This window comes from Palaemon carinicauda, chromosome 20, assembly GCF_036898095.1.
Source record: "Palaemon carinicauda isolate YSFRI2023 chromosome 20, ASM3689809v2, whole genome shotgun sequence".
Lineage (NCBI taxonomy): Eukaryota > Metazoa > Arthropoda > Malacostraca > Decapoda > Palaemonidae > Palaemon > Palaemon carinicauda.
The window spans coordinates 12530872-12602960 of record NC_090744.1 but is presented as its reverse complement, the minus strand read 5'-3'; the positions used below and the strand labels follow the sequence as shown (position 1 = coordinate 12602960).

At 38.2% G+C, this 72089-nt stretch overlaps 2 long non-coding RNA genes across 2 annotated transcripts in view; one reads left to right on the top strand and one right to left on the bottom strand.

The window, feature by feature from the left end:
• Positions 1 to 18891: 18891 nt before the first annotated feature.
• Positions 18892 to 54252, top strand: LOC137659444 (uncharacterized). The gene is made up of 5 exons (XR_011047531.1): positions 18892 to 19037; positions 19326 to 19411; positions 46228 to 46323; positions 53603 to 53771; positions 53959 to 54252. It is a non-coding gene; the product is annotated as an uncharacterized lncRNA (long non-coding RNA).
• Positions 54253 to 65215: 10963 nt separating this feature from the next.
• The window catches only part of LOC137659443 (uncharacterized), a 22039-nt gene continuing 15165 nt past the window's right edge, over positions 65216 to 72089 (bottom strand). The window contains exons 3-4 of the long non-coding RNA XR_011047530.1: positions 68650 to 68798; positions 65216 to 65822 (exon numbers count right to left, since the gene is read on the bottom strand). This is a non-coding gene — a long non-coding RNA (uncharacterized lncRNA). The remainder of the gene's footprint in view (positions 65823 to 68649; positions 68799 to 72089) is intronic.

The window sequence follows — 72089 nt, the reverse complement described above, 5'->3', positions numbered from 1 at the left end:
TTATAAACTTAATCTTTATTTTTATATATATTGTTCGTCTATTCTAATAAATGATTTATCGATATATATTATTCATAATAGGCTTGTGATCTCAAAAAAATTCATGGACACAGTGATGGTATGGCCACCTGTTGACTGTAAAAATAACTAAAATATTGCAAGAAAATTAATACGAGTTGCAACTTTGTATATCAAAGAGGCTATTTTGTGCAAGACATACACTATTTAATCATTGCAATGTAAGACGACTATATTAAGAAATAATATTACTTTTCTTTGGAGTAATAATGTATGCAATTACTAAGAGGAAAACTATTTAAAAATTAAATTTAAGATATTGCTAGCAACTTTTCTATCTGAGAGTATTCATTAAAATACCTATTGTCTAAGCTTTAAATGTCTTCTATATAAAATATATTTTATGCATAATAATAATACAAAATATATTTATTTCACGTAATAAATGTCTTTAGATACTAATAATGGTCTATTTCATTGTAAAATTATAAAATCTTAAAGGTGTTTTGCTAATCATATTTGGTAAAACAGATTGCAGACGGAGTTCTGAAACAGAGTCAGCCACTTATGTTACCAGAAGAAATGAGCAAAATACCTTCAAGATTTATAATTTTACAATTAAATAGGACTTCAGTGGTATCTAAAAGAATTTATAATCTTTTATAGATATATTTTGTATTAGTTCTGTATATAAAATATATTTTATCTATAAGATTTTTAAAACTTGAACAATGGCTCTTTTGATGACTAGTATGGGCAAGGTTGAAGTTGCTAGAAGTGGCTAGTAAATTTTCTATTTTAGTTTTCTTCTCGGTATTCGTCTTCACAATTGGATGTATTATAACTCCAAATAAAAGTAATTTTATTTTCTAATATATTCGTCATATATTGCAATGATAGGATAGTGCATGTCTTGCACAAAATACCTTCTTTGCATATACAAAGTTGCCATATAGTATCAAATATGTTTACAAAAAATAGTTACTTTTACTGCCAATAGGTACCCATACCATCGCTGTGTCCATGAATTTCTTGAGATTACTAGCCTATAATGAATAATAAATATCGATAAATCATTAAATGGAACATAGGAACAGTCGTATCAGAATTAAAGCTGAAATTTACATGATAGACTGGACCAATTTATAAGATATTGTTTTATTAATTTAGCTTAGTTTCCCTAAATTAATTCGTCTGCTAACAACAAATCTCGATTTTTTAAGGTTTTTATCTATAATTAGCTATCTCTAGGATGAAATATTTATTAATCATCATCTATATTAAATCTTAAGACTTAGCATTGCCTTTAGAATGGTATATTTATGTTTTATAAGCCATAATACCAAATTTTTTTTTGCCACGTCCACATTAGCATTCTGAAAATGCTTTTCCACTTGTTTTACCAAACAAGATGACTGGAAACCCTTCATGAGTTTTAAATTTACAGTCAAATAAAACATAAATGGGATATAATACATTCCATTTCTTTTATATAATTGTATTTCGTTGTACCATTTTACAAAAGAATATATTTTATATGAAAGAATGTTAAAGCTCAGACAATAGTTTTTTTTTTATGAATGGTCCTTACAAGAGAAAAGCAGCAAGCAGTTTTAACTTATTTATATTATCAATTTTTATTTTAACAATTGAATAAAATCCTGACTATAAGTTATAGTAATTTTATTTTTAATATATTCGTCCTATATTACTGTGTCCACAAAATATTATTATTATTATTATTATTATTATTATTATTATTATTATTATTATAAACACTAAGGGAGAATTAATGAAAAAAGACTATAAAATATCTTGAGATTAGACTATAGAGAGTTACTCAAGTTAAATTTATATAACATTAAAAAGAATAAACTCTAAAATACGTCCTAAGATTACAAGATGAGCCGTTGTAAAGATGAACCTGAAAGGTGGAACAGGTTGAACCTGGAAGTTCTGGATTCCCTGGAACATGGCCACCGCCAGTGTTGCCAGGTATGGGGATTTATCCCTAGATTTGGGGATTTTGGGTGTCTGATGGGGATATTCTGTTGAAATTTCTATCAAGAAACAAAGACAAGTAAACCTTTATATTGTTGCAATTAGTTTGCTAGCGCTTATATGAAGTATATTGAGTGATTTCTATATTAGTAAAGCTTACGTGATCAAGGCAGAAGAGAATATGTTCGTGGAAATGGGGATTTTTTAGGTTGTTTTGGGGATTTTGTATCATGAGTTTTAGGGATTTTTATACTAACCCATTTGGCAACACTGGCCACCGGACCTGTCACTCTGTCAGTCAGTTTGTGAAATACGGAAGGTTTTAATGCCACTTTCTTACGCCAGTTATTCTACTGCCAAAAATTATGAATGTAAGTAATTTCTTTGTTTGATGGTATACATACATACCATCCATACTGTCAAATAAGTGTTGTATACATCTATGAAATTGTGACAACAAAGCCCGTTCCCTTGGGTTAGAGTTCTCTTGCTTGAGGGTACACTCTAGCACACTTTTCTATTTAGTTTCTCTTCCTCTTGTTCTGTTAAAGTTTTCATAGTTTAAATCGGAAATATTTATTTTAATAATGTTACTATTCCTAAAATATTTTATTTTTCCTTATTTCCTTTCCTCACTGGGCTATTTTCCCTGTTGGGGCCCCTGGGCTTGTAGCATCCTGCTTTTCCAACTAGGGTTGTAGCTTAGCATATAATAATAATAATAATAATAATAATAATATCGTATCTTTATATTTGCAGAAATGCTATATTTGTCAAAGGTGTCTGTCGCGTTCATGCTTAAGTCATGTCAAATGAAACTCGCTATTTTTAAATAATAATGTAAATTATCCAGTGCTAAGTAACCCTATATGGCCACGGGTAGCCATTTCAGTCAAGCCCATTTCTTATGGACCGTACATTGTCACTCGCTGGAGAAACTTTCAATTAAATTTATTATACATTTTATTGTTAGTATATTAATTTTAAACTACCATCATCTGTCAGAAATTTTAACTTGTTCTTTGGAGCTTCCTGTAGCAGGGATGCAGAAAACTAAATTTTGTTAAGGCATAGTTTATATGACGTATTATTAAGAGTATTTATGAATTTTAATGCAATTTAAGAGATTTGATTTCATTTGGGTTTGCCTCCAAATGTTTAAGTTGAGAACCCCGTTAAACTTTTTTTTTTATTATTATAATTAGAATTATTATTAATTGCTAAGCTATAACCCTGGTGGGAAAAGCAGGAGGCCATAAACCCAGGGGATCCAACCGGGAAAATAGCCCAGTGAGGAAAAGGAATAAGGAAAAATAGAATATTTTAAGGTAGTTATAATGTATGTTACTGTTAGGGGTATAGAAAAATCGTTGGTAGTAGCATAGAAAATGTCGAACAATAACCGTTGTGCCAGAGTTGTAATAAGTTGAGAGGATGTCCTAACCTAAAGGCGGGTACACACATGCGAACCGAACCTTGTATTGTAACCAAGTCTTGTAACAAAAACGCAAGTGTGGATGGTTCCTCGAACCCCGAACCCGCGAGGTTCGGTTCGCCCTCCGTCCCGGCAATTGTCGGTTTTTGGGCCCCGAATCAAAGGGAGGTCTCTTTGCACGTTACGCAACGTGTGGACGGGACCTGTATTGCACGCGTATCAACAGAGGTGGCCGAACTTGACACCGACTATGAATAAGGCCGTCCATAGAAGAGTCCCTTGTTTTGGTCAGTCAGTACGTATGCTATATGTGTACCATGGCTGATTGGAGTGAGGAAGAGGTCCTTCAGTTTATTAGTTATTACGAAGAAAAGACTTTACTGTGGTATGCAAAACACCCGAACCATTTTAACAAAATACGTCTCAATGATGCATGGATAGATATAGCACAAAAAACGGGAAAATCGATGGTGGAATGGTAAACAACCCGGACAGACTGATGATCGCAGTGTATTTCAATGAAGTTACGTGCTTAACGCGGTTACGGTTCGTCCTCAACATTTTGACACCTTGTAACCGTATATGCGTAACACAGTTAAGCGTACAAGGTTCGGTTCGCGTGTGTGTACCCACCTTAAGGCACGCCCACCTAACCCTACATTGATTGCCAAGTGTTTTAGCCTAGTGGATATGTCCTAACCTACTGTAGGGTACGCCCTATTTAACCTTACTTCATTTGCCATGTGTCCTTTACCATAAGAGATCACTGAAAATGGTAAATATTAGAAATGATAGAAAGACTTGAATTAGTAGCAAGGGTACACTTGGGCACACTATTTCATCTTATTTCTCTTCCTCTTGTTTTCTTTCAAGTTTTTATAGTTTATATAGAAGATATTTATTTTAATGTTACTGTTCTTTAAATATTTTATTTTACCTTGCTTCCTTTCCTTACTGGGCTATTTTCCTTGTTGGAGCCCTTGGGCATATAGCATCCTGCTTTTCCAACTAAGGTTGTAGCTTAGCAATTAATAATAATAGCTGCTGTCACTCCCCTTTATTTATATATTGCGTGTTATAACTTCCCCGTAGGTGGGAGTGCGGCATTACTATTGGAACTTTTTAGCTTTCTTCTTTAAGTCTCTTCCAGCTAATTCTCTTGAATCTTGCTGCGAAGCTTCTCCTAGCCTTACTTCACAGTCTAACCTGCGGGATGCGTGTTATAACTTCCCCGTAGGTGGGAGTGCGGCATTACTAGTGGAACTTTTTAGCTTTCTTCTTTACGTCTCTTCCAGCTAATTCTCTTGAATCTTGCTGTGAAGCTTCTCTTAGCCTTACTTCACAGTCTAACCTGCGGGAGATTTTCCCGGTTTTACCGGTTTGCTGAATGACCTTTCAGACTCCAGTGCCAGGTCATAAATCCCAAATTTATAAATCTATCCTATATTCAAACATTAGATGGTAATATAAATCTATACATGTATCTAATAAAGATATTTTTTTTATTTTTCCAAATACTGTAATTAGGACATTCATTATATTGTATAAATTTATTCTGCATGAAATGATTTTCTGGTTTTACACTGGGACAGTAGAGGGAACTAGAAATCTTTTTTTGTTCACGGTTTTATAAATATAAATATTTGTACACATTATAATGTATATTAACACCTTTCTACTCACAGGTAGGCTATGCACTCGAAGACGGTGGTTAGCGGTTGCGGCCGAGGATGTCGACTAGACTCGAGGATGCCGCCAACCCTAATCCAATACAATTAAATGGATGACCCCAATCCAGTTCTAGGCAAGAGGACCCTCCAAGCAAATGATACCTGATGGTAGATTTTATACAACTTGAATATTGGGTAAGATTTCTTTTAAACTACCTTTCAACATTGTTGTAAATTTCCGTTTACTAAATTGTGAGAATATTTGAGGATCAGGGTAAAAATATAAGTATGAGAAAATGTTCCTAATTGGATACAAACCTTTGTCATTTATATGGGTTAGCTCTGGAAGAGCTTTGTTGAGTCCAAATTGAAGAATTATCGTGGGACTGGCAGTCTAGTATGGCTGCCTCGTGGGCCCACCATGCCCTTGGGTGTGGCGATGCTAGCAGCTTTGTGCTCACTTTGCTCCTGGCCGCTACGAATTTTATTTGTCCGTTACAGACCACCTTGCAGTTTTTTGTGTTATAATCTTTTTCTTATAACTAGTATGAGTGCTAAGCAAGTAGGTTCCGAGAACCTGCCCAGGCCTTGATAGTTGCCTTTTTGACACCTTCATGAGCCAAGTTGACATAGACTAGCCACCCGTTGAGATACTACCGCTAAGGAGTTATGGGGTCTTTTGACTGGCCAGACAGTACTACATTGGAGCCTTCTCTCTGGTTACGGTTCATTTCCCCTTTGCTTACACATGCACCGAATAGTCTGGCATATTATTTATACATTCTCCTGTCCTCATACACATGACAACACTGAGGTCACCTAACAATTCTTCTTTACTCAAGGGGTTAACTAATGCTCTGTAATTGTTCAGGGGCTACTTTCCTCTTGGTAAGGCTAGAAGAGAGACTTTAGCTATGGTAAGCAGCTCTTCAAGGAGGACAAGGACACTCCAAAATGAAACCATTGTTTTCTAGTCTTGGGTAGTGCCATAGCCTTTGTACCATGGTCTTCCAATGCCTTTGGTTAGAGTTCGCTTGCTTAAGGGTACACTCGGGGCCCACTATTCTATCTTATTATTATTATTATTATTATTATTATTATTATTATTATTATTATTATTAAATGCTAAGCTACAATCCTAGTTGGAAAAGCAGGATGCTATAAGGCCAGGTGCCCCAACAGGGAAAATAGCCCTGTGAGGAAAGGAAACAAGGAAAAATAAAATATTTTAAGAACAGTAACATTAAAATAAATATTTCCTTTATAAACAATAAAAACTTTAACGGTAGAGGAAGAGAAACTAGATAAAACAGTGTGCCCAAGTGTACCCTCAAGCAAGAGAACTCTAGCCCAAGTCAGTGGAAGACCATGGTACAGAGGCTATGGCACTACCCAAGACTGGAGAACAATGGTTTGATTTTGAAGTGTCCTTCTCCTAGAAGAGCTGCTTACCATGGCTAAAGAGTTCTTCTACCCTTACCAAGAGGAAAATATAGCCACTGCACAATTTAAGTGCAGTAGTTAACCCCTTGAGAGAAGAATTGTTTAGTAATCTCAGTGTTGTCCGGTGTATGAGGACAAAGGAGAATCTGTAAAGAATAGGCCAGACTATTCGGTGTCTGTGTAGGCAAAGGGAAAGAACTGTAAAGAAAGAAGGATCCAATGTAGTACTACCTGGCCAGTCAAAGGATCCCATAACTCTCTAGCAGTAGTATCTCAACGGGCAGCTGGTGCCCTGGCCAACCCACTACCTCGTTTTTGTTAAATTTCTTATTGTTTGTAGAGGAAATATATATTTTAATGTTACTGTTCTTAAAATATTTAATTTTTCCTTGTTTCCTTTCCTCACTGGGCAATTTTCCCTGTTGGAGCCCCTGGGCTTTAAGCATTTTGCTTTTCCAACTATGGTTGTAGCTTAGCAAGTAATAATAATAATAATAATTATGTAGTTTGAACAGCAGCTGTGAATCCCAACAGCATTGGAAACCATCTGCTACTAAATTAAAATGAATAAATAGGATATTGGAAAAAAATGAAAACTGAAAGGAAAGAAATCATTCAGAGAAGTTAATGAGATCTTTTTCCTTTTCACCGTGAAGGAACTTCAAAGAAGGTGGTTTTGCTAAACAAATCCTTTAGTTAACCCTTTTACCCCCAAAGGATGTACTGGTACGTTGTATGTCCTTGCAAAAAAATGCTATAAAGATTTTTTTTTGTCATATTTTTGATATTTTTTGAGAAAATTCAGGCATTTTCCAAGAGAATGAGACCAACCTGACCTCTCTGACAAAAATTAAGGCTGTTAGAGCAATTTAAAAAAATATACTGCAAAATGTGCTGGGGAAAAAAATAACCCCCTTGGGGTTAAGGGTTGGAAATTTCCAAATAGCCCTGGGGGTAAAAGGGTTAAATTTATTCTTATTAGGAAAGTCAAGATGAGCTCCATATTTTTCGTAAGTCGTATTTCTGTACTTCCTAAAATAGTATAGGCCTTGCTTTTGCTTTTAGCTTTTTACTTCGACTTGACCCGGGCTGATGGTGCTGAATCATATCTGCCTCAAAGTTATTAAGCTGCTGCTGTTATTATTATTACTAGCTAAGCTGCACCCCTACTTAGAAAAGCAGGATGCTATAAGACCAACATGCACACCTTGATGAGTGCATACATTTTTGTTTTCTCTGTGTTATTGGTTCTGTTATTGGTTCGTTTGAGTTTTCAGTAGTCAAGATATTAAAGTATGTCTTCCGAGTTTTTTTTTAAGTACAGGTTTGGTCGATTTATCATGCTGATTTGGTATGCGATCTCATTTATGGCGTGATCTCAGAAATTGTTGTTTTGCTTTGGTATGCGATCTCAGTATTTTTAACCCTTTTACCCCCAGGCTATTTGGAAATTTCCAGCTCTACCCCAGGGGGTTATTTTTTCCCCAGCACATTTTGCAGTATATTTTTTTTAGATTGCTATAACCGCCTTAATTTTTGTCATAGAGAGGTCAGGTTAGTCTCATTCTCTTGGAAAATGCCTGAATTTTCTCAAAAAATTATCAAAAATATGAAAAAAAAAAAATTTATAGCCTTTTTTTGCAAGGACGTACCGGTATGTCCATGGGGGTAAAGGTATGGCTTTTGTGAAACGTACCAGTATGCCCTTTTGGGGTAAAAGGGTTAATAGGTAAAGAAAAAAACAAAGAATAATAGAAAATCTAATAGGTCTTGCTTCGCCATGCGCTCTCTTTGCTTGCAAAATAGTAAAATCAAGCTCTGTATGTACTGGCAAGCGGTAATGTTCAGCTGCACACGCTAACATCAATGATTGATTATTATTTCTTAGATAATTATTTCTGTTATGTATATATATTATTTTAGAAAATCTAATGGTTCTTGCTTCGTCATCAAGTGAAATGTGATCACTACTATCAGGTGAGACTGCATACCAAAACGAAAGCATGGCTTTGAGATCGCGTACCAAAACGGCAGCCGATTTACTTTACATTTACTTTAAGGGCTGCTTTTCTGGTCCTATGCTGCTGGGGAACCCCACTCTCTACAGGACCTTCACAGACATTTTATCGTTTATAGTCCAAGGCATTCAGTAGTTCACAGTTTGGAAATATGTGACCCACATTATTATTATTATTCTTATTTTTACTATAGTCAATTTCTTTTAGCGATGCAGATTTGCACCGACTCGCAGTGGTGCCCTTTTATCTCGGAAAAGTTTCCTGATCGCTGATTGGTTGGACGAGATAATTCTAACCAATCAGCGATCAGGAAACTTTTTGAGCTAAAAGGGCACCGCTGCGAGTCTGTGCAAATTTGCCTCGATAAAAGAAATGGACTATAGTTAAGCTACAACCCTACTTGGAAAAGCAAGATTCCATAAGCCCAAGGGCTCCAACAGGGAAAAATAACCCAGTGAGGAAATTAGGAAATGGATGAGATATGAGATGTTATGAACAATTGAAATAAAATATTTTAAAAACATTTAACATTAAAACATTTCACATATAAACTATAAAAAGACTTAACATAGAGTACTGTATGTCAGTGTAGGGACGAGTTATGATTAGCATAGATAGCTCGGATATAACAGAGGTTTATTTAACTGCGTAATAATGTAATAAAATGAAAATTTCTGAAAATAGGAATTTTCCTTAGCTTTCGACAATGTAAATTTGGCTGAAGCATACTCAGACTTTTTACAGTACTGTATTTACTTTTACTGTAATGCACAGGTGACAATCAGTACTGTAATACTACAGGTTTTGACAGTGTTGTTTCAGAGTATTTGCTGGATTTCAAGCATGCATTATCTGCTTGTGTGCACAATTTGTGGCTAATTAAGAACAAGCAATTTAATTTGGTTGTTTGGTAACCCTTTTTGGAGATTTCCAACCCTTAACCCCCAAGGGGTTATTTTTTCCCAGCACATTTTGCAGTATATTTTTTTTTAAATTGCTCTAACAGCCTTAATTTTTGTCATAGAGAGGTGAGGTTGGTCTCATTCTCTTGGAAAATGCCTGAATTTTTTCAAAAAATTATCAAAAATATGAAAAAAAAATTTTTTATAGCATTTTTTTGCAAGGACGTACCGGTATGTCCATGGGGGTAAAGGGATGGGTTTTGTGAAACGTACCAGTACGTCCTTTGGGGGTAAAAGGGGTAAGTACTGTATTTTAGATACCTGTTTGTAGTGGGTATGGTACATCTTTTAGCAGCCAGTAAATTGTTGTAGATATTAAAATGAGGCAAACTGATTGAATTTCATATTCTGCCTTCGTCTGTTTATTCACTTGTTTTTTATGGTACCTGTGAACTAATTCTGTTTGGGGTCGCTGTTGCTTCCGGTCTTTAGTCCCACCTAATTCTTACCCTTCTAATGGATTACTATTCTTCCTTTCTCCCAGCTTGCTGTCTTACCTCTTTGTACTTCATATGGGTCTTATTCCTGATCTAGATATTAATCTCTGGCACCGTCGTTCAATTAGTTCATTATGCATGTTGCATAAGATTTTTCATAACTCTGACCATCCTTTACATTCAGATCTCCCTGGACAATTCTATCCTGTTCGTAATACTAGGCAGGCAGTTAATTCTAATAGCCAAGCCTTCTCCATCATGAGGCTCAATACTACGCAGTACTCTAGAAGTTTTATTCCAGCTGTGACCAAGTTGTGGAATGATCTTCCTAATCGGGTGGTTGAATCGGTAGAACTTCAAAAGTTCAAAGTTGGAGCAAATGCTTTTTTGTTGACCAGGCGGACATGAGTCTTTTTATAGTTTATTTATGACATATTTGTTTTTGATGTTGTTAATAGTTTATATATGACATGTCTGTTTTGACGTTACTTATTTTAGAATGATTTATTGTTAATTTGTTCTCTTCATTTATTTATTTCCTTATTTCCTTTCCTCACTGGGCTATTTTTCCCTGTTGGAGCCCCTGAGCTTATTGCATCTTGCTTTTCCAACTAGGGTTGTAGCTTGGATAGTAATAATAATAATAAGTGTCTTCAATGCAGTTCTTATCCTGTTTAGGTGTTGTGATCATGCATTGTCCAGCAGCTAATATTCTCACTTCCAATTTTGATTGATTTGATGTCTTTCATTTTGATGGAATTGTGATCCTTATTGTCCTAAACTATAAATGACTAATTATTCATAAATTTACTTCAATTTTACTTTATTTTAAGGGCTGGTTTCCTGGTCCTATAGCACAGGAACCTTATGCACTACAAGAATGTTTGTCATTTACAGTCTTATGTATTTAGAGTAATACACAGCTTATTCCATGTTTATTGTCAAATCCACATTATTGAAGCACTTTAAAAAACAAGAATGTCTTCAGTTTCTTCTTTAAAGTTTTGTCTTCAGGCTTTTGGATGCTTAGTGGAAGCTTATCATATAGTTTTGGAGCCTCATGTTTGAAAGCTGTAGATCCTGCTGTAGACATGCATCTTGGCTCCAATAATTTGAAACTCTCTTTAACTATTCTTGTGTTTACATGATTCATTGGCTGCACAATATGTAGCAATTCTCTTTGATATTTTGGATGTCTGATAACTTGATGGGTTATTGCACAAACATTATCTGAAACTTTTCTAGCTTGAATAGACAGCCAATTTAATTCAATTAGCCCTTTTACCCCCAGGCTATTTGGAACTTTCCAGCCCTTAACCCCCAGGGGTTATTTTTTTTCAAGCACATTTTTCTGTATATTTTTTTAAAATTGCTCTAACAGTCTTAATTTTCATCATAGAGAGGTCAGGTTGGTCTCATTCTCTTGGAAAATGCCTGAAGTTTCTCAAAAAATTATCAAAATTATAAAAAAAAATTTTAGCAGTTTTTTGCAAGGACGTACCGGTACGTCCATGGGGGTAAAGGGATGAGTTTTGTGAAACGTATCAGTACGTCCTTTGGGGGTAAAATGGTTATTAAAGGAATGATCCTTTCTCAGGGTGGAACACATTTTATCAATCTTGCTCCTCGTGTTTTATGTTTTGTAATTCCATAAGTTGTACTTTGGGTAGATTGTCGTGGATGGAGTTCCAGTAGTCAATCTTGGTAAGAACACAGTTATTCACTTGTTTCTGTACAAAATACTTATCCAGTTACTTCTTTGCAAAGGATGACCTGGAGAGCACGAGTAGTAGGTGTCGGTAGGGTAGCCCAACTGTCTTCTCTAGGGCCTGTCACGGCCCTCCCCTTTGATGAAGGGATTATCTAAATGGAAGACAGCCTGTGAATAGTGGTTTACACACGCCCTTGTTAGATATACGACACCAACAAGGTGCTCGCGCCAGGGTTGTAACCTCTGCATTCCATGCTTTTATCTTTCTCTAGTATATTTGGAAGATTTATATTAGAAAAGAAGGACTTTCACCGGGCGTCACAGGTCTCTCTCCAGAAATAGATTTTTCCTTCGTCAAAATCCCTTTTAAGGTGATATTCAGTGTTTCTTACTACATTATGACTTTAAGCACTGAGAGATACATTTCCGTCAAGTGATACCCCTAGGTCACAACATTTACTTTATATTAGGATCAAGTTGTTAATATTTGTGCGTGTTGCCAAAAGTTCTTAAGTTGTTTTTCTTTAATTTAGTTGTGTATTTGTCATCCATTCCCTAACACTGGTAAGAACCTGGTTTAAAGTTCCAGCGGTATCATCAATGTCATTTATGAAAAGTAAAGTTGTGTATCATCCGCAAACAGTTTAAACTCCACTTCATACATTTGATAGATCTAAAGTATAGGTACAGAATAAGATTGGGCCTAGTACACATCCCTTGGGTACCCGTTTTTTATAATGGTTCTTATGATAAATGAGTTTCCAATTCGTAGACAGTAGTTTGTCAACCAAGTAATCTTTTAGATACTCAAAGGCTTCATCTTCGATACCATTGGGCCTTAAATCATTGAGTAGCAGTTCGTGCACAACTATCGAAAGTAGCGCTAAGATCGGGTAATATCAAGATACCAAATTTGTTTACATTCATTGTTTCTAGCCGATCATTTACAACAGCAAATGAAATATAATTGTCTGTATGCTGAGCGGCTGTTTGGCAATACTTCGAATCTTAAAAGTGACGAAGTATAGTCAATTTTTTTTAGCGAGGCAGATTTGCACCGACTCGCAGCGGTGCCCTTTTAGCTCGGAAAAGTTTCCTGATCGCTGATTGGTTGGACAAGATCATTCTAACCAATCGGTGATCAGGAAACTTTTCCGAGCTAAAAGGGCACCGCTGTGAGTCGGTGCAAATCTGCCTCGCTAAAAAAAATGGACTATAGTTGTTCAAGAAGGACATATTCCAGCAATTTTGAAAGGGGCGTTTACTATTGCCCTGTAATTGTTCAGAGGTTATTTTTCTCTTGGTAGAAGAGAGACTATCTATGGTAAGCAGCTCTTAACCCTTTTACCCCCAGGGTATTTGGAAATTTCCAACCCTTAACCCCCACGGGGTTATTTTTTTTCCAAGCACATTTTGCAGTACAGTATATTTTTTTAAATTGCTCTAACAGCCATAATATTTGTCATAGAGAGGTCAGGTTGGTCTCATTCTCTTGGGAAATGCCTGAATTTTCTCAAAAAATTATCAAAAATATGAAGAAAATATTTTTTATAGCATTTTTTTGCAAGGACATACTGGTACGTCCATGGGGGTAAAGGGATGAGTTTTGTGAAACGTACCAGTACGTCCTTTGGGGGTAAAAGGGTTAAGAGAAGGACACTCCAAAATCTAACCATTGTTCTTTGGTCTTGGGTAGTGCCATAGCCTCTGAACCATGGGTTTCCACTGTCTTGGTCTCAAAAAACCCCAGTCCAGCAGATTACCAGGCAGAGACATTTCCAATATGCTACCAAAACTCTTTGTGATAATATTAGGGAATTATCCTGTTGAAAATGCCTCTGCCAGGCAATCTGCTGGACAGGTTTTCAATACCTGCTCAAGCACGATAGTTTCTTGTAGTGTCTGCAACCTCACCATCCTTGAGAGCTAAGGATGGGGGTTTTTGTGGAACCTACAGGTCTACCATTCCCTACCCCCTCCTTGGTCCTAGCTTGGGTGAAGAGGGCATTTGGTGCTGATCATATGTATATATGGTAATTTTCTGGAGCTTTGTCCTGCTAGGTTATTGTTAATGTCCCTTGCTTCTGCCATTCATGAGTGGCCTTTAAACCTTAAAATCCTGACAAAAATCTTTTAAAGCAGTCTCAGATGAAAGTGTCAGGAATGACTTACTTTACTTTAACCCTTTTACCCCCAGGCTATTTGGAAATTTCCAACCCTTAACCCGCAGGGGGTTATTTTTTTCCCAGCACATTTTGCCGTATGTTTTTTTTTAAATTGCTCTAACAGCCTTAATTTTTGTCATACAGAGGTCAGGTTGGTCTCATTCTCTTGGAAAATGCCTGAATTTTCTCATAAAGTTATCAAAAACATGTAAATAACAGTGTTTTGCAAGAATGTACCGGTACGACCTTTGGGGGCGAAAGGGTTAATATTCGATGTCGCTAAAACCAAAATCCTCGGGTTCTTGCGCCACCAATCTTACACTTCTCACATGGACCCCTAAAATCACCTAAGAGCCCTTTTCGAAATAAATAATGAAAAAATTTGGGGCAACTCGAGTAAAGTCCCGTAGGTGTAAATAACTTATTTTCTTCAACGAATCAATTTGATCAATATGAGTGACAACTCAACAACATCGCTCAAAAAATATCAAAAATATGAAAAAAAAAAATTTTTTATAGCATTTTTTTGCAAGGACGTACTGGTACGTCCATGGGGGTAAAGGGATGGCTTTTGTGAAACGTACCAGTACGTCCTTTGGGGGTAAAAGGGTTAAGGGCTGCTTATCTGGTCCCGTACAGCAGGGGAACCCTACTCTCTACAGGATCTCCAGAGTCGTATTATGACGTTCATTCGGGTCACAATTCACATTGTTCACTTACTGTTTGATCATCTTTGTCAAAACAAGAGTATCATTGATTGTGGGTTGGTAACTCCATATTCATGTGGGGGTGGGTGGTCTGGGAAAAGTAAAATACAAATGGTTTAAGGAAAATTAGGGATCTTTGCCCACACTGGAATGAGTGTTGTTGGCTTTTCAACTATTTATTATTATTATTATTATTATTATTATTATTATTATTATTATTATTATTATTATTATTGTTACTTGCTAAACTACATTCCTAGTTGGAAAAGCAGAATGCTATAAGCCCTAGGGCTGCAACAGGGATTATATCCTAGTGAGGAAAGATAAGGAAACTTCAAGAAAAGTAATTGACAATTAATATAAAATATTTCAAGAACAGTTACAACATTAGAATAAATATTTCAAATATAAACTATAAAAACTTTAAGAAAAACAAAAGAGAAATAAAATAGAATAGTGTACCCAAGTGCACCCTTAAGCAAGAGAACTCTATCCCAAGACAGTGAAAGACCATGGTAAAGAGGCTATGGCACTATCCAAGATCAGAGAACAATCGTTTGATTTTGTAATGTCCTTCTCCTAGAAGAGCTCTGCTTGGTAGAGGTAGAATAGATTTTTTAGTTATGGTAAGCAACTCTTCTAGAAAAAAGGACACTTCAATAGAAAGGCAACATCTCCCTCTCCATGCAACTATGTACTGGACTATATTAATCTTTTTCAGAAATGGATCCCCGATAGATTTACAAGAAATCCCTCTGAAGTGGTGTAAGCAAAAGTCGGGATTAACGTCCTGTGGGCGTATATTATAGGTATTTCCATACCAAATTTCAGGTCATATCATTTAAATACCAGGGCATAAGAGCAAAAAATGCAAAAAGTCGTAAATCTAAAATTAATCATTAAATTTTTTGTTTAAAAAAAAACAAAAATTGCAAAATTAACCCTTTTGAAGAAGCCTGTTCCGAAAATGTTGAGACTTTTTATTGGTATATATCTAGGGCACCTCAGTATCAAATTTCAATTTATTTGGTTGTAATACCAGGGCACAGGAGACCAAAATATAATTTATATATATATATGTTGTCAGAAAATGGCAAAAAAAACTAAAATTATTTTGGTATGTATCAAAAGAAAAAATTTAAACACATCTGGGTATTTACCCACTTGACCTCTGTGCCAAATTTTAAGTCATTTGGCCCCGAAATGACTAATATGAATTGATTGGAAGGTTTGGCAGCAGGAGGCGAAGAAAAATTCAGGAAAAACAATATATGTCCCTCACATGGAGTCGGGTATGAAAATCAAACCATTGTTCTTTAGTCTCGGGTAATGCCGTAGTCTCTGCACCATGGTTTTTCACTGTCTTGGGTTAGAGTTCTTGTGCTAGAGGGTACACTTAGGCACAGCATTCTTTCCTTTATTTCCTTTCCTCGCTGGGCTATTTTCCTTGTTGGAGCCCTTGGGCTTTTAGCATCCTGATTTCCCAACTAGGGTTGCATCTGGTATACAAGCTTTGAGATAAATTATTTAATCACACTGAATGGAACTTGATGGAAAAGCAAGATGCTATAAGCCCAAGGGGTCCAACATGGAAAAAATAGCCCAATGAGGAAAGGAAATAAGGAAATAAATAAATTATGAGAACGAATTAACAATAAATCATTCTAAAAACTGTAACAACGTCAAAACATAAATCCCATTTATAAACTATAAAAAAGACTTATGTCAGCCTGAATATCAGCATTTTTTGTTTGTTTTCAATTGATTGTCTATTTCTTCCAGGTATTTACTTCTCGGATTGATGACGTGGGTCACACTCACGGCCCTGGGTCGAAGGAAGTTCAAGACGCCGTGAGATCCATTGACAACGTGATTGACATTCTTTTGGATGAGCTCGAGGAAAGGGAACTCACGGACAAAGGTACTGGCAAGGTCAGAGTTGATGTGACAGTTCATATATTCTATCTATTAATGACCAGTATTAGAATAGAGACTATTTAGCTATGGTAAGCATCTATTCTAGGAGAAGGACATACCAAAATCAAACCATTGTTCTCTAATCTTGTGTAATGTCATAGCCTCTGTTACCTTGGTCTTCTGTCTTGGGGTAGAGTTTCCTTGCTTGAAGGTACACTCAGGCACGCTGTCCTATATGTTATTATTATTATTATTATTATTATTATTATTATTATTATTATTATTATTATTATTCAGATTAAAAATATTAATATTCAATTAATAAAATTATTGAAATAATTTTCTCTGTTGGAGCCCTAGGGCTTATAGCATCCTTCTTTTCCAACTAGGGTTGTAGCTTGGGTGGTAATAATAATTGAAAGTTTTTGGAATGATGAAGTAGCTTTGCAAGAATTTATCATTGTTAGAAAGTGGAAGACCATGGTACAGAGGCTATGGCACCACCCAAGACTAGAGAACAATGGTTTGATCTTGGAGTACACTTCTCTTAGAAGAGCTGCTTATCATAGCTAAAGAGTCTCTTCTACCCATTTGGCTATTGCTATTGCTTGGTAACAATTCTTTTAGAAAGCTGCTATAGTAGAGTGATAGTCAAAACATGTTCTTGTGCCTCCATTCTAAAACATAACCATGTTTTAACCATCAGTTAATATCATCGTCGTGAGCGACCACGGAATGGCCGACACTTCAGAAGAGGCTGTTAAGAGACACGAAATAGACACGTACCTGGATCCAGCCCACGTGGAAAACATAGCGGAGTACGGTGCCTTCATGAATATCAAGGGAACCGAAGGAAATGCCGAAAAGGTAAGAAGTGAATTGTATAAGAATGTCCTCGACTTCCGAACACTCGACTTACAAACATTCGGAGATACGAACACAAATCCATCTTAAATCGTAAATCTTGGATATTGTATCAAAAGTTAGTATACTGTAATAAGGTAAATAAAGGCTGTAATAAAAGAATATAATTTAATTTAATAAAGTAAGCAAAGGAACATTTGCAATAACCTGATATTTATTTCATATGAAACGGGACTTTTTGCTGACTTTAGAGCTGGAAATCTAGGCATGGGAGTCAAGTTAGGCCTACCCTAGGCCAAAATTACTTAAAGTCGACTTGCAAACAACTTCTTGAATCTATTAAGTTAAATACCTTCTGTAATATGAAAGGAATTTGTGTCGAATGAAGGTAAAATCTAGCTTCTTCCATTTCAAACAACTCTTACAATATTACATCCAATTATATAAGTTATAAAATTTATTTTACTAGACTGCTGTTAAGTAGAATGTTCTTTAAAATTGCACTAAAGATGCTAAAAGGGTAAGTATAAATTCTTATTGGAATTCATGCAATGTAGACTTCAATATTTCATCCAATTATAAAATTTATTGAATATTTTATTAGGCTGGTGTTAAGTAAATGTTGTCTTTAAAATTGTACCAAAGATGCTGAAATAATTTATATAAATTCTTACTGATATTCTTTTAATGTATACTTCATGAATAATCTGCACTTTCCATGCAACTGAGGATGCCAAAAAACTCAAATCAATCAATCAATCAATCCATGCAACTGTTTAAATTTATGATACCTTATTTCAATTTAAGAAAACAAACCTTAGTTAGATAGGGGAGTCAAATTGTATACCCATCAGCATTTGCATTGAATACTGAAGTAACATTAAGTCTCTTAAAACAATTTATGATGACTATGAAAAATTCTTCTTAATAAATCCTTTGAATATATAAACTTTTACAGACAAAGCATGCGAGAATTAGAATTATACTAGAATTATGATCACATTAGAACTTTTTTTTATGTTTTGATATAGAATGTTCTTAACTTACAAACTTAACCCTTTTACCCCCAAAGGACGTACTGGTACATTTCACAAAACTCATCCCTTTACGCCCATGGATGTACCGGTACGTCCTTGCAGAAAACTGCTATTTAATTTTTTTTTTTGCATATTTTTGATAATTTTTTGAGAAACTTCAGGCATTTTCCAAGAGAATGAGACCAACCTGACCTCTCTATGACAAAAATTAAGGCTGTTAGAGCAATTTAAGAAATATATATAGCAAAATGTGCTTGAAAAAAAATAACCCCTGGAGGTTAAGGGTTGGAAATTTCCAAATAGCCTAGGGGTAAAAGGGCCAATTTATTACAAATTAAGACAAAAATGTCATATGAGGTCTGTGTGAAAAAATTGCTATTTTTTTCTTTATAAATTATGTAAATCACTTGGCAGTATACTGTACATGTAATATTTGGAATAATAATTTATTTATTTTCAGATTTATACACCATCAAGCTTTTGGAAGCGGAACGACTAGCCTATGCTAAGATGTCCTAACGTGTCGGCTTGACTCTAGGCGAGTACCTGATGATGAACTCCTCACTCCCTCTTCTGAGGAGAGGAGGAAGAAGCCAAAGCTTCTCGAGGGGGAGGAACCGTGGATTTCTGCCTTGAATCCTCTGGTGGAGTAGTTAGTATTCTTTGATTCATTGTTAAAGTTTTCATTTGCTATATTATAACCTTAGTTAATTTATGCTGTATGTCAAGCCACAGCGTGTCAATAGTGACTATTCTGGGAATATAAATTTTATAGTGGTAAATATCTGATCTAAACAATTGAAAGATAGGTTCTAATATTATTGGAAGTTAACAAAGGACATATCCTGCTTTTTGTCACATTTGAAGTTTTAATGAATCTTATGTGAACCTGTTTTAAAATTGATAACAAATGTTTGATATCATAAAATGGTTTTTTTAGGTAATGCAAGAGAAACGGCCCAGGAACCCACCTCCAACAGCATACTACCAGGGCCAGATCAACTTATTGGATCTTAACATAAAGTGGTGAGTTTATTACCTTCAGACAGTAGTGGTGGTCCCCCAGGAAGACACAAAAGGCTTTCAAATAAAGATTAATCAGTATGTAATTAAAACCAATTTCTGAGGCTGGCTTTTCCTTAAAGTATTTTGTGTCTCGTGGATGGTGACTTCTGCATGTGGAAACCTGGCGGTGGTACATATTAAAGGATTTCAGATCCTTTAATGTAACAGTAGCATGTGGCACCACAACTGATGAAGGTTTTACTTTTTTTAATATTTTGTATCACTTGATGTCTTTTGATATTTGATTAAGTACTTGTAGGTGGTTGTGCAAGTCAATGTTCTGGTAAAGTGTAAGAGATTACATAAAATATAATTATAAAGTTTACTTAAGTGAGGAAGGAATTAATTTTCAAAGCAATCTTAATAGTTCCAAACAATCATAGGCTGTTTATTTCAGTGTATTAGGTGAGTATTGAAGGTAAATAATTTTAATCTTAGCCATGTGTGGGTCCAGCATCATAGCACTGCATGTTACAATGGTCCTTTTGGATATTGGCTGCACTATACTTCCTTTCACAATTTCTCTCCTCTTTATCAGATGTCTTTAAACTTAATTATATAACAGCGGGGATTTCCTCCTAAGTTTGCACCTCTGCTCTGAAGGATCTCCCCATTTAAAGCTCTGGGCCTTATAGCTCAAATTCTGTATCACAAATCACAGCTCCTAAGTTAAAATGGAGATACCATTTCCCTTGCAGTTTACTATGAAATTGATGTCTTGACTACCACGTTGACATATTCCATGTGTGTTCCCTCTTAGGAAAGTAGTGCCATCATTGCTTCTCCTCCAGGGCACTGTAGGCACTGCTTAAGTCTTTGCAGCATTCGATCGGCACCTTCTGTATATTGTTCTACTTTACCTCAATCCCTGCTTCCTTCCATCTTTGCTGTCCAATCTCTTACCCTTTACTGTTTATCATAGCTGCTCAGTTTTCCTGCACTGGAAATGGGTTCACAGACCCCAGTATTGTCTTATATAGCACAAATTCATAAATCATATCTGTGTGATCCAAAGTCTCATATAGTCTTCCTTCCATCTTTGCTGTCCAATCTCTTAACTTTTACTATTTATCATAGCTGCTCAGTTTTTCTGTTCTGGAAATGGGTTCACAGATCCCAGTATTGTCTTGTATAGCCCAAATTCATAAATTATTTCTGCCAGTATGATCGAAAGACTCGTACCAGCCTTGATAATTTTGCATCTTATGTCTTTCCAAGTTCTGTCTTGATCAACTTCTGCGTTCATTTGGTTTCCTTTTGGTTGACTATTCAGTTGGTAATGTGAAATGTGTAGGGGTTATATACTGTACCTGGCAGTCTTTTGTGTGATTGCCCTCTAAATGAAGATTTGGCCAGTTTCGATAAATTTCTAGTTGCCCGGAAGCATTCGAAGTCTCTAGATGTCAGTGTGCCGGTTTAGTTAGATTGTGCTAAACTCGTTACTGTACTTAATCACGGGACACAGCACATGAGGAGGTCACTTAACAGTCACTAAGGCACACTGCACTAAAAGGTTCCACTTATAAGTCACTATGGGCAACGAACACTACACTTAAATGCACATGAACTGTACAATAAATTCATGGAGATTCACGGGGAGAGTAATGGCGACTGTAATAGTCGTCTTGTGTTGCTTGAAAACTTGTAAAAGCACTCTCTTCTCACAAAATACTCGCTGCGCCATGTTGGGGGTGTTCCTGCGAGGTTGGGAAGGAAACATAATCTTGAAATTAACATAAGTTCTATTGAGAAAGTGCAATACAAGGACTAAATACAACAGGCAGGAAATACGTCTGCCTGGGGTGACGAACGATAATACAAGCACACTGTGTGATGCCCCAAGGCTTGGAAGTACATTGTTGCCATGTCTTCGGGGCATTGCCACAATTAATAATGTAATGGATATATATGCATGATAATATTGTAATATGATGCATATACATACACTATATGAATACATAGGGGGTGTATTTATTTACAAGACTTATAACAAATGAGACATAATAAATGGGAAACATAATACATTGCTTTAGGTATGATTATATGTTAACGTCAGTTAATGTAACGGTCTCACATTTTATATATTTACACTTGGTCCAAAATAGTTGGCAATATATTATTCCTTTTTTTGCCTTTCAACTTTTAATTCTTTCCATTTGATCCTCGTTACCATTGAGAAGTGCCACTCTTAATGTAACATGACTGATATTTTTAATTTTATTGAAGTTTTTCTTGTATTAAGCAATGCATGTACAGTACTTAGGTGTTGCATTTGTTTTTCTGTCAACTCTCAATTGAAGGTATTCTCATGGGAGCTTCATTCCTTTTGTAAGTAAGCAATGTCCAGATAAATCACCCTTATAATGAACCTTTTCCCCTGTGACCTCAAAGACTTTCATCTTCTCTTGTCATGCTGTATTGTTATAGACACAAGCAAAATGCTCTTGAGAACCTCATTCCTTTTGTAAGTAGGCAATGTCCAGATACATCACCCTTGTAATGAACCTTTTCCCCTGTGACCTCAAAGACTTCCATCTTCTCTTGTCATGCTGTCTTGTTATAGCCACAAGCTACATCGTTTTCCTCATTAATTTGCATCCTTACATAGTGGTGGTTATCTTATTTGTACCAACTCTTTTAGATGATATGGTGCAGTTTTTATACAAAATAATCCACTTTTGGTTAACCTTGAGCTAGAACTGTTTCTTTACTTACTTTTACTTTACTTTGATGGCTGCTTTTCTTGTCCCATACAGCAGGGGAACCCCACTCTCTACAGGACCTCCACTGTCTTTTACCTTGTTCATTCAGAGTATTTAACATTTTGTATTGCATATTGTTCATCAGATCAGATCAGATTCAGGTTGAGGCTTTGCCTTTGCAACGGCGCCTCTGTGTCTTTTAGTTTTGTGTTCCTTATTTTCACTAGTTTTTCTCTTTTCATCCACATTTGTTGTAGTACTCTTTTCTTATTTTCAATATTTTCGTCACAAAAAAAGGAATTTTCCAACTGTTTGTGCACTATCTTCTTCGTATGGTTGTTGGAGCTCAATTGCTTTTATTCTTATATCACTAAACTGTGGACAATATAACATAAAGTGGTTAGCATTTTCTTCTACATTACAGAATACACAGTTTATATTTCCATCTTGGTGTCTGTTTTTTTTTTATTCAAGCCCAGTGAGTTTGTCCTTGCTCTGAATAATAAAATTGACGAAAATGTGTTGTCATACACTTCCTCCTCCTTGATACTATTGCTGATAGTAAGTTCTTTTCTCCCTTATAAATGCTATTAAGGTACCTCAGCTTTCCATCCATTACCCTTGTTTTCATAGCAGCTGCTCCTACATCCCCTCTCAAGGCTACAATTGCTGTATTCTTTACACCCCCTAACATCCTTTTTTGGGCTCAAGCCATGGCGTCCTGATGGAAGGTTCCTGTTTGGTAGCTTCCTTGGGTATAAGACTACTAAGATATTCCCAGAGAATTTAACCACAGGTTATCACAGAATTCTAACTTCTGGAGCGAGTATCTCAAAGGTTTCCCTTTAAGACATCGTAATACAACAGGGGACACGCATGTCTGGTCGTGCCACATAGCTATCTCCACCCCGAACAGAGTTAACGCTTCGGTGTGTAAGGGCTGAGAATAGCTGGGAGCCGTTCCACAGCTAATCTCACTCGTGGCTACTACTGATACTCGAGACGTAAACAAACGGACGCCATTGCTCTAATGACGTCACGAGCGTCTTTATCCTTTGTTTAGTAGCTGCCCTACTGAGACGGATTTTCCCTTGTGTGAACTTTATCGTTTTGCATCTTCGCTATGTCGTTACCTTCAGCCTCGCCTTCTTCTGGAAAGTTGAGTACAAGGTTCCAGTATTGTTTAATTAAGCTCTGGCCGTAAAGTAAATATTATTTTGCGAAATAATTGATGTTTTGTGGCAGAGCTGTGCCTCTACCGGACCCGCCATTTTATGGCGTCGTTGTTGTTTTGCATGTCTTATTTAGTTAGCCACAACAACGCTTCCGGCCTTATATACTAATTGAATACATTAGTTTATTTAGTCTTCATAGCTAGGAACTTTTATTTCGTGTTTAGACGCTTTTATCGGTCATCGATTGACCTCATACCAGTCGGCTACTATAGCCCCCAGGCCAGGAGCCTATATACAAGTGTTCATGCATGATTTATCAGTGATCCTAGACTAAGTTATGAAGATAGTGGCATTATTATTTTACAATACTTTTGACTAGTGATGCAAATGTTTTCGCCTTCAGGGACCATATAGGGGATAGGCTAGTCAGTGATTCTTACTAGCCTAACCTAACCTTAGGACCCCTATATGCTTCCTTCATCCCCTGCCTTGGCATTCCCTCTAATTAGCCTTGATCCCTTTTCTGAGTAAAGGGATTCATTGTCTAATAGAGTATTATATCGCCTCTCAGTCCTCCCTAAAGGAATGAACCCCCTTTAGGATTGCGTCTGAGAGTGAGGTTAGGCTAGCCTACCTCTATGGCTAGGATAGTCTGCGACTTTCCTGCGATAGCGATACGTCTTCTTCCTTGCCTAGTTCAGGACTTTTAGCCCTGATCTAGGTCGGGTTAGGAAGGTTTCTCTGTTCCATGCTGAAACTGTACTCTTGCACCGTTTTAGCCGATCAGCCTAATCTTAGGTTAGGGAGTGTCCTCCCTTCCCTTTGTGGCCGCTCTGGTACAGAAACCCTTCCTGGGAAGACCCCTCTCTTCTCCCTCCCCACCTATCTCTTGTATAGCCTAGCCTATGCTTAGGTTAGTTTATACTCATCTGTCCCCTGTCCTACAACTCCTCCTTAGGGTGGATGAGTAGGGCTACCCGAGCTTCCTTGTGCAGTCCGCTCTGGTACATATACCTTCATAGTGTCCTATAAGGTTAGTTCCTAGTGTAGCTCTGCATAAGGGAGTCTCCCCCCCCCCCATCTTGGGTGTTCCCTAGTCCTCCCTTGGGCTACCTGCTCCCGGTCCCTAGTGACCCCTGCATATGGATGATAGAGCCTGTCTCTATCATGGGTACACCCCCTCAGGGAGGGGGAGGGATGTCTGGAACCCTGAAGGTACTTCCTGCATCCTTCCCCCCCCTCCCCCTGTCTCTCTATCTATCTGGGTGCCGGTCTCTTGCCGCCTCTTATGCCGGCAATACCTGCCTCTTGGTGACTTCCCTACCCTTGCCGCCAGCCCCCCGTGTTCCGAGGGACTGCCGGCTGCCGCCGGCTAATACCGGCGGCTCTCCTACTCCTATCTAATCGTCCGCTTGCCGGTCGATCTCCGGAGTGCCGGCATATACTGCCGGCAACCCGATACTACCTGTACCATCCTTACCCCAGTCACCAATCCGACATCCTCCGGCTGCCGGAGCCGCCGCTCCCTGCCGGCGTGCCGCCGTTGTGCCGGCGGCCGCCATCCTGGTATCTAACTGACTTTTGAAAATTGTCTGTTCTAATGCCAGAATCTATGCTGGAGCGAGCTCCGGCGTGCCGGCGGCTTGCCGGATACCCCGGAGGCGTCAAGAATACTTGCACCCCCTCTCTGTAGCTATCATAAGACTAAGATAGCCCTACCTGGCAAATAGATAAGCTGCTTTGCTTCTAAGATCAGTACCTAGTACTGCTCTATTAGTGATCATGCTGTCTCTTTGCATTCTTCTATTTCCAGCATGCTATGTGCATCTTAGCACGGCTGGTTGCCAGAAGCAGTTACCCTTAATGAGACCTTCTGGCTCTTATCTGGGAACCGAATGAATTCGATCCCAACCTTGTCCTTGGCTTTCCATGGAGTTCCAATATAATGGGAATCCTAGGAAACTATATCCAATGATCTCGGTCATTTGGATTATCCCAGGACCAAGCCTATGGTAACCAGCCGGGCGAGATGCATGGAGCGTGTTCTCCTTTACTGTTTCACTCTCTATGCATCACACCTTATATAAGTTAAAATTAATGATTAATATTAACTTAATTTAAGAGCCATTCCTATGACTCCCCCATACTCATTTTCTCTTTCTTCCACAGGAGGAGCAGATGAAGTGCGATTTCGCATACTGTGCCGTGAAACGCTCCCAGTTTTACGGACATACGGCGTGCAGGACTCACGCCCCTTGCTCAGACAAGAGAGGGGATTGGAAGTTCTGGAATCCACTGGATTGTACGGTCTGCCAGGCCTACCTAGTTGAGGCCTTCCATAACCCTCCCTCAGCGGAGGTTAGAGACATTGCTCGTGAGAAACTGCGCAAGTGGGTGCGTGGTTTTCAGAGGAATGCCACTGGACCGTACCTGGCCACCGAAGAACTGAGGTCCCTACTGTTCCCTAAGGCCTCCCCTGATTCAGTGGTTCCAAAGGAAGCAATCCCCACTGTCCAAATTACGGTGGAACCTGATGTGGTCATGGCTCAGTCCATGCACGAGTGTCGCCTAGATTCCGAAGAGGATGAACAGATCTCTGACGTCTCGGAAGACACGGAGAAGACGCTTATGGCTCAAGGAGCCGAAGAGGACGAAGACAAGGTGGAATACACCGAGTCGGAGATTGGAGCTACTCCCTCGTCCATCCCTCCGCCTACTCCTACACCGACGGATGTGTCCATTCCGTCTACCTCCTCGACCCCGGATCCTTCTTCCTCTACACAAGAACTGATCCGACTGATTAGAGCTGTCATGGACGACAGACTGAAGGAGAACCAGGAGTCCATCAGGTCTATGATTGGATCCAGAGAACCGAAGAAGATCTCGGTTAAGGATCTCCCAGCTTGCTCTCATGCCAACCCGTGGAGGTATGCAGAGCATATGGTTATTGCGACCGGCAGGATATTTGTTAGTGACAAAATCGGCACGGTCCCGTTGGAAGATGTGGAATTCTTCCCAAGCTTCGAGGCCTACCCGGACTGTTACGTCCGGCTTCGTTCTGAACCTGCCTCGAAGGAGGAGACCGAACCTAAGGAAGAGATAGTGTTCGATCTCGCAAAGGCCCAGGCTATGCTAGCCTCCGCATTTAAGAGCAGGGGCTTTACCTGCTCTAAGCTTCCTGCCTTGAGCAAGAAGCATCCTACTTATGTCGCTCCCGACACTGCGATTCTTCCATTTTTGGAAAAGGCCTTGGCTGCATGCCTTAAGGCGGCGGAAGAAGGGAAACCCTGCCCTGCACTGGAGGAGTGCAGACCCTTCTCCATCGTAACGCCCCCTGACACTAGACAATGGAAAGATGTCCAACATACTTTCGTTGTGGGTAGGCTTGATCCTGACGTTGCCGGACGTCAGTTTAATGAAGACCTCCCTAAGCTCAATGATCACCTCCTTCGCCGGGAACAAGACACGAAGGAGAGGCTTGCAGCGTCTCTTTCTCATCAAGTCCAACTTGAAGTTATGGCCTGTGACACAGCAGTACCCGATCACTACATGGTACTGGCCAAATCCCACTTACTGACGGTAATGAAGGACTTGTACCATTTCATAAAGGCTCGTAGAGCCTGTCGTGAATTCGTGTTTGTCGGTGCCACCGTGAAACACGAACCCCGGAGGCTGATTTCCTCCAACATCTGGGGAAAGCACCTGTTTCCTTCGGACCTTGTCAAGGAAATAACGGACAGAGCCGCCACGGAGAATAGGAACCTTCTCCACAAGTGGGGCATGTCCAGGAAAAGGAAAACCTCTCAGGACGATGGACCTCAGCCTAAGAGGAAACCTCAGAAACCGAAACCCCAGCAACGTCAACAAAGACGTCAGTTTCCGGGACCCGCTACCTCCCAAGTGGTTGCCCAACCACAACAGACCTTTCAATTGGTCCCCCAACCGGTGTTGTCACAGTCACCGGTCTTCACCCCTGCCTTTGAACAGCCATCCACTACCTTTCATGCCAGAGGTAGAGGCTCGTCCAGGGGTGCAAGCAGAGACGCCTCTCGTCGTCCCTCCAGAGGTAGAGGAGGAAAGGGAGCTAGCGGCCGAGGCAACAAGTCCTCGGGACACCAGAAGCAATGAAGTGCTTCCGGTGGGAGGAAGACTCCGCCAATTCCAGGATCGTTGGACCTTCGATCCTTGGGCACACAGCATCATCAAGAACGGTCTAGGCTGGAGTTGGGTGCAACCACCCCCAATCTTCCAGCGGTTCTTCCAACAATCGACCCCCATTCTGGAAGAATATGTTCTAGACCTCTTGAACAAGAAGGTGATAAGGAAGGTAAAGTCCACCAGGTTCCAAGGGAGACTGTTTTGCGTTCCCAAGAAGGACTCAGACAAGCTCAGAGTCATTCTGGACTTATCCCCCCTCAACAAGTTCATAGAGAACAACAAATTCAAGATGCTGACGCTTCAACAAATAAGGACCCTTCTGCCTCAAGGTTCCTACACGGTCTCTATAGACCTGGCGGATGCCTATTGGCACATTCCAATGAACCATCACGCTTCCTCCTACCTAGGATTTCGACTCCAAAGGAAAAGCTACGCCTTCCGGGCCATGCCATTCGGCCTCAATGTGGCCCCTCGGATCTTCACAAAGCTGGCGGATGCCATAGTACAACAGCTCCGCCTAAGAAACGTCCAGGTGATGGCCTACCTCGACGACTGGCTAGTCTGGGCTCCATCGCCCGAAGAGTGTACAAAGTCTTGCGACGAAGTTACCCAGTACCTAGAACACCTGGGATTCAAGATCAACGAGAAGAAATCTCGCCTCTCTCCAGCTCAGAAGTTTCAGTGGCTGGGAATCCACTGGAATCTTCAGTCACACCGCCTTTCCATCCCCCAGAAGAAAAGGAAGGAAATAGCAGGGTCTGTCAAGCGACTACTGAAATCCAAACGCATTTCAAGACGACAGCAGGAACGAGTTCTAGGCTCTCTACAATTCGCCTCAGTGACAAACCCAGTGCTTCGTGCACAGCTAAAGGATGCCGCGGGAGTCTGGAGACGATCGGCATCCATCGCTCGAAGAGACCTCAAGAGACGGCTTCCAAACAGACTTCGACGCCTCCTAAAGCCGTGGTCGGAAGCAATGGCCCTGAAAAGGTCCATTCCTCTCCAACACCCTCCTCCATCACTCAACATCCACACGGATGCCTCACTGGAGGGCTGGGGAGGTCACTCCCACCTGAAACAAGCTCAAGGGACCTGGTCTCCACTATTCAAGACGTTCCACATAAACATCTTGGAGGCCATGGCGGTCCTTCTTACTCTGAAGAAGCTATCCCCGCCGCCCTCGATCCACATCCGTCTAACCCTAGACAACTCGGTGGTAGTTCGTTGTCTCAATCGCCAGGGCTCAAGATCGCCCCAGATAAATCAGGTGCTTCTCCCAATCTTCCGTCTGGCGGAGAAGAAGAAGTGGCACCTGTCTGCAGTTCACCTACAAGGATTCCGCAACGTGACAGCGGATGCTCTATCTCGGACAAACCCGATAGAGTCGGAATGGTCTCTAGACGCAAGATCATTCTCCTTCATCTCTCATCAAGTCCCAGAACTTCAGATAGATCTCTTTGCAACGAGCGACAACAATCAACTTCCTCTGTACGTAGCCCCGTACGAGGACCCCAAAGCAGAAGCGGTGGACGCCATGTCACTGGACTGGAACAGATGGTCGAAGATATACCTGTTCCCTCCCACCAACCTTCTGTTGAAAGTCCTCTCCAAACTGAGAACCTTCAAAGGGACAGCGGCCCTAGTGGCTCCCAAGTGGCCCCGGAGCAACTGGTACCCCCCCGGTCCTGGAGCTGCAGCCCAAGCTGATCCCTCTCCCGGGCCCAGTTCTCTCTCAACAAGTACAGAAGTCGACTGTCTTCGCTTCATCATCGAAAATCAAGGACCTTCATCTCATGATTTTCTCTCCCTTGCCGCAAAGAAGAGGTTTGGGATCTCGAAGAAAAGTCTAGACTTCCTAGAGGAATACAAGACCGAATCCACGAGACGGCAATATGAATCATCCTGGAGGAAATGGGTCTCCTTTGTTAAAGCAAAAAATCCTAAAGAAATCACCATTGATTTCTGTATGTCCTTCTTCATTCACCTTCATGGACAAGGATTAGCAGCCAATACGATTTCAACCTGCAAATCGGCTTTGACTAGACCAATTCTATATGCTTTCCAAATTGATCTGTCCAACGACATCTTTAACAAACTGCCGAAAGCATGTGCTCGCCTACGCCCAGCACCCCCTCCGAAACCGATCTCCTGGTCACTAGACAAGGTGCTCCATTTCGCCTCAAACTTGGACAACGATTCATGCCCCCTCAAGGATCTGACTCAGAAAGTTATATTTTTATTTGCTCTCGCCTCGGGAGCTCGAGTCAGCGAAATAGTGGCATTATCAAGAGAAGAGGGACACATCCTGTTTGCTGATTCAGGAGAAGTGACCCTCTCCCCTGATCCGACGTTTCTCGCCAAAAATGAATTACCCACCAAAAGATGGGGCCCTTGGAGAATATGCCCCCTGAAGGAGGATGTCTCTCTATGTCCAGTAGAGAGCCTCAAGGTCTATCTTCGCAGAACTTCAAACTTTGGTGGAGGCCAACTCTTCAAAGGAGAAACATCGGGCAGCGACCTGTCACTGAAACAATTAAGAGCGAAAATCACCTACTTCATTCGCAGAGCGGATCCGAACAGTACACCCGCTGGTCATGATCCTAGAAAAGTGGCATCTTCTCTGAACTTCTTTCAGAGCATGGACTTTGAGAGCCTTAAAAACTTTACGGGCTGGAAGTCCTCGCGAGTTTTCTTTAAACATTATGCGAAACAAGTGCACGAAATCAAACATTTTGTGGTAGCCGCAGGTAGTGTTATGAAACCTGCACCTAACTCTGCGTAGAACAGTGAGTTATTTGGGACTCTAACTCTTCGGGTGCCTATGTTGACCCTCGAGTGATTCATAGTGATGTCTAAAAACACTTAGTGCTTTTATAACTGTTCTTATCCCAGGTGAAATGTCATAGTGTTACACAAGTGCCGCATGCCTTGAGCATGATGTGTTATTTAAAGACTTGCGTTCCTCGAGAACGAGTACCTACTAATCCTGAAATTCCCTTTCAGATTCAAGAGCAAGCCTTTATTTCTATGTACATTATTATTACTGTAAATGAACTTTACTTTTGCTGTAAATTATTTAATTTCTGCATTGTGAAATAAAATTTCTATTTTATTACTTATGCGTCTCTTTCAGCTCCTACTTACTATGAAATACATACTGTCATAGTTTTATTTATTCCTCCTTTCTTATGGTCATGAAGAATTTAAGATGTCTATCCTTAAATTATATTCACCTTGTCTCAGTAAGGTTCCTACTCGAATACTTACTTCTGATAATCAGGAGATGAATCCTACACACAGTGCCCAACCACCACTGACCTACTCAGAATGTTCCTATACAAATATCAAACATTCTGCTTCATCTCTAAGCTCTTAAAGAGCTCTTCTGTCAAGATGAATAGTCCTTCAATACCACTTTGACGTCGGCATAGCCCATGGGAACTTCCTGCCAATGGGGGGCAGGATACTTCGTTCCTATGGTTCTTATCTAAGATTACTTTGCTATTTTGTCAATGCCTAGGCACTTAACTCTGGGGGAAAATCTACCACGATACATTGATTCTCTGGTACTCTTCCATCAGGACGCCATGGCTTGAGCCCAAAAAACGGATTTTGAGCGAAGCGAAAAATCTATTTTTGGGTGAGATAGCCATGGCGTCCTGATGGACCCTCCCTACTACTTCGTCAGTTTGTTCCCACCCTACACAATTGTATCATGGTGATGGGCAGCAACTGGCGCCAGGATAAAGACGCTCGTGACGTCATTAGAGCAATGGCGTCCGTTTGTTTACGTCTCGAGTATCAGTAGTAGCCACGAGTGAGATTAGCTGTGGAACGGCTCCCAGCTATTCTCAGCCCTTACACACCGAAGCGTTAACTCTGTTCGGGGTGGAGATAGCTATGTGGCACGACCAGACATGCGTGTCCCCTGTTGTATTACGATGTCTTAAAGGGAAACCTTTGAGATACTCGCTCCAGAAGTTAGAATTCTGTGATAACCTGTGGTTAAATTCTCTGGGAATATCTTAGTAGTCTTATACCCAAGGAAGCTACCAAACAGGAACCTTCCATCAGGACGCCATGGCTATCTCACCCAAAAATAGATTTTTCGCTTCGCTCAAAATCCGTTCTATACACTCCATTCTCTATTCTTTGCAACTTTTCTATTTCCGTTTCCGTTAAGTTAATTACGTTTGTTCCATATAATATAGAAGGTAGTGCTACACTTTTCCAGTATGCTTTCCCTATCATTATCTTATTACAACTTTTTTCTATGATCGAATATGTAAGATTAGCTAGCTTTTGTGCCTTAACTATCATTTCACTTTTCTGTGTTTTGAACATATTCCTACTACCATCTACCTTGATACCTAGGTATTTAATATTGCTTACTACTCTTATTCCCTCTATATTATCTGGTTTTTCCTTCATATTATAAGTACGCTACTTTTGTCTCTATTTATGTCTAAACCACACTGCTTTCCTATATCTATCACTTTCCTTATGTTCAATTCAGCATCCTCTATATTCTCAGCAAGCACTAGGACATCATCAGCAAAAAATACTACTAGCTTTATGATATTTTTAAAACCATTGCCTTCCTTTTCTACTTGTTTTATAATCTGATAAGTAATTAATTTGAATAATGTTGTAGAGCCAGAACTGTACAGCCTTGCTTTATTCCACTACTTGCGTTCAATTTTTGTTCTTCTCTTTCCCCTATGTCTAACGTAGTCGAGTTTCCCACATATACTTCTGCTATAGAGTTAATTATACTAGTATGTACTTTATATTGCTTTAAAGTTTCTATCAGCGCTTCCCTTTTTATGGAATCGAAAGCTTTTTTGAAATCTAAAGAGGCCACTATGAGTTTTTTCTTATTTTTGAAAGTTTCTTCGACCATGTACTGTAAGATGAGTATATTATCCTCAATCCTTCCTCCCTCTGTAAATCCCGTTTGACTATCCTCTATGGCATTATTACTTTTTAGATGTCCTTCTATTTCATCTTTTATAAAAGCCATGTATATTTTATATGATACATTTGTGAGCGCTATTGGTCTCAATTCCTTTGCTGTTGGTTTGTTTTTCTTTTTTAACATTTTTGTTCTGGATTCTTTCCAGCTTTTGGGTTTTTCTTTGCTGGCTAGTTCCTCTTTGTAGCAGTTCACTAGTGTATTCTTACATATATCACTTATCATCATTGCTTTGTAATATTCTGGCTTTAGTTCATCTGGCCCAGCTGCTTTACCTTTCTTTAGGCGTTTTAGGCATTTTTCTAATTTACCTTTATTCATTTCAGCAGCGGGCATGGGTTTAATTTTTCCTTTAACATTTAGTATAGCATTGTAATGCTCCCTTAGATGTTCTGGTATACTATATTCATTTACTACTATAATGTCGTTTTCTCTTCTCAAATTATCCAGGTATTCACTCTCCTCCTCATTCCAGATCTCTGTTATTCTATTTTCATGTGTATTGTAGACTGTTTTCCAAAATTTTACTAATTCTTCTTTAGCCTCTTCATCTGATAGTTTATTTCCTCTATCTCCATATAATTGTATTGCCTCGCTTTTTATTTCTTTGCTATTTCTTAATTTGTTTATGTTTTCCCATAGTTTGTTTTTATCATCTCTTATCTCCCTGGTCTTCTTTTTCTCATATAACGTTATGCTATCTTTCACCAGTATTTGTACTTCTTTCTTCTTATGATTGTATTTTTCTTGTAATTCTGTTTTTAACCTAATATCTTTTTCATTTCTCTTTTTTTCTATAAGTTCCTTTCTTTCCTTAATCTTTCTCCTTATTTCCTCAGTTACCCAAGGTTGTTCTTTGGTCTTCCCTTCATTTGTTACCCTTCTCCTATATGTTTTAGCCTAATGTTCTTGTTTCATTTCTGCCATTATTATGTTTAGCTCTTCAATGTTTTTTTTACATCCTTGCTAACAAGTTTTCTCTCTATAGATTTCACATATTTGTCTATATCTTTTGTGTCATTGCTATATATAATTTCTTCCCACTTCCCTTTATTGTAGTTATTTTCTCTATTTGTTTGTACTTCCAATTCTACTGTTATTAAGTTGTGATCTGATATATCTAATACTGTTTTATCTTCATCTATTTCCATACATTTAAATTGTTTATATAGCATACTATTTGCAAGTACAAAATCAATAGCACTATGCTGATCTTGTCTATTTCACGTGTATAGTCTTGAGCACCTTTCATCTCCATTCAATAGTGTTAGGTTGGGATTACCCATCCAATCTAGCACCATTTCCCCATTTCTGTCTACTTGTTGGTGCCCCAGAAATCCCACGTGGCCGTTAAAATCCCCCATAACTAGCAAAGGAGTTGTTTCTCCTGCTTTCTGTATTAATTTTTCACATTCCGCTTTCAATTCTTGATCTCTTTTTCTATCTTCTTCTGTATTTCCTGCTGCGAAATATACTAGTATTATCAAAAATACTAAGTTGTGGATTTTACATTGTACCATTATTATATCGCTATGTTTTGTTTATTTCCTCTGCTTCAGTGATATTATTGTTTTTAAAAATTAACATTAACCCACCACCCTATTTGTCTTTAAAATCCCTTCTTTTTTCTATTTTTAACAGACCTTTACTTAGCTGTATTTTATCTATTTTTTGGTGCGTTTGTGTCAAACAAAATATATGAATTTTAGTTGTGTTTATCTCGTTTTCTACTTCTATTAATTTCTGCTTGGTTAGTGCTTAGATATTTAACAGGCATATTTTTATACGTTGGCCAACTTTTTTGTCTAAATTTATACCTTTTCTAATTCGCTCTGCTTGCGTTTGCTTCTTGACGAAAATTGTCGTTTCTTACTAGTTCTCCTCTCTTTATGTACCACCCCTGCTCTCCATTTTCGTTTTTCTCTCACAATTCCTCTAGCAACTTCCTTTCTTTTTCCCTTTCCCTAAAAGTGAGGTCAGGTGCTATGAAAACTTGTCTCAACTCCTCTTTTGTTGATTTCCTGAGGTGTTTCCCCCTTGCAATTATTCCCGATTTTTCCTTGGTGCTTTTAAGCTTAACTAGCAGGGGCCTTGGTTTTTGTCTTTGTCCCTGTTCCTCTCTTTCTTCCCTTGGTTTGCCTAACCTACCCACTTCTTCAATTTCCACATCGTTCATTCCTAACTCGACATTAATCAAACTCCCACATTTATCAAAATCATCTTTCAGCTTTTCATTACTATCAACTTTTGTACTTTCTTTTATGTTGAAAATTACTATATTGTTTTTCTTTTTCTCCTTTTCCCTTATTTCTATCATCTCTGCCCTAACTTCCTCCCTAACTACTTCTCTTGTCAGCTGACCCGTTCCTATCCTATTATTATCCACTAAAGCCCTGATCTCCTTTTTCAACTCATCTACCGTATCCTGCAGCCCTATGAAATTATCCCTGAGTTCATCATACGTTTCCTAAGTTTCTTGTTTTCTGCCTTCAAGTTTTTGAAATCCCCCCGGCATCTACTACAAAACCATCGGGCATGTTTAGATTCGCTAATTCTCTTAAATTCACTTCTGTCTAGTTGTCCACAGCCTTTGTGGAACCATACATCACACAAATCACATTCTATAGCTTCTTGGTTTGATCTTACCCCTTATTTGCACCATCCGCAGTCGTTTGGACCAGCCATGCTTTCTTCATGGTCTGAGTCGCTTGAATATTCTTCCTCTCCTTTTCCCCCTTTCACTTCCTTCTTTCTCACACTCACACCCATTGCACCTTTCACTGCTTCTCTCTTAGACACCATGTTTAACCCTTTACCCCCAAAGGACGTACTTTTACGTTTCACAAAAGCCATCCCTTTACCCCCATGGACGTACCGGTACGTCCTTGCAAAAAAATGCTATAAAATTTGTTTTTTTTTCATATTTTTGATAATTTTTTGAGAAAATTCAGGCATTTTCCAAGAGAATGAGACCAACCTGACCTCTCTATGACAAAAATTAAGCCTGTTAGAGCAATTTAAAAAAAGTATACTGCAAAATGTGATGGGATAAAAATAACCCCTTGGGGGTTAAGGGTTGGAAATTTCCAAATAGCCCGGGGGTAAAAGGGTTAATATCTTTTGAGCTTGGTTATGTTATGTTATTCTAGCGGCTTTATAATTATCAGAACACACAATCACGTTTCTTCTAAACCACAGTTTACCCTCGTTGCTCTTAACAATCTGTTGAATCGTCACTGTCAAAAGACTCATGGAATAAGAAAGTCTTCAGTTTCCTCTTGAAAGCCTTAATGTCTTCAATCATTCGAATGTTTCGTGGAGCTTATTATATAGTCTCGAGGCCGCATATTTAAAGGCTCTGGAGCCTAAAGTAGACATAAATCTAGGTTCCAACAGTTTAAAGCCATCTGTAATTATTCTCGTGTCGACACGATTTGTTGGCTGCGCAATGTGTAACAATTCACTTAAGTATTTTGGACGCCTGGTTCTGATTACTGCCATCCATTTTAATTTGTTGGTTAATCTAGAATTAATGTTCAATTTTCCTTTCCTGTATCTCATTCGGTTTTATTTTATATTGGTCCAACAGCGTTTCTTCTTTCTCACTCTCTATTTTAGTGAGTAAATTAAAGGTATCTATTAATTCCACAGCACAGTACAGTAATCTCTCAGCTATCTCAGTCTTATGTTCCAAGTCCCTCTGGGAAAGCTCTAAAGTACATGCAGATATCCAAGATGGTTTTTATTTCCCTTTTTTCATAATTTTTCATATTTGTTTAAGCTTTTATAAACCCAATAAAGTACAATAAAATAGTCGAGATATAAAGAGGAGTCCGTGATATAGATTTACAGGTATTCGTAGATCCAAGATGTACTAAGAAATCAATAGGTGAACCACAATATGGTGGGTGATTACTTTAGAAATCTATCTGGTTTCTCTAAACTTGTATTTAAGGGTGATTACTTGAGCAGTATAAACAGCAACATTTTGGCCTATAATCTTCCAATCTTCCTCTCCTTGGTTTGACTGCTCCTCAGACAGCATGCAAGATATGAAGCTCAAGAGTCATGTGCGTTTATAAGACTCAATACTACGCAGTACTCTAGAAGTTTTATTCCAGCTGTTACCAAGTTGTGGAATGATCTTCCTAATCGGGTTGTTGAATCAGTAGAACTTCAAAAGTTCAAAGTTGGAGCAAATGCTTTTTTGTTGACCAGGCGGACATGAGTCTTTTTATAGTTTATATATGACATATTTGTTTTTGACGTTGTTAATAGTTTATATATGACATATCTCTTTTGACATTACTTTTTTTAGAATGATTTACTGTTAATTTGTTCTCTTCAGTTATTTATTTCCTTATTTCCTTTCCTCACGGGGCTATTTTCCCCAATTGGAGCCCCTGGGCTTATAGCATCTTGCTTTTCCAATTAGGGTTGTAGCTTGGATAGTAATAATAATAATAATATGTCTTGAGGAATTGCCGTACCATCCTGATTTGAAATTTTCATCATCTAAAGAGAGATGGGATCAATGATCATCCAAAATCTAATACAGTAATATATATGATCCTTTGAATAGAAATATGTCCAACCCCATGACACAGATCTTTGTCTATTTTTTTTCTGCTTTCTATCCCAATGGTTTCATTGGTTATATTTTTTGGAAACTGCTGCATTCTTCAGGTATCAATCTTCTGTTAAATTGTATCCGGGCAATTTCAATCTCTTTGTCCTGCCATTTTACCCCTGGCTGAGCCTGAGTTAATAATTGTTTAGTTTTTTAGTATTGTTATTTCTAGCTAAGCTACAACCCTAGTTTGGAAAGCTGGAGGCTATAAGCCCAAAAGGGCAAATAGTCCAGGGATGAAAGGAAATAGGAAACATTGAATAGTCTGCCCGAGTGTATCCTCAAGCAAGAGAACTCCAACCTAAGGTAGTGGAGGATGACCATGGTACAGAGGTTATGGCACTACCTGAGACTAGAGAACAAAGGTTTGATTTTGGAGTGCCCTCTTTCTCTAGGGTCGTCAATGATTGTCAAAGTTAAGGTTCTCCTTTAAAATGTTTTCTGGTCCAATGGGTTTACAAAGGTTAGGCAGATATTGGTTGATATTGGTTTGTAAATAAAATAGGCAGAGATTGGTTTGTACTCTATGGAACATGCATTTAAAAAGTATACTTTGCTGTTTCATGTGTTGATTGTAATGTACAGACACCATGAACAAGTTATGTTCTTGGATCAGTTATCATAGCAAGATCATGTTTTAATATTCTTGCGTTTTTCAAGAGAAATATTGACAATTTTTTCGATTTACAGGTCGTGAAGATTGGCATTGCTGAAGCCAAAGAATCGACGAACATTTTTGGAAAAGGTTCGAACTGAGAGATGAAAAAAAATACCTTGGGATCTGAAAGGGCTGGTAGTCTCAATAACTGCATAGTGAGTATAATGTTTAGATTTTTATAGCTAAGAATTCTCTCTCTCTCTCTCTCTCTCTCTCTCTCTCTCTCTCTCTCTCTCTCTCTCTCTCTCTCTCTCTCTCTCTCTCTCTCTCTCTCTCTCTTTAAAATTCCACAAGATATGTGGTAACATTAGTTTGTTTAATTAATGAGGACCTTTGCTTCAATAGGCATTGTCAAGATGATGATGATGAATTAATTTGTTGTTTTAGGTACTTCTGAGAAGTATTGAAAATAAATCCCCTAAAGACCTTGCAATGTAGGTAGTAGGTTGGCCAGTGCACCAGCTACCCGTTGAGATACTACCACTAGAGAGTTATGTGGTCCTTTAACTAGCCAGACAGTATTATATTAGATCCTTCTCTCTGGTTACGGTTCACTTTCCCTTTGCCTAGACATACACTGAATAGTCTGGCCCATTCTTTACAGGTTCCCCTCTGTCCTCATACACCTGACAACAATAAGATTACCAAACAATTCTTCTTCACTGAAGGGGTTAGCTACATATACCAAGGCACTTTCCCCCAATTTTGGGGGTTAGTCGACATCAAACAAATGCAACGAAAAGGGGAACTCTCCTCTCTACGTTCCTCCCAGCCTGATAAGGGACTCAACCGAGTTCAGCTGGTACTGCCTGGCGTGCCACAGCCCACCCTCCCCCATTATCCATCACAGATGAACCTTCATAACATTGAATCTCCTACTGCTGCTACCTCCGCGGTCATCCAAAGCACCGCAGGAAGCAGCAGGGCCTACTGGAACTGCGTCACAATCGCTCGCCATTCAGTCCTATTTCTAGCACGCTCTCTTGCCCCTCTCACATCTATCCTCCTATCACCCAGAGCTTCCTTCACTCCATCCATCCACCCAAACCTTGGCCTTCCTCTTGTACTTCTCCCATCAACTCTTGCATTCATCACCTTCTTTAGCAGACAGCCATTTTCCATTCTCTCAACATGGGCAAACCACCTCAACACATTCATATCCACTCTAGCTGCTAACTCATTTCTTACACCCGTTCTCACCCTCACTACTTCGTTCCTAACCTTATATACTCGAGATACACCAGCCATACTCCTTAGACCAGTGGGTCTTGACCTTTTATGGCTGCGACCCGAAATCCTGTCCAGATCAACCATGGTGACCCTTACCTTCATAAATACTTTTATTTAAATTATAAAATAATTGTGGTTGTAAAAACGTGTGACAGAATCAAAAATCACATGCAGATATTTTTATTAATGCAAGTAGTGCATCTATATAATAATGATCCATGAGAAATAAAACAAAGCACTGAGATTTTTTTAAATAAAAATAAAAATGTTTCTTAATATAAAAAGATGTATAATTAGGCTATAATTTACCATTGTTGAAAAGGGAAATTATTCATACAAGACTATTTGACATGAAATATAGTATTAACCCCTTCCATCCGTGCTTCTGCCCTCCACTTCTCTTCCTTCCTTTGTTTCTCCGATTCCTCCGTTCCTAATTGTCCCTTACCCTATCTTCGTCCCTCATTTCAATCTGTCCATTCCTTACCCCCCTGTCTCCTTTCCTTCACCCCTTCTTTCGCTCCCTCCATTCCTTCTTCTCCTCTTCTTTCGCTCCCTCCATTCCTTCTTCTCCTCGTCCCTCTGTCCGTAGTGAAGTGGTTAAAGTCAATGAGATCCTTGACACTGTATTGTTTTGGTCAGCTCTTTAAATCTGGGTGATTTTGATGATAGGCTGCATCTTAGGTCATCCTCTGGTTGCAAACTGTTTCTGTATTTTGTCTTTATGACTGAGAGGGCTGAAAATCCTGCCTCACACAGGAAAGTTGTAGTAAAGGGAATTAGCATTTTCAGGGGTTCACCTCCAAGATTGAACTTTGATCCAAAATGAGCTCAGTGATTCCTTTTGCCTTTTGAAATCGTAATGAAGTGTTGCATCATTCTGGATCTCGATGAGCTCCTCCTGTAGCTTGCTGATGTTTGCGATTTGATCAGGCAAGTCTTCAGCTACAATGTTGAAGGGGTTTTTTTCCCAACTGTAGTTGAGCGTATTTTCTGGAATGTAATGATCAAACTCTCTAATTAGGTTGGATATATGTCCCTCAATAATGCCTTGGACCTAGATAGAGAAAATCTTTCATCCTCCAGAAGTAGGTTAAAAGATGGAAATGATGCAGTCTTTCCAGATTTTATTTTATTCATCCACAACTTCAGTTTTCCTTTGAATGCTAATAGCTTCTCAGAAAGCTCAACCAATGTTTGATCACGACCTTGCATTGAAGGCACTAAATCTAGCGCCAAAAGCGCTCAGTTGCCAACTCTGGACACTGACACATCAGCTCCTGACTTCCTCCACCTCCCCCTCCTCCTTCCCTCCACCAACGGCTAGATTTAAAAGGCAAGAGGAGATGTTGGTAGTTTTTTCACCTCAATCAAATCGTGTCTCAATGTTTTGCTTAACATTAGATAATAATGACTCAAGACTTCTACTTTCAGGATTAATACTTTGATAATATTTTGAATAGGAATATTGGGAAAATAGGAAGTCCACAAATCCTTGGTGACCCATTTAAATGGCTTGGCGACCCAAATTTGGGTCGCGACACTGGGGTTAAGAACCACTGCCTTAGACATTTCATCTCAAACACATTCAATTTCTGTCTCTCCGTCACATTCATTCCCCACAACTCCGAGCCATACATCACAATTGGGAAAATCACTTTCTCATACAGAACTCTTTGCATTCATGCCCAACCCTCTATTTTTTACTACTCCCTTAACTGCCCCCAACACTTTGCATCCTTCATTCACTCCCTGACATACATCTGCTCCCACTCCCATTTGCTGCAACAACAGACCCCATGTATTTAAACTGATCCACCTCCTCAAGTAACTCTCCATTCAACATGACATTCAACCTCGCACCACCTTCCCTTCTCGTACATCTCATAACCTTACTCTTACCCACATTAACTCTCAACTTGGTAATTTCTTGCTTTTATTTTTTCGTTTGTTGTTTTTCGTTGGACATACAGTGAATTTTACTCCTCTCGTTTTTCTTCTACCTCTTCAACATTACATCCTTTTTCTCAGACTCAACCTCCATACTCTGCTTCCATAAATAGTAGGTTGTTCACCATTTTGTCCATATAGACTAATTATGCCGCATAGGCTACCTGGCTCAACATGAAATTTGGCTAATAAACACTTCAGTTATGCCAGCCCTTTAAATACACTATGCATTTTGTCTAGAACTGTTCTCTCAAACCAAGCTGTAAAGGAGGATGGAATTTGTGGAAGCAGACTAATAAATCATGAAATATATTAATTAAGAATAGCTTTATTCCTCTCTAAATATGTCTTGCACTGTTATTCATAACCACCTATTCATGCTCTAGTACAGAATCTACAAGAGAGATAAAGTAGAGAAAGCCATAAGCTATTGCTTCTGTTAACATTATTCCTGTACATTGTTATTCTTAACTCTCCCCTCTGTCTGCTTTCTTGTCTTTAGTCATATCCATTGATGAGTGCTGTCTCATATTTGGTTTTACATAGTGCTTTACTCACATCCTTGCACTTCGACACAATTTTTCTTGTACTTCTATTCACAATCCAGGATGCTATTGCAAGAGTTGTCTTTCTTCTTTCTCTGCAAATTCAATTCTTAACATTTTCTTAATGTCTATCCTTTCTTTCATTATTTCTCTCTTCTTTTTCTGCACCTTCAATTCTAAACATTTTCTTAGTAATGTTTGTTCTCCTTTCTTTCATTATTTCTGTCTTCTTTTTGTGCACCCTCAATTCATCACATTTTCTTAATGTATGCAATCCTTGCTTTCATTTTTTCCATCTCTTTCTGCACCTTGAATTCTAAAAATTTTCTTAATAATGTGTGCTATCCTTTCTTCCATTATTTCTGTCTTTTTATGCACCTTCAATTCTAAACATTTTCTTAATGTATGCTATCCTATCTTTCATTATTTCCTTTGAGGTTTTCAGGGAACCCCTTCTGTTTTTTATCCCTTTCACTAACCTCCTCAGTGCTTGTTTTCCTTCCTAAATATTTCATCCTTATTTTCTCTCTTCCTTAGTTCATTTCTCAAAGTCTTCAATTCATCTTCCATGCCACACTGCCAAACCGTAAAGTCTAAGCTCACTCACACACTATCCTTTATGGACCCAGTTGAGTCAGAGCCCAATGAGTAATGCCCACGTTAGGCCTGATATATTGTTATATTTATAATTATTATTTCTTGCCAAGCTACAACATGGAAAATAGCAGGATTGGAATTTATAGGGATCAGAAGTAATCATACATTTATTTATTTTTTTCTATTTACATGGTTACCCACTTCTATAGTTCCATTCATACACTGTTTTACCATCAATGATAATTTTGAAATTGACTCTCTTGCAGTACTATTTTCTTAAAATATATTAACCTCCACTTTTCATAGTAAAAGTACTGTGTTGTTAAAAAAACTTATCTACATTTTTAACTTAATAAATCTACTTAATGTATACAATATTTAATCTAATGAACTTAAAATAATTTATTCCTCAACTTTTAAATAAATTTGACATGCTTTTCGCTTTCAGATTTAGCTATACCTGTACATTTGTCTCCATTCTTACTCACTTAGTCTGTACACATTGGTAAATCTCTTACGGTAATATAGCATTTGAAACTTTCCAAATATATATTGCACTTACCACGTCAGCATGAAGACATATTTGCTCTAGAGGCCACTTTAAGGCCACTTTACTCGAGACCGCATCATCCTTCTCAACAGTCACTTCTATAAATATTATGGGTCATACTAACCTTTTCTAACCATGCAACAACTTCTATTCTCCACTCCTCATTCAACTAATAGAATACTTGTATGTATTGACCCAGAATAAATTGTGAAACAGCATAGACACAGGTCATAGTCTCCATTATTTATTTAGTTCCATTTGTTCGTAAATCTTTATACTAAGCTGCATTCCTTTGCAATTTCTATTGCTTATTTTAGTTTCTTAAATATTTTTAAACAATTTCCTTTTTTTGTAATGGCCATATGTTTCTTTTCTTTACTCTTGATTGCCTAACTCGTCTAATGTGCCTACAGCTAGTCTTCTCTTCTGGTTAGCAAATGCATTTTTTTCTATTCAATGTAGCTTTTATATGTTGGTTTTCATGTTCATCCCACTTCATATTTTCTAAATCTCTTCTTACCCTCATATACCAACAAACAGTTCCTACTGTACCCAGAAATTCATGGGTACAGTACCACCCCTGCTCTCCATTTTCTTTTTTCTCTCTCAATTCCTCTAGCAACTTCCTTTCTTTTTCCCTTTCCCTAAAAGTGAGGTCAGGTGCTATGAAAACTTGTCTCAACTCCTCTTTTGTTGATTTCCTGAGGTGTTTCCCCCTTGCAATTATTCCCCATTTTTCCTTGGTGCTTTTAAGCTTAACTAGCAGGGGCCTTGGTTTTTGTCTTTGTCCCTGTTCCTCTCTTTCTTCCCTTGGTTTGCCTAACCTACCCACTTCTTCAATTTCCACATCGTTCATTCCTAACTCGACATTAATCAAACTCCCACCTATATCAAAATCATCTTTCAGCTTTTCATTACTATCAACTTTTGTACTTTCTTTTATGTTGAAAATTACTATATTGTTTTTCTCTTTCTCCTTTTCCCTTATTTCTATCATCTCTGCCCTAACTTCCTCCCTAACTACTTCTCTTGTCAGCTGACCCGTTCCTATCCTATTATTATCCACTAAAGCCCTGATCTCCTTTTTCAACTCTTCTACCGTATCCTGCAGCCCTATGAAATTATCCCTGAGTTCATCATACTGTTTCCTAAGTTTTATTGTTTTCTGCCTTCAAGTTTTTGAAATCCCCCCGGCATCTACTACAAAACCATCGGGCATGTTTAGATTCGCTAATTCTCTTAAATTCACTTCTGTCTAGTTGTCCACAGCCTATGTGGAACCATACATCACACAAATCACATTCTATAGCTTCTAGGTTTGATCTTACCCCTTTTTTGCACCATCCGCAGTCGTTTGGACCAGCCATGCTTTCTTCATGGTCAGAGTCGCTTGAATATTCTTCCTCTCCTTTTCCCCCTTTCACATCCTTCTTTCTCACACTCACACCCATTGCACCTTTCACTGCTTCTCTCTTAGACACCATGTTTAACCCTTTTACCCCCAAAGGACGTACTTTTACGTTTCACAAAAGCCATCCCTTTACCCCCATGGACGTACCGGTACGTCCTTGCAAAAAAATGCTATAAAATTTGTTTTTTTTTCATATTTTTGATAATTTTGTGAGAAAATTCAGGCATTTTCCAAGAGAATGAGACCAACCTGACCTCTCTCTGACAAAAATTAAGCCTGTTAGAGCAATTTAAAAAAAGTATACTGCAAAATGTGATGGGATAAAAATAACCCCTTGGGGGTTAAGGGTTGGAAATTTCCAAATAGCCCGGGGGTAAAAGGGTTAATATCTTTTGAGCTTAGTTATGTTATGTTATTCTAGCGGCTTTATAATTATCAGAAGACACAATCACGTTTCTTCTAAACCACAGTTTACCCTCGTTGCTCTTAACAATCTGTTGAATCGTCACTGTCAAAAGACTCATGAAATAAGAAAGTCTTCAGTTTCCTCTTGAAAGCCTTAATGTCTTCAATCATTCGAATGTTTCGTGGAGCTTATTATATAGTCTCGAGGCCGCATATTTAAAGGCTCTGGAGCCTAAAGTAGACATAAATCTAGGTTCCCACAGTTTAAAGCCATCTATAATTATTCTCGTGTCGACACGATTTGTTGGCTGCGCAATGTGTAACAATTCTCTTAAGTATTTTGGACACTCGGTTCTGATTACTGCCATCCATTTTAATTTGTTGGTTAATCTAGAATTAATGTTCAATTTTCCTTTCCTGTATCTCATTTGGTTTTATTTTATATTGGTCCAACAGCGTTTCTTCTTTCTCATCCTCTATTTTAGTGGGTAAAGTAAAGGTACCTTTTATTCCCACAGCACAGTACAGTAATCTCTCAGCTATCTCAGTCTTATGTTCCAAGTCCCTCTGGGAAAGCTGTATAGTACATACAGATATCCAAGATGGATTTTTCCCAATTTTTTCAATATAATTTTCCATATTTATTTATTAGCCTTATAAATTTAAGCTTTTATAAACCCAATAAAGTCCATTTACAATAAAATAGTTGGTATATAAAGAGGAGTCCGTGATATAGATTTACAGGTATTCATAAATCCAAGATGTATTAAGAAATCAATAGGTGAACCACAATATGGTGGGTGATTACTTTAGAAATCTATCTGGTTTCTCTAAACTTGTATTTAAGGGTGATTACTTGAGCAGTATAAACAGTGATATTTTGGCCTATAATCTTCCTCGCCTTGGTTTGACTGCTCCTCAGACAGCATGCAAGACATGAAGCTCAAGAGTCATGTGCGTTTAGTATGTCTTAAGGAATTGCCGTACCATCAATATTTGAAATTTTCATCATCTAAAGAGAAATGGCATCAATAATCATATATATGATCCTTTGAATAGAAATGTTAAACTCCATGACACATCTTTTTTTATTCTGCTTTCTATCCCAATGGTTTCATTGGTTATATTCTTTTGGAAACTGCTGCCTTCTTCAGGTATCAATCTTCTGGTAAATTGTATCCGGGCAATTTCAACTTCTCTTGGTCCTGCCATTTTACCCCTGGCTGAGCCTGAGTTAATAATTGTTTAGTTTTTTATTATTGTTATTTCTAGCTAAGATAGAACCCTAGTTTGGAAAGCTGGAGGCTATAAGCCCAAAAGGGCAAATAGTCCAGGGATGAAAGGAAATAGGAAACATTGAATAGTCTGCCTGAGTGTATCCTCAAGCAAGAGAACTCCAACCTAAGATAGTGGAGGATGACCATGGTACAGAGGTTATGGCACTACCTGAGACTAGAGAACAAAGGTTTGATTTTGGAGTGCCCTCCTTCTCTAGGGTCGTCAATGATTGTCAAAGTTAAGGTTCTCCTTTAAAATGTTTTCTGGTCCAACGGGTTTACAAAAGTTTGGCAGATATTGGTTGATATTGGTTTGTAAAAAGAAATGGGCAGAGATTGGTTTGTACTCTATGAAACATGCATTTAAATAGTATACTTTGCTGTTCCATGTCTTCATTGTAATGTACAGACAACATGAAAAAGTTGTGTACTTAGATCAGTTATCATAACAAGATCATGTTTTAATATTCTTGTGTTTTTCAAGAGAAATATTGACAATTTTTCTGATTTACAGATCATGAAGATTGGCACTGCTGGAAAAGGTTCGAACTGAGAGATGAAAAAAAATACCTTGGGATCTGAAAGGGCTGGTAGTCTCAATAACTGCATAGTGAGTATAATATTTAGATTTTTATAGCTAAGAATTCTCTCCTCTCTTTCTCTCTCTCTCTCTCTCTCTCTCTCTCTCTCTCTCTCTCTCTCTCTCTCTCTCTCTCTCTCTCTAAAATTTTGCAAGATATGTGGTAACATTATTAGTTTGTTTAATTAATGAGGACCTTTGCTTCAATAGGCATTGTCGAGATGATGATGATGAATTAATTTGTTGTTTTAGGTACTTCTGAGAAGTATTGAAAATAAATCTCCTAAAGACCTTGCAATGTAGGTAGTAGGTTGGCCAGTGCACCAGCTACCCGTTGAGATACTACCGCTAGAGTGTTATGTGGTTCTTTAACTAGCCAGACAATGCTATATTAGATCCTTCTCTCTGGTTACGGTTCACTTTCCCTTTGCCTAGACATACACTGAATAGTCTGGCCCATTCTTTACAGGTTCCCCTCTGTCCTCATACACCTGACAACAATGAGATTACCAAACAATTCTTCTTCACTGAAGGGGTTAACTACATATACCAAGGCACTTCCCCCAATTTTGGGGGGTAGCCGACATCAAACAAATGAAACAGAAAAGGGGACCTCTCCTCTCAACGTTCCTTCCAGCCTGACAAGGGACTCAACCGAGTTCGGCTGGTACTGCTAGGGGTGCCACAGCCCACCCTCCCCCGTTTCCCTCCTGCTGCTACCTCCGCGGTCATCCAAGGCACCAGAGGAAGCAGCAGGGCCTACTGGAACTGCGTCACAATCGCTCGCCATTCATTCCTATTTCTAGCATGCTCTTTTGCCCCTCTCACATCCATCCTCATATCACCCAGAGTTTCCTTCACTCCATCCATCCACCCAAACCTTGGCCTTCCTCTTGTACTTCTCCCATCAACTCTTGCATTTATCACCTTCTTTAGCAGACAGCCATTTTCCATTCTCTCAACATGGGCAAACCACCTCAACACATTCATATCCACTCTAGCTGCTAACTCATTTCTTACACCCGTTCTCACCCTCGCTACTTCGTTCCTAACCCTATCTACTCGAGATACACCAGCCATACTCCTTAGACCAGCGGTTCTTAACCCTTTATGGCTGCGACCCAAAATCCTATCCAGATCAACCATGGCGACCCTTACCTTCATAAATACTTTTATTTAAATTATAAAATATTTGTGCTTGTAAAAACGTGTGACAGAAACAAAAATCACATGCAGAAATTTGTATTAATGCAAGTAGTGCATCTATATAATAATGATCCATGAGAAATAAAACAAAGCACTGAGATAAAATGTTTCTTAATATAAAAAAAATGTATAATTAGGCTATAATTTACCATTGTTGAAAAGGGAAATTATTCATACAAGACTATTTGACATGAAATATAGTATTAACCCCTTCCATCCGTGCCTCTGCCCTCCACTTCTCTTCCTTCCTTTGTTTCTCCGATTCCTCCGTTCCTAATAGTCCCTTTCCCTACCTTCGTCCCTCATTTCAATCTGTCCATTCCTTACCCTCCTGTCTCCTTTCCTTCACCCCTTCTTTCGCTCCCTCCATTCCTTCTTCTCCTCGTCCCTTCGTTCGTAGTGAAGTGGTTTAAAGTCAATGAGATCCTTGAAACTGTGTTGTTTTGATCACCTCTTCAAATCTGGGTGATTTTGATGATAGGCTGCATCTTAGGTCATCCTCTGGTTGCAAACGGTTTCTGTATTTTGTCTTTATGACTGTGAGGGCTGAAAATCCTGCCTCACACAGGAAAGTTGTAGCAAAGGGAATTAGCGTCTTCAGGGCTTCACCTCCAAGATTGGCCTTTTCTTTGTGAACTTTGATCCAAAATGAGCTCTGTGATTCCTTTTGCCTTTTGAAATCGTAATGAAGTGTTGCGTCATTCTGGATCTCGATAAGCTCCTCCTGTAGTTTGCTGATGTTTGCGATTTCATCAGGCAAGTCTTCAGCTTCAATGTTGAAGGTGTTTCTTACCAAACTGTAGTCGAGCATATTTTCTGGAATGTAATGATCAAACTCTCTAATTAGCTTGGATATATGTCCCTCAATAATGCCTTGGACTTAGATAGAGAAAATCTTTCATCCTCCAGAAGTAGGTTAAAAGATGGAAATGATGCAGTCTTTCCAGATTTTATTTTATTCATCCACAACTTCAGTTTTCCTTTGAATGCTAATAGCTTCTCAGATTCCTTTGAATGCTAATAGCTTCTCAGAAAGCCCAACCAATGTCTGATCACGATTTTGCATTGAAGGCACTAAATCTAGCGCCAAAAGCGCTCAGTTGCCAACTCTGGACACTGACACATCAGCTCCTGACTTCCTCCACCTCCCCCTCCTCCTTCCCTCACACCAACGGTTAGATTTAAAAGGCAAGAGGAGATGTTGCTAGTTTTTTCACCTCAATCAAATCGTCTGTCTCAATGTTTTGCTTAACATTAGATAATAATGACTTAAGACTTCTACATTCAGGATTAATACTTTGATAATATTTTGAATAGGAATATTGGGAAAATAGGAAATCCACAAATCCTTGGTGACCCATTTAAATGGCTTGGCGACCCAAATTTGGGTCGCGACACTGGGGTTAAAAACCACTGCCTTAGACATTTCATCTCAAACACATTCAATTTCTGTCTCTCCGTCACTTTCATTCCCCACAACTCCGATCCATACATCACAATTGGGAAAATCACTTTCTCATACAGAACTCTTTACATTCATGCCCAACCCTCTATTTTTTACTACTCCCTTAACTGCCCCCAACACTTTGCATCCTTCATTCACTCCCTGACATACATCTGCTTCCACTCCCATTTGCTGCAACAACAGACCCCAAGTATTTAAACTGATCCACCTCCTCAAGTAACTCTCCATTCAACATTACATTCAACCTCGCACCCCCTTCCCTTCTCGTACATCTCATAACCTTACTCTTACCCACATTAACTCTCAACTTCCTTCTCTCAAACACCCTTCCAAATTCTGTCACTAATCGGCCAAGCTTCTCTTCCGCATCTGCAACCAGTTCAATATCATCCGCAAACAACAACTGATTTACCTCCCATTCATGGTCATTCTCGTCTACCAGTTTCAATACTCGTCCAAGCACTCGAGCATTCACCTCTCTCACCACTCCAACATACAGGTTAAACAACCACGGCGATATCACACATCCCTGTCTCAGCCCCACTCTCACCGGAAACCAATCGCACACTTCATTTCCCATGCTAACACATGCTTTACTACCTTTGTAGAAACTTTTCACTGCTTTCAACAACCTTCCGCCAACTCCATATAACATCACATTCCACACTGCTTCCCTATCAACGCTATCATGCGCTTTCTCCAGATCCATAAACGCAACATACACCTCGTTACCTTTTGCTAAATATTTCTCGCACATCTGGCTAACTGTAAAAATCTGATTCATACAATCCCTACCTCTTCTAAAACCACCCTGTACTTCTAAGAATGCATTCTCTGTTTTATCCTTAATCGTATCAATCAGTACTCTACCATACACTTTTCACACCACACTCAACAAACTAATACCCCTTGAATTACAACACTCATGCACATCTCCCTTACCCTTATATAGTGGTACAATATACCCACAAACCCAATCTACTGGTACCATTGACAACACAAAACACAGATTAAACAATCTCACCAACCATTCAAGTACAGTTACACCCTTTCCTTCAACATCTCAGCTCACACCATCCATACCAGATGCTTTCCTACTCTCGTTTCATCTAGTGCTCTCCTCACTTAATGATCTTGTAATCTCTTTCTCATTCGCATCTCCCATCACCGGTACATCAACACCTACAACAGCAATTATATCTGCCTCCCTATTTAACTACTGCACTGTAATTGTTTAGTGGCTACTTTCCTCTTGGTAAGGGTAGAAGAGAGACTTTTGCTATGGTAAGCAGCTCTTCTAGGAGAAGGACACTCCAAAATCAAACCTTTGTTCTCTAGTCTTAGATAGTGCCATAGCCTCTGTACCATGGTCTTCCACTGTCTCTTGGGTTAGAGTTCTCTTGCTTGAGGATACACTCGGGCACACTATTCTTATTTCTCTTCATGTTGTTTTTGTGCACCTTCAATTCATCACATTTTCTTAATGTATGCAATCCTTGCTTTCATTTTTTCCATCTCTTTCTGCACCTTGAATTCTAAACATTTTCTTAATAATGTGTGCTATCCTTTCTTCCATTATTTCTGTCTTTTTATGCACCTTCAATTCTAAACATTTTCTTAATGTATGCTATCCTATCTTTCATTATTTCCTTAGAGGTTTTCAGGGAACCCCTTCTGTTTTTTATCCCTTTCACTAACCTCCTCAGTGCTTATTTTCCTTCCCAAATTTTTCATCCTTATTTTCTCTCCTCCATAGTTCATATCTCAGTCTTCAATTCATCTTCCATGCCACACTGCCAAACCGTAAAGTCTAAGCTCGCTCACGCACTATCCTTTATGGACCCAGTTGAATCAGAGCCCAATGAGTAATGCCCACGATAGGCCTGATATATTATTATATTTATAATTATTATTTCTTGCCAAGCTACAACATGGAAAATAGCAGGATTGGAATTTATAGGGATCAGAAGTAATCATACATTTATTTATTTTTTTCTATTTACATGGTTACCCACTTATATAGTTCCATTCATACACTTTTACCATCAATAATAATTTTGAAATTGACATTCTTACAGTACTATTTTCTTAAAACATATTAACCTTCACTTTTCATAGTAAAAGTACTGTCTTGTTAAAAAAAGTTATCTACATTTTTAAGTTAATAAATCTATTTAATGTATACAATATTTAATCTAATGAACTTAAAATAAATAATTTATTCCTCAACTTTTAAATAAATTTGACATGCTTTTCGCTTTTAGATTTAGCTATACTGTACATTTGTCTCCACTCTCACTCACTTAGCCTACACACATTGGTAAATCTCTTACGGTAATATAGCATTGGAAACTTTCCAAATATATATTGCACTTACCACGTCAGCATGAAGACATATTTGCTCTAGAGGCCACTTTAAGGCCACTTTACTCGAGACCGCATCATCCTTCTCAACAGTCACTTCTATAAATATTATCGGTCATACTAACCTTTTCAAACCATGCAACAACTTCTATTCTCCACTCCTCATTCAACTAATAGAATACTTGTATGTATTGACCCAGAATAAATTGTGAAACAGCATAGATACAGGACATACATACATACATATACCAAGGCACTTCCCCCAATTTTGGGGGGTAGCCGACATCAACAAAGAAACAAAAACAAAAAGGGGACCTCTACTCTCTACGTTCCTCCCAGCCTAACAAGGGACTCAACCGAGTTCAGCTGGTACTGCTAGGGTGTGTCAGCCCACCCTCCCACATTATCCACCACAGATGAAGCTTCATAATGCTGAATCCCCTACTGCTGCTACCTCCGCGGTCATCTAAGGCATCGGAGGCAGCAGCAGGGCCTACCGGAACTGTGTCACAATCGCTTGCCATTCATTCCTATTTCTAGCACGCTCTCTTGCCTCGCTCACATCTATCCTCCTATCACCCAGAGCTTCCTTTACTCCATCCATCCACCCAAACCTTGGCCTTCCTCTCGTACTTCTCCCATCAACTCTTGCATTCATCACCTTCTTTAGCAGACAGCCATTTTCCATTCTCTCAACATGGGCAAACCACCTCAACACATTCATATCCACTCTAGCTGCTAACTCATTTCTTACACCCGTTCTCACCCTATCTACTCGAGATACACCAGCCATACTCCTTAGACACTTCATCTCAAACACATTCAATTTCTGTCTCTCCATCACTTTCATTCCCCACAACTCCGATCCATACATCACAGTTGGTACAATCACTTTCTCATATAGAACTCTCTTTACATTCATGCCCAGGACATAGTCTCCATTATTTATTCAGTTCCAGTAGTTCGTAAATCTCTACACCAAGCTGTATTCCTTGGCAATTTCTAAAGATTTTTTTAGTTTCTTAAATATTTTTAAATAATTTCCTGTTTTGTAATAGCCATGTGTTTCTTCTCTTTACTCTTGATTGCCTAACTCGTCTATCGTGCCTACAGCTAGTCTTCTCTTCTGGTTAGCAAATGCATTTTTTTCTATTCAATGTAGCTTTTATATTTTGTAGTTTTCATTTTCATCCCACTTCATATTTTCTAAATCTCTTCTTACCCTCATATACCAACAAACAGTTCCTACTGTACCCAGAAATTCATGGTGAAGTTAGACAAAATACCCTTTTATTTCACCATATTTCTTGAACTCTAAACCATCAATTAATCCATTGTCACCTTTATTTTACACAAGTACCCATTCACACACAGACACTTTCGTACACTTAGTTTTACCTTAAAGAATGATCTTGTAACTTGTCTTCATAGAAATTTTATACTGAGTATTACCCCTGTTTTGCAGATGTTAATAGTATTGTGTTTCTGGGCTCCGACCCGTGTCGCCCAGTGAAATGTTTATTGGACGAAAAATATTTACATACAAAGATTTACCAAAAAAAAAAAAAAAAACTCAGTCCAAGCCCATGTGGAGCAGAGCTCTTCGGGCCATAATACAACTAAAATAATATCATTACGGGATCCCCGGGAGTAGCTTTTATTCATTACCATTCGGTCGAGTTTTTTAGTTGTGCCCCGGAGCCAACGTTATTCATTATTACTTGGATTCCCTTTATATTTTAGTCTCCTTTTCTATTATATAGGATCCTAGTTCTCGATCACGAATAGGTTTGACTTAATTTTATTCATTAATTTAAGTTGATTTAATCATTTTATAATCAAGTAAAGCTGTTATTTGATTTTTTAAACACCGGGGTCCCCTGGGGGGTCCCCTAATTTGCCTTCATTCAATTATTAAGGCATTATACATGAATAATTTTTATCATTTATTTGATATATGACTTATAACCTCGGACCCCCCAGGGTCCCCTATTTGCCTTCCTTCATATGTTAGGCACTTATATGGATAGTTTTACTGTATCATGGGTTGAATATATATATATATATATATATATATATATATATATATATAATATATATATATATATATATATATATATATATATATATATATATATATATATATATATATATATACAGCTATATATATTCAACTTTTATATCAGGATAGTAACTTTTATAATATTTAAGCACTGGGACCTTCGGCCCCTAATTGCTTTCCTTTAAGATACTCATGTATCTTTTATCTTACAGACTGTCCGCTGTGCGATGACGGCATGTGTCGCTGTTCTCCACCAACCCTGCGGACATAATGTGTCGTTCGCACGCTCGCTGCTCTCTTCAAGTGGATGACCTAGCTGTTTGGCATCTGGACAACTGTCCTGTCTGCTACAAATTGGTTTCCACTCTAACATCTGAATCGGTGAGTGCAGTTACTTTATTACTTAATTATGGGGAGTCACATTTTAATGTCCTCTTTTATTATATTGTACTATAAGGCCACAGTCCTATGGACTTCCTGCATGCCTTATATGTGCCTACGAAGCCCTTGGGCTTCTTAGTTTTTCTTTGGTACTTTTATCGCTCACTAATAGTCTGTTCTCTTTCAGAGCACCCAGCTTGTAATGGAAACAGCCCGAGCTACCCTCAAGATCTGGGTTGGCGGGTTCGCCTGCAACGTGAAGGCCAGACAGCCATATGTCCTTTCTGAGGAATGGTGTTCCCTCCTCTACCCCAATGCTAAAACATCAGCTGCGGTCCCCAAAGCGCTAGCGGACCCGATCATCGAGACCATTGCTTCTCTTTTGCTGGCCCCGGACCAAGGGGAGACGGGCGCCACCCTAACTGAGGACGTCGCTACCCTCGACCTTGATGTGGAGCCCATGGCTCTGGATGATCCTGACGCAGGTAGGGACTTGGACTGAGTCTTTTTTTTTTTTTTTATTGTAAATCTTTGTATGTAAATATTTTTCGTCCAATAAACATTTCACTGGGCGACACGGGTCTCTCGCCCAGAAATAGATTTTTCCTTCGTCAAAATCCCTTTAAAAAACTACTTGATACCTACCTGTCATGAGGCCATCAATTGAAGCTGCGTTCCAACTTATACTACTACAGTATTCTCTTTTAATTGTCATCTCACATCACTACATTACATGTGAAACCTTTTTCATCTTTTGTATACAGTATGCATTCTTTTCGAGTATAGGACTCACCCCTTGAAACTCATTTTTATAGCCAGGTCTACCAAAACTCATTTCTAATCAATTCCTGACATTCCCTTTTTCACATCTTATTTACACACGTTCTCTGCATGGCCTTCCATTCCACAACCTGTACATTAGCTTCTTAGAGCCTAACGTATTATTAGAAAATTACCCTGCTGGCTGTGATTACAGCACTCCACATACTCGTGTGACCTAATCCAGTATTCATGAAACATTTACCGTAATCTGACCTCTGTAACAATCTTTCACACGCTGATCTACTTTCCCGGAGCCAAAACAGATACCCATTGACCACCTAGTTATTCTTCTTACCTATTCTGTTGTACTTGAAATACCCTTCAATCTGCCTTTTCTTATTATATCCCTCTTAGACTTTGCAATCATATCTCTTCATGTGCAATATATTTTTCATTATCTTACGCTTTCATCCTCATACTGCTCTTCAGATGTCTTATCCACAACATTAGGCTGCTGGTGTTCAAGTCTGTTTCCATATGACTTAAGGACATTTTGTTTTGAGATCTTTATTCAAAAGGAACAATTTCTGTCTGGATAGATGAATAGGTGTTAGAAGAGGTAGAGTATTTCTGTTACACTGAATTGTGAAGCAGGAGTCAAGTCGAGGGGCATTAACATGGAGAAATAGTCTCCCCCAAAATCCTCTTATATAATGTTGTATTAATAAATAAGGAAAAGCCTTATGCAATATGGCCTAGGGACATTGGCTGCACAGTCAAGAAAAATGGAACGCGACTTTGGAAACGGTGGTGGTACAGTTTGGTTTGGGTTGCTAAGGTGGCAATGTAACTGTTAGGTTCTTACAGAGAGGAGAGATGTATGTAATAGAGTTTATTCAACAAGACAGCGAGCTAATATACAGATAGTTGAGAGCAAGAATGACAAAATGAAAACAGTACAAGATGTTTGATAGCAAACTTAAACAGGTTTATATTATCAGAGCAGGGGAGAGCGAGAGAAAAAAAACTAACGTTAGTGTACGATCGTGTATGAAACACGTGCTATATACACCATGTTCTTGTTTGCCCTTTTTTTTTATAAGAATTGGATATGCAGACTTTGATGATCTATTGTATGATGTACTTTTATCACAGTGTGTGCGTAAGTTCAAAGTTGGTGTACAATTATACATACAGTACTTATATCTTTTACTAGATGTTGGCTTAGGCTGTCACATTATTTCGTCACCACAGATCAGACATTTTCATATGTTCATATCTATCATGGGGTAATTATAAACATACAATTGTGCCCTTGACATATGATACCTGCACATCTTAGTGTGAAATATAATACAGGTAACCCACAGCAAACCATAACGCCACCCCTAACAAAATGCGTTCTATTTTTCTCAATACGGCAGCTTGTGTTTCTGCATTAGAGTAGCATAGGCCGTATTGTATATGGTTTTCCCGTCTCTACTAATTGGACATTATATAATAGGATCCTTGGTGCAGACAATTTCTTTTATGATGTTGCTACTTCTCTGTACGGCCCTCTCGCTTCCTGCTCTGAAGTCCACTGTAACAGAAATGCCTCTCCTAAGACCTGCTGCTTCCTCCGGTGCCTTAGATGACTGCGGAGGTAGCAGCAGTAGGGGATTCAGCATTATGAAGCTTCATCTGTGGTGGATAATGTGGGAGGTTGGGCTGTGGCACCCTAGCAGTACCAGCTGAACTCGGTTGAGTCCCTGGTTAGGCTGAAGGAACGTAGAGAGTAGAGGTCCCCTTTTTGTTTTGTTTCATTGTTGGTGTCGGCTACCCCCCAAAATTGGGGGAAGTGCCTGGGTATATGTATGTATGTAAGACCTGTGCATCTGTCCCATCAGGGTAATTTACTTGATCATTTGCTTTATATTTGATTCAAAATCACTTAATAAACATTAATTAATCCAGTACACATCTTGACACCATCTGTCACCCTTACTATCTTGAACCACATATTTCTATGCAACTTTGTTGGTGGTTTACATATTTTTCATTAATCCTGTTGTGGTCATCATTAGGTTCATTTTGTTATACATGGATTTTCAAATATCTTAATCGGTACTAACCACCAGCGCTTTCTCGGATTAATATCAATGCTTCACTTCCATAGATGATTGTCTTTTTAAAATCTATTCATAATATGGGGATTGGGGCTGTGAGGTCAAGATATATTTTCTTTATTCAACAGTTTTTACAATTACATGTGATCACACAATTTACTTTCATATGCTCACAACTCTACCGTTAATGATAATCATGAAACGGACCATCGTATTTATTTTACACAATATATTATATGCACTTATCACTTGGTAATAGTACAGTATTATTGAAAAAGCAACATCTTAGTGCTTACCTTAATCAAAGTAATTAATATATGAAATTGCATTAAACTTGATACAGTCCCCTATGTATTAATCTCAATAAATCTAAGCAAGTTTCACATACAGATGCATGTTATATTCCACTTTTATATAGCCCTCTGCAACACACTATGTTCTAGTATAGGACCTGTACTCAACCATTTCCTTGACAGATTTTTATACACCCGTACTCTTGTCAGATTCCTATTGCTCAAAATATTGCCTATGCTCCATTTAATCCCTTATTCTAGGTTCAAAATACATTTTTCTGCCCTCGCACTCATTTCGTATTTTAATATCTGAAGTTGCTTGTTCTACCACTCAAGATTTGCAAAATTTTATATATTTCTTCAAACACTTCGTATTTCTATCCACTCCTAACCTTTCTGTTTCTATTTTTCCCATTCCCCACACATTCACCATCAGATCAACCATTCTCAGTTTTTGCATTTGTTTATTGGAGCCGTACTGTCCCCTATCAGATCAGTCATGCTTTAGTTTGTACATATACTTCTTAGAGTCGAGCACATCCCAACAAAATGGCCTTGCTGAGTACAATATCCAGACCACCTCCATTCTGTGAAATGGTGTAGCCTATTTCACTTCTGTACTTTCATTCACACAATGCCCTTTCTCTCCGCAACTAAAGCATGTGCTGAGTGACCACCTTAAACCAAATTTATTACATCTTAACCCCTTCCAGTTTGTCTTTTATCCTTTCTTGTATATCTTTATGATACTTATTTCTGTGTTCTGGAATTCTGGGTATACAGTATAGTGTACTCATTTTGATTAGTGACACTTACAATTCCACAGTATTCATCCTGAAATATTGCCACAACTTTCACGGGGTTGCTCGTCAAGAGCAAGTCTATATACCTTCTATTATGAAACACATTTTCTCCTTACTTTCTCGCATATACACTATATCCATTTCTTGCATTCATATCAATTTTAATCTCAAATTTTTCACAATTCCTGCACACTATCTCATTTAAATTTTACATTTACCCATCTCATTTTATCCTTTTCTAAATGGTAAACACAGACATTGCTCAATACAGTAGCCAAGAAATTCTTTATCAACACCCTACAGTCATTTATATCTGTTTCTACACAGTACGTCTTCTTTCGTAAAGTCTCCATTCTAATTGCATATATCCTGTCTAATTTTGTCCCGTTCTGTCTTCTTGCAATTCTGTCTTTCTTTGTGGTGTAACTGTAACATGTTAAGCCTGAAGTTCTGTTGCGTTCCACCGTGATCATTTATTTTACTGACAATAGCCAACATGAAATCTCACTCTTAATCTTAACTTTCTCCTTTCTCATAGGCAGTAGCAAGGAAGCAATCTTTCTACTGCATTCCTCCATTGATTTACCTCTTTTCTGGGCTCTCTATCCATGCACCATTGTAACATATTTTATTAACCCTTTTACCCACAAAGGACGTACTGGTACGTTTCACAAAACTCATCCCTTTACCCCCATGGACGTACCGGTACTTCTTGCAAAAAACTGCTATTTACATTTTTTTTCATAATTTTGATAATTTTTTGAAAAACTTCAGGCATTTTCCAAGAGAATGAGACCAACCTGACCTCTCTATGATGAAAATTAAGGCTGTTAGAGCAATTTTAAAAAAATATACTGCAAAATGTGCTTGAAAAAAAATAACCCCTGGGGGTTAAGGGCTGGAAAGTTCCAAATAGCCTGGGGGTAAAAGGGTTAATATGTCTTGGGTGCTTTAAAAAGTACAGTACTGTACTTCACATGGAAACTTATTACTGTAGGTATTTGCTATTTATAAAAGGATAGCAGGGTTCAAGTACTTTAAACTGTTCAGTAGGGTATATAGGAAACTTAAAAGTAGCTTTTTAAGGTGGAAATACATCTTGTGTCAAAAATAGCTTTGCTTCTGGTCTCTCGGAACAAATTCATGATATAGAGTTGGGTGTTACTGTACTGTAGTGGTTGCTCTTATATCCATATTTCTCTCTCCTGACTTTTTGCTTAACTCCATCCATGAAGATAATGAGTCAGACTTATTAACCCTTTTACCCACAAAGGACGTACTGGTACGTTTCACAAATCTCGTCCCTTTACCCCCTTGGACGTACCGGTACGTCCTTGCAAAAAACTGCTATTTACATTTTTTTTTTCATAATTTTGATAATTTTTTGAGAAACTTCAGGCATTTTCCAAGAGAATGAGACCAACCTGACACCTCTATGATGAAAATTAAGGCTGTTAGAGCAATTTTAAAAAATATACTGCAAAATGTGCTTGAAAAAAAAAACCGCTGGGGGTTAAGGGCTGGAAAGTTCCAAATAGCCTGGGGGTAAAAGGGTTAAAATGTCTTGGGTGCTTTAAAAAGTACAGTACTGTACTTCACATGGAAACTTATTACTGTAGGTGTTTGCTATTTATAAAAGGATAGCAGGGTTCTAGTACTTTAAACTGTTCAGTAGGGTATATAGGAAACGTAAAAGTAGCTTTTTAAGGTGGAAATACATAGTGTCGAAAATAGCTTTGCTTCTGGTCTCTCGGAACAAATTCATGATATAGAGTTGGGTGTTACTGTACTGTGTAGTGGTTGCACTTACATTCATATTTCTCTCCTGACTTTTTGCATAACTCCATCCATGAAGATAATGAGTCGGACTTATTAAGCCTCACATCTTTACCACCACACTGGTCATTGCCCACTCGACAGTACTCTTACATGCTTCTATAAAACTTTCACTTTTCTAAGCTTTTATTTTCTATGTATACAGTACCATACAATCTCTTTTTCACCCAGAATATACCTTCACAAAATATCATATTTTTTTGGTGTGCCATAATGTTTTTTCTTCATTTTACTTTCCACAAAACTGAATTGTAATCAATGTATGATCCACGCATCCTCTTCAAAATCCACAGTTCCTTCCCTTACCAAATTTTCTTTCATCTTCCTTCCTTTGCCAATCAAAATTGTACCATACACCTTCCTTAGTATATCATGTAACATTTGTCCCCTATAATTCCTACAAGTCACTTTTATCTTTATATTCATTCATTCTTTCACCAGTTTTGCATCCTGTAGGCTAGCTTTAAAAACCCTAATAGCCACTTAATAACACTTATCACCACTCCAGTGCAGCATCTGGTTTGTAATATCCTCTGTCTTCCTATTTTTGAACCTCTTATTTACTTTTCTTATATCTTCAGCAGTCATTGACATCGTGCAGATTTAGAAGTGTTGTGGCAAGTTGTAATGGGCCTGAACTGCAGGTGTCCCCTATAATCCAGTGTCTGTACTCTGCACGTTGGTGCACTGCCCCTAGAGCAGGGGAACAATATTTCTTTGGTATTGGGCTGTATTGAATTCCCTGTTCTAGCCTTGAACAGGAAAGTCATTGGAGACCACAGAGCACCTCCCCAAAAATTAAGTTTCTCCTTCGTCAAAACTTCTTTTGTAGTCTTGCATCACTAAGTTCTGTTACTCTAGTATGCTTCACATTCAATTAATGAATTTTGTTTTTTCTGACATTACAGTTTTTGTCACTTATTCAGTTACATTTGTTCATGACATATCTCCTTTCTAGCATTCTTGGTATACACTTCAACTATCTGTTTCCTCATTCATTTGCTAAGTATCCATCCAGAAACTTTGCCCTGACATTCACCGAGATTACTCTTCGGCAGATGATAATACTTATATCCTGAGATAGTAGTTTACCCTTTTTCTTTCTTTCCCATGCACACATTACTTCCATTCCTCACACTTAATCATATTCAAGCTTATGAGGTTCTTTTAATTTCCACAGCATCGTTATATCTCATTTTCCTTTTCAAATTGATAAAATTACGCTATCAATATTTATATATCCTCTCCAAATTTTCACTTCTTCAAACTCATTCTGGATGAGTTTCTATCCATGATGGTGGCAAATATTAATTATAATTGTCCAATTACAAATGACCTGTTGCCTTTAATTGATAGGATGTACTGTAGTATCCTCCACAGAGAGACAAATTACTTAGCTTCTACAAGGATATGTAATATAGCACTATGCTGGAACGTACTACAGCTCCCTTTACTTTATCGATTCTCAATTTGATAAATATTCACCATTCTCCTAAACATTCACTACCAGACCAACCATGTTCAGTTTGTACATTTGCTTCTTGGAGCCTTATACTTCCTGGGACAATATCCTTTCTGACCACAATTTTCATTCCCCCACTCTTGCTGTATGGCATAACTTATTACACTTTTAGAACATTCATTCACATGATGCATTTTCTTTAGTATCTAGTGACCATCTAAATTATTATTCTTCTATTGACCTAAGCTGTTACATCTAAATCACATTTTAATCTGGATTTGATTATTCGCATTCTCTCTCACTCTCATTCCCATAGTATTTATCCAGAAAGATTACTATGACATTCACTGGGTTACATGATCTACTGTTTCCAACACACCATCCCATTACAATTTTCCATTTACACATCTCATTTTATGCTTTACAAATTGATACTTTCGGACACTGACGTGGACAGTGGAAAAGAAATTCAGTACAAACGCCATATGTTCATTTATATCCTTGACTGCATACGGTACTACTGTACTACTTTCATAAAGTTTCCAGTCTATGCATGCATGTCTTGTCTTATTTTTTCTAATTCTATCTGCTACAAGCTTAGTTTTTGTCTTAATGGCAGCTCTTTTCATATTCACCTGATCACTCGACCTCTCACAGATTCATAACTGTTCACCCACACGCATAATTGTTGTAAAAAAGTAAGCCAATTTCCCTTCCGAAAAACTGCCAAATTTGTACATTCCTAATTATTTTTTTTCAAAACTACCATTAATTTCTCTTCAAACCACTGTACTGTATACTGTACTATCAGGGACTTAATGTAGTAATGATATCTTAGAAGACTTTTCCTAAATTCTCTTTGATTTGCGTTCTTATCCTTACCCATTTGATCTCTTATTTGTTGGTGAGTACTTTGACTTTGCTTTTCTTCTTTTTCTTTGTCTACATCTTTTCCCACTTTTATGTGGGGTCGATGTATCTGGCCAGTGTTCTCCATCTACCTCTGTCCCACACTTCATCACCGGTTAATCTCACAATCGCCACTGGCCATATTGGTTTTGGCTAATTTTTCATGGCTGGATGCTTTTCCTGCCGCCAACCCTCCCAATTAACCCGGGCTTGGGACCGGCACCAAGTTGATGCTGGCTTGTCCCCCTCAGTGGCTGGGTTTTTTTACTTTGCTTTTATGTAATTGTATTAAAACTTTGCATTTCTTGACATCTGCTTTTCTTAGTACCCTCGTTCAACTTCCTGCGTGCTGGTGTAGGAGAGTCTCTTCTTTTCTGCATCTCCTTTCCCTCTAATTTCTTCATTTCAGATGTTCTTGCTTCCATTATCTCAGGTATTTTCAGGTAACCTTTCACTGTTTCTTCTCTTTCCCTATCATCCTCAGTTATTCACTTTTCTTCGTCAACCTTTCATTCTCAAATACTCTTCCTCCTGAGTTCTTCCCTCAAAGCATTCATTTCTTCTTCCATACTGCTCGATTTCCTTTACACTTGAAAATAATTGATGCTTAGCTTGCTTGCTTGCTCTGTCACAGCAAATATGAAGAGAAGTCTGTGGTTCTTAGACCAAAATCAGCCAATGCCTACGTATTTTCTACTTTACCTTTTTGTACAATTGCACAATGACATGCATACAGTATTGCATTCACTTCAAACTTACTAAAAATTTGATAGAACACATTTCCCTCACTTTTCAAATGTGACAGTACAGTATATAGCTTCTTAATAAACTCAATCCAATGAATTTGAACAAAATTCTATACAGTATTCATCAATCTCACGATACACACGTGCATTTTTAAACCTAGCAACCTTAGCACTACAATATAACATTGAATTGCATTGACAAATGACTCCCACAATACATTGCAACACAATATTTGTTTTTACATGGACTGTATACAAATCTTCATCCTTTAACCCTTTTACCCCCAGGCTATTTGGAAATTTCCAACCCTTAACCCCCAGGGGGTTATTTTTTCCCAGCACATTTTGCAGTATATTTTTTTTAAATTGCTCTAATAGCCTTAATTTTTGTTATAGAGAGGTCAGGTTGGTCTCGTTCTCTTGGAAAATGCCTGAATTTTGTCAAAATTATCAAAAATATGAAAAAATTAATTTGTATAGCATTTTTTTGCAAGGACGTACCGGTACGTCCATGGGGGTAAAGGGATAGCTTTTGTGAAACGTACCAGTACGTCCTTTGAGGGTAAAAGGGTTAATAGGATTATGTATTCAGCATTGCTAGAACCCAGATGTTAAAATTTATAAGGTGGTGTCAGCAGTTACTGGTAGGTGGCAAGGAATCCTCGCTATCCTGCTGTGATACTGAATGGCCACTTTTTCAGCCGCCGGAAATTAGACTTACTATACTCCCAGCACTGTCAACTGGCATTTTTAATCTTATTTCTTTTTCCTTTAGATAATTGTTGGAAGTTCGTTCTGTGCAAAGGATATTAATGAAGATGAAAGTTTTTTCTGTTTTCCAGACATTTCTAGCTAACTGACAGTTGTCTGTGCATCTTGCTTATATGGTTTCTTGTTCCTGTTTGACAGCATTACTGTTACTGTTTATTTCCTTATGCATGATAGTAGCAGCTACTGCTGCCGAGTTGAAAGGGAGGGTCACTGCCCTTCTTATTGTCAGAATTTCCTGATAGTGCTGCCTCTTCATAGAGTACCGAGGATCTCTTTCCTCAGTGTGTGTTTGGCATCAGCCAGGATGCCCAGACAAGGTCGTCTCTTCACTCACTGCCTGTCGGAATGGAAGTGCACCCTTCTTTTCTTCTTTTTGGACCAAGGCCTTTGTTTTCCCACCTCAAGGTGCACAGGTATGCTTGATTGCCTCACATGCTTTAGGACCAGCATCACTATCTATCCATATGCTATTATCTCTACTTTATTTCCAAAAAAATTTTTTTTGTAAAAGTTTCTCTTTTATGGCTAGTCCCTTATTCTACTATTCATCAAATAGTATATTTTTTAATGCGATTTGAATATTCGACACCTGTTAAATGACTTCACCAGTCACAGGCCCCTCTAATTTTATTTTGGACAGTCCCCATTATTGCTATTAATCAGATTGTATACAGTACCTCTAAAATTTTGTTTTGGCTTATTCCTAGTAATGCTATTAATCAAATTTTATGTTAGTTCCTTGTTTGTGAAGCTGGAAATGCCTAATAAAGCTTTTCTGTTAAGGATATTGTATTTAGAAGGAAGGATTAATGTTGTGGTTTATTGATAAGTGTAGGATGTGTGATAATTTCCTGTGCAACCTTCTAATAACTAAATTTTTTCACCTGTATAAAGCATTCATATTTTCTGTCTATTCCTTCGCTCATGTTGAACAGGTTGACATAAGTCTTTTTATAGTTTACGTATGAAATATCTGTTTTGGTGGTGTTACCATTTTCAAAATATTTTAATTGTTCATTGCTTTTCATATTGTTTATTTCCTCAATTTCTTTCCTTGCTGGGGTATTTTTCCCTGTTGGAGCCCTTAGGCTTATAACATCTTTCTTTTCCAACTAGGGTTATAGCTTAGCTAGTAATAATCATCATGTGGCAGTGTGACGTCAGCAACATCCTAAGGAGGTTGGCAATCCTTGGACGTTGATGTGCACCGTCTCAAGTTTTACTGCTGCAGTGTGTGAAGGAGAAGGATGAATTCCATCCGTGTCTTTCTGTTCCTGGAAAGGTGCTTGGGCCTTGCCTCTCCCTGGGAACTCAACACACACTCCATGATAATATGACCAGGTGATATCTCTTCCCAGTTGCATTGTCATCATTGGACTGAACGACTTTCAAGAACAAGTTCAAGTGCCTTGTCCACTTCTGCTGTTAAATCTTTGTGTTGGTGTACTGGGACTGGGTTGATATGATGAACAGAGAGAGAAGCATCTCTTGTTTTCCCTTCACACACACACATGGATGCTTACCCCTCTCATTCATTTAAAACCGAATTGTTCATAGTTTTCCAATTAGTCGTGTTTTCCCTTCACACACACACATGGATGCTTACCCCTCTCATTCATTTAAAACCAATTTGTTCATAGTTTTCCAATTAGTCGAGGGACTCTTGAAATGAATTATCAGTACTTCGTTTTTTAAAATGGTTTTTTTTTTTATTCAATATAAAGAACAATGGTTTTTTATAGCTAAGAAAAATACAGAATAATTTAATTTTCGTTTATTAACTTTAATATTTAAAATCTTGATTAACTTGCAAAACCTAGATGTAACTGGTGTTGATTCCAAAAATCTTGATTAACTTGCAAAACCTAGATGTAACTGGTGTTGATTCCACTGCAGGACACTGGTAAAGCTAAGAGGTTCATCAGCAGGAGAACGGTGGTCACGCCCCATGAGCAGGAGAACGGTGGTCACGCCCCATGAGCAGGAGAACGGTGGTCACGCCCCATGAGGAGGAGAACGGTGGTCACGCCCCATGAGGAGGAGAACGGTGGTCACGCCCCATGAGGAGGAGAACGGTGGTCACGCCCCATGAGGAGGAGAACGGTGGTCACGCCCCATGAGGAGGAGAACGGTGGTCACGCCCCATGAGGAGGAGAACGGTGGTCACGCCCCATGAGGAGGAGAACGGTGGTCACGCCCCATGAGGAGGAGAACGGTGGTCACGCCCCATGAGGAGGAGAACGGTGGTCACGCCCCATGAGCAGGAGAACGGTGGTCACACCCCATGAGCAGGAGAACGGTGGTCACGCCCCATGAGCAGGAGAACGGTGGTCACGCCCCATGAGCAGGAGAACGGTGCATCTGGAAGACACATTGGACATTGAAGAACGGCCAAAACATAATTAACTAGTATATACAATCAAATGTAACATTTTGACATGTACTGTAAGTGATAATTGTAATTTATTTAACACATTTATAAACCAATGTTTCTGTAGTTTAACTTACACTTCCACTTGAAATTTTAATAATCACTTTAACAAATGTTTCATCAAAGTTAAATAACAATTCGTCCTGACAAGCAGAGGTTATTGTAAAAAGTCATATCTTTGAAGCAGCTGAAGATATTTTGATAGTTAAGTTTTTTTCATGTGAATAATAAGTTAAATTTAGGAATATTTAATAGTAAAAAGACAATAATTTTAACAGTTCAAATAAAAGCAAAACACAAAAATCAGTAGGAATATTTAATAGTAAAAAGACTATACATGTTAAAATTATTGTTCAAATAAAAGCAAAACACAAAAATCAGTCTCAAAAGGACAGAATAATAGGTTACAAACTTGGATTTCAACGTTGCCAAATATCTCAAAAGGACAGAATAATAGGTTACAAACTTGGATGTCACGGTTGCCAAATATCTCAAAAGGACAGAATAATAGGTTACAAACTTGGATTTCAAGATAATAGCTGGATAAAACAAAACTGTAAACATGAAACAAGTAAAATCCTATAAAACTCAATGCTAACAAAATCTAAAGGTAAAACTGTTCGAACAAAATCTGCAAAACTCAAAAGACCTAAAACAACTTTCAAGGTAAAACAACCTAGAAATAGTTTAATACCGAACGAACAAAATCTGCAAAACTCAAAAGACCTAAAACAATTTTCAAGGTAAAACAACCTAGAAATAGTTTTGCAGAGGAACAAAATCTGCAAAACTCAAAAGACCTAAAACAACTTTCAAGGTAAAACAACCTAGAAATAGTTTAATACCGAACGAACAAAATCTGCAAAACTCAAAAGACCTAAAACAATTTTCAAGGTAAAACAACCTAGAAATAGTTTTGCAGAGGAACAAAATCTGCAAAACTCAAAAGACCTAAAACAATTTTAAAGGTAAAACAACCTAGAAATAGTTTAATACCGAAAACTATAAGCTAGTTCAAGGTTAGGAAAACAAAGTTTGTTCAATGAATTTCCAAGGTCAGAAAAAAATATAAAATTGGAACCCAATTCAGAGTATACAATCATAAGAAACCAATTTAAAACAGCAGAAATATCAGAACAGAAAGATTTAAAATTAAACTTCAACACAATCAGGAACCAATTTATAGAATTTAATACAGGAAACCTATTTGTTTTAGACTATATCGGAAACCAGGAACCAATTTATAGAGAACAGGAAACCTATTTGTTTTAGACTATATCGGAAACCGGGAACCAATTTATAGAGAACAGGAAACCTATTTGTTTTAGACTATATCGGAAACCAGGAACCAATTTATAGAATTTAATACAGGAAACCTATTTGTTTTAGATTATATCGGAAACCAGGAACCAATTTATAGAATTTAATACAGGAAACCTATTTGTTTTAGACTATATCGGAAACCAGGAACCAATTTATATAGAACAGGAAACCTATTTGTTTTAGACTATATCGGAAACCGGGAACCAATTTATAGAGAACAGGAAACCTATTTGTTTTAGACTATATCGGAAACCAGGAACCAATTTATAGAATTTAATACAGGAAACCTATTTGTTTTAGATTATATCGGAAACCAGGAACCAATTTATAGAATTTAATACAGGAAACCTATTTGTTTTAGACTATATCGGAAACCAGGAACCAATTTATATAGAACAGGAAACCTATTTGTTTTAGACTATATCGGAAACCGGGAACCAATTTATAGAGAACAGGAAACCTATTTGTTTTAGACTATATCGGAAACCAGGAACCAATTTATAGAATTTAATACAGGAAACCTATTTGTTTTAGACTATATCGGAAACCAGGAACCAATTTATATAGAACAGGAAACCTATTTGTTTTAGACTATATCGGAAACCGGGAACCAATTTATAGAGAACAGGAAACCTATTTGTTTTAGACTATATCGGAAACCAGGAACCAATTTATAGAATTTAATACAGGAAACCTATTTGTTTTAGACTATATCGGAAACCATTTTAAAACAGCAGAAACCAACCAGATAAAATCAGACATCAGAATAAAGCAACCAATTTGTTTTAGACCATAACATCAGAAACCAATTTAAAAGAAACAATTAAAACCAGATAAAATCAGAAACCTGTTTTAGACTATAAAATCAGAAACCAATTTAAGACATACAATTTCAACTAGATGAAAATTCAAACAATGTTGGGTCCAACATAATCAACAACTAAAAAGTGAAAAGTTATAATAAACATTTGATTTTATCTATTTCAAGTATGACCAAAATAACCTGATGCAGTAAAGACTAAGAACTAGCCATAAAATCAGAAATAATAATTTTATCTATTTCAAGTACAGTATGACCAAAATAACCTGATGCAGTAAAGACTAAGAACGAGCCATAAAATCAGAAATAATAAACATTTGATTTTATCTATTTCAAGTATGACCAAAATAACCTGATGCAGTAAAGACTAAGAACGAGCCATAAAATCAGAAAACTGTAAACGTAAAACAATAATCAGACCACTACGGATGAGTGTCATTGAGGAAGACAGTCTTAGGCTTTTTGACTACTGACGAATCCACTTGACATTCGAACCATCAGAGGACAATGGGATCATCATAGCGAAGAAATAGATTTTTTTTTCGAAATAAAAGAAAAAAAAAATAGGGTAAATAAATGGCTGTGAAGTTTATCATTTTAACTACTGTACTCACCAATTTGCTGCTTTTGTAAGGAATCAATGCTGGGGATTTGTGACCCCATAGAAGCAGTTCTTTCTTTTTATCCTCTGTTCATCATCTTTGTTGAATACAGTGTCATAAATCAAGCTAATTTTTCTTCAACACCTTAGCATGATAAACCTCTGCAGGGGAATATTTAACAGATTAGCATACATTAATCAAGTCAAAATTCATTTAACATTTACAAAACCAGTTACAGAGCCTATTATGCAAAGCTAAGAAAAAGTAATCTAAAGTCTCCATAGTCCCTTATTTTCTTAAAAAAAATTATCGTTACTTTAAAGGCATAAAAAAGTAAATTAGAAAAAATAAACGGTGTACTATGGTTTCCCAAAAAATTTATTTCAAATTACAACTAAATATCCACATTGTCCTATTATCCACTGCAGAGAATATTATTCTATTGAAATAAGAGTAAAAAGGAAATAAGAGTAAAAAGTAAATTAGAAAAAATAAACGGTGGACTCTGGTATCCCCAAAAATTTATTTCAAATTACAACTAAATATCCACATATTATCCTATTATCCACTGCATAGAATATTAGATTCTATTGAAATAAGAGTAAAAAAGAAATTTATACAAAGTTTTTAAAAGTAATATGTATTTTTCCTAACTATGCACCTGAGGAAATGTCTTCAGCAATCTTTAAAATAGAGAGATTCAAGGATTGGTTGGTTGAAATTCACCCTAAAACCAAACTGGTTGTTCCTTTATCTTCCCTGGAAATGTCAGTCTGCATCATATGGATGAATATACTGTACAAGATTGGTAGATAGTCAAAGGAGGGATACCTTTCCCCTAAGGAGATTGGGGTCCAAAATAACACTATACTTGCTGTATGATAATTGGGTTGGTGTATATTCCAATATTTTCCCCCTCGCCCAAGGAGGATCTCTAGAATCTAAAGAATGGTGCTCAGAAGAGTAACTTACTGGCATCAAGTCAGATCCAGCAAGTAATGGTTCGATCACTTTGTCCCCCAAGAGAAAGGAAAGAAAGCATGGAGAAGAGCCATTCATTTTACCTTTCATTCCAGACTTGCAGCCATGCATTACCACAGATAATATGCTTCCAGTCCCGTGTGAGAGATGGGCTGGCTATGCAACTACATGAGCAGCCAAGCACAAAAGTCTCGTGATTTGTGGGTATACCTCGGTTGGTAGAAGTTCGTGAAGGTTGTTTAGCATTTGCATACCCCAGCTTTCAACACCTGGCTGACTGGGAGATTCCTCTTTAAAGGCAAGGTGGGGCCTATGCCCATGACTTCATGAGTCCTGGTCTTAGCTGGTACCTCAACACTCAGAAATCGAGGTGTACGCTTTACAGATAATATTAAGAAGCCATAAGAGATCGTGTTCCTTGACAGCTCCTTCTTGGCTCTACCAGTGCTTAAGCAATGCAGAACCCTCACAGAACAGATAATGGAGAATAACCACTGGAGTCAACTCACCTACCCCCTCTATCACAGGAGACACTGGTACTGTACTGGGAACGCAGTGGGTGAGCTACCAGCTCCCTTAAAGGGACTACCTGCCACACACTAGGAGGCCCAAGCCTCATTGTTAGCCATCTGCACAACAACATACGTGTTTCTTACCCTTCTATAGGGTATGGCAATCAATGGGGGGAACCCCACACACCACCAGAACCCTGAAAACATGCCAATGGAGATCGCAGGATACTCCCATGGACGGAGCCCGGGACATACACAAAAGCAGTCAAACTCAAGGGAAACAAAGAGGTAAAAGACTTCATCATTATGTTCTTGGGCGTTACCAAAACAGACTGCATAAGACTTGGCTCTCATTTTCCCCTTCAAAACATACGCCTTCAGCCACAGTGTGTGTATCAACAGCCAGTTTTGTCATAAACTGGTTGTAGCATCTACCCTTTTCATTCATCACAGACATCAACAGCCAGCATTTACTTCCTGTAAAGAAAATGAATAAGATAAAAGCCTTTGTTCATGGAGCAACAGTAAGTCAATGCTCATTGCGGGCAAACCCAAAAGTGAAAGGCTTCCAACTGGCAGACAGGTGGGGCTACTCGGTATGCCTGCATCCTTAGACCTTTCCCTATTTAAAAGGGCTAAAGGTTTATACAGTATATGCATAGGAACTATTATAATTGAAATTAAATATTAGTTGATGGTAAAGAGTAATTGAAGTAAGATTTATACAATCCATTGCTTTACAAGAACAACTGAAGTAAAAATTTATACCCTTTCTTCTTTGCCCATCTTGGTGTAATTTCCAGGTGAGAACAAACTACTGGTTAAATTATTGTTAATACCTACTAAGTAATTCAACAATGATAATGTTTAATAAAATAGGTATTCAGTATACTGTCCCTATATTAAGGAAAACTTTTTAATAATTATAATTATTACCAAATCTACAATCCAAGTTGGGAAAACAGGATCCTTTGAGCCCATGGGCTCCAAAAGGAAAAAAGCCCAGTGAGAAAAGGAAATAAAGAAACAGATAGAACAGTGTGCGTGAATGTACCCTAACGCAAGAAAACTCTAATCCAAGACAGAGCAAGACCATGGTACAGAGGCTGTGGCACTACCCAGACTAAAGAACAACGGTTCGATTTTGGAGTGTCCAAGAAAAGCTGCTTACCATAGCTTAAGTCTCTCTTTTACACTTACTATATGGAAACTAGCACTGAACAATTACAGTGGAGTCGTTAACGCCCTGAGTGAAGAATTTTTAGTTACCTTAATGTTGTCAGGTGGTAAAGGAAAAAGGATAATGTGTAAAGAGTAGGCCAGACTGTTAGTGTACAGTATATGTAGGCAAAGGGAAATGAGTAATAACCAGATGGGGTTCCAATGTTATTACTGTACTATCTGGCCAGTCACAGGACTCAATAACTCTTTAGCAGTAGTACCTCAGCAGGTGGCTGGTGCCTTGCCCAACCAACCTACCTACCCACTATTATACAAATACGACACTCAAAAGACTGGTGAATGTAAACATCTTTACGAAAGATTTTCGAAGAATAAGAGATCTTTAAAAGCCGTTGCATGATGAAATATTGTCTATTTTGTCTCTCACCATGGAGGGAAAGTATAGGACTTCTGGATTGTTCGACTGAAACTATCTGTACATATACTTCCTGGTTTCTAGAATGGAGAAAGGTAGCCAGTCAGTTAATAGTTGAACCAGAATGCAAGTCCCTAATAAAAGGATGAACAGGAAGACGAAAGAAAGAAACAAGGGGAAGAGGTAAAGTAGGTTGAAAAGTAAGTGCAGCTATGAGTGGAAGACATTACAGAGCCTTAAGTAATGTCTATATCTTAAATCAATCATGCACTCAAAAGGTTCCAGGACACACTCAGAAAAAAAATGTAGAGTGGAGGAAGATATAATACTCAACGTCTTACATTAAAACTAGAGGGGCACTC